Source organism: Hevea brasiliensis, chromosome 4, assembly GCF_030052815.1.
Source record: "Hevea brasiliensis isolate MT/VB/25A 57/8 chromosome 4, ASM3005281v1, whole genome shotgun sequence".
Lineage (NCBI taxonomy): Eukaryota > Viridiplantae > Streptophyta > Magnoliopsida > Malpighiales > Euphorbiaceae > Hevea > Hevea brasiliensis.
In genome coordinates this window covers 43,887,489-43,959,577 of record NC_079496.1, presented here as the reverse complement: position 1 = coordinate 43,959,577, position 72,089 = coordinate 43,887,489, and positions in this window count along the sequence as shown.

Below are 72,089 nucleotides of genomic sequence, written 5' to 3'. Positions count from 1 at the left end.
TTATTGAGAGCAAGAAAGTTAAGTTTTGTGAGGTTTTAAAGAACTTCAAAAGTGGTAAGTGAGTGTTTTCAATTCTTGTTTCATTAAAAGTGTAACCAAGGTTGTGGGTAATTGATTTATGGAAGAATTTTTGAAGTTTGATGTTTTAATGGAGATGTACATTTTGGCAGCCATGGAAATTCTGTATATGTAGCTTGTTTTTACTTGTGTATGGTTGTCAAAGAGGTTGTTATTGATGGCAGCATGGATATGTGTATAATGGTTCGAATTTGGAAATGTAAATGAGGTATGTCAAGCAGTTAATTGTTGTAATTGGACTTGGAAAAATTCTGAGTTATAATGTGTTTGTTGAGAGTTGTTACAAGCTATGAAAATGACCAAAAATGTGAAGTAAAGTGTGTTAATGTTATGGTACAAACCAGAATTGGCATGGAAGAATTAATTTGGTAAGTGTTGGTAAGGATAAACAATGTGTAATAAGGCAGTGGACATTTTAGCTTAGAACCTTAAGTGTATGACTCCAATTGGTATGAGACCAATTGGAGGTGAAACTAGGTACAAAATGTGATAACTTTCATGAAGGAAGCTTACCAAAATTCTGCCTAGAAGGTGACTTGAAAAATGACCAAATCTGGATTAGTGACTTGAAAGCCTAAAAATTGACCATTTGGGCAGCAGTTAGTATTTTGGCCATAACTCACTCAAAACAGGTCCAATTGACCTTAAATTTTTACCATGAATATTTTAGACATGTATCTAAAATTCTTATGAAGACACCAAAACCCAAAAATGACAATAAGCAAGTCAAATAGCTTGCACAAGTTCGGGTATAAAAATTGGCCGAACCAAAAGTGACTTAAAAATGACCTAAAGTTACCATTTTGATGCATTCTGTCTAGCATTGGTAAATTGACCATAACTTGGTCTACACAACACAGAATGACCTGAAATTTTGCCCCGCGTGCAATAAGACATAGACCTACGAGTTTGTAGTTTAGACCAAAACCTAAAAACCGAGGAAACTAGGTCATCTGGCTAGGTCAAAATAGTACACCGAAATCTGATAAATTGTAATAAAATGTAATACACTTGAAAATAAATTTGGTAACATAAACCGACACTAAAGGGCTATAAAATGTGACATATTGGTAACATTGGAATTGACACACTTATAGTGCATCAAGGGTCAACATTATAAGTTGACTAATGAAATGAATTGAAGGGAATGGTACCAAGAAAATTTAGATATTAGATTTTATGGTTGGAAACAAATTCATTGAGTACTGAAACACTTTAAATTATGTGTTTCAGTTGATAAGGATATTGAGAAGCATAAAGAACATTGAGTCAAGGCCTAGGAGCAACTCAAATCAGGTTTGTGCACAACTAGTTTTTAACTGATTTTGTTCTGAATATTTCATATGTTTAAATGACATATTTTTCTTATGTATTATGTTTAATAAGCATTGGATTTAATTCAATGATTATTGAAATTGTTATAGTATGTATGAATTTAGCTTTGTGAAATGGTATTTCCACAAGTATTAAGCATTATTGTGAATTGAATAAATTATGTTTTGGAAAATTGTGATAGAACATGTTTTGAATTGTGATGGGCAATTTGCATGGGAAAATGCAAATTTATGATTTAAATTGTGATAAGCATAAAATTTATTGGATATTGGAATTGACTTTGAATCGAATTATATTATGAATTATGCTCACTAAAAGGATTGTGATATTATTTTATATCTCACTATAGATGCTTGACTAGGTTATTACCCCTCTCTCTCATTTGTTGAGAAGACAATGGAGTTAGTTATGTTTTGATTACCATGGTACGTGCACAGGCTTAGATTCTCCTCTTATTAGAGGTTTGATCTAAGTTTTTTTTTATGTTATGGCCCTTGCGGAAGATTCATTATTGTGGTATGTACTGTGCACGATGATTCGACCTCCTCGACCATAGGGAGTTAGAATCTGATTCGACCTCCCCGACCATAGAGATTTAGAATCACCCCGAAGATGGCCCTTTCGGATTAGTCTTGCATAGTTAGTGAGATAAAGAATGGTTTTTGAGATAAAGAATGGTTTTTGAGATAAAGAATGGCTTTTGAGATAAAGAATGGTTTTTGAGATAAAGAATGGTTTTTGAATAGTAAAGAATTGTGATTTCAATTATGATATATGTATAATTGATTTTGTTGGAATTACCTTAAATGTTTGGTTGTGATTTGATAAATTGAAATTCGTGATCAAAGTCATTTCATACAAATGATTTATGTTATTGGCAATGAATATTTTGAGTTTTGGAATTTGATGAGTATCCAGATTTCTAAATTAATTGCTGTAATTTTTGTTAAGGTATATTATACTATGTTTTAAAATATTGTTGTGCACCACTGAGTTCACCACTCAGCGATAGCTTTGTATGCTGTCGCAGGTGAAAAGAGCATAGAACAATTGAGTAAGCTTATTTGAAGAGACATTCAGATCAGCTCCAGGAATACCCATGTACACAAGTTTTGATGCATGCATGTAATAATATGTATGTAAATTATTTGAGCAGTTGTATAAAAACTCTTGTAAAATATTTTAGTATATAATTAAATGTAACACCCCTATGTTCGGTAGTGCATTCTACTATTCCAGTGACAGTGTCTGTCCGGACAGCTAGGATGCCTAGAACTAAACTTAGATATGGGTGAGGAGACATAAAATAATGAAATGCAAGAAAAGAAAATACAAGAAAAAAAAATGAAAAATAATAGCAATAAAATGTAACCAAGTTAAACGAGTTGAAAAACATAGCGATGGGTGACCGCACCAGGAAGTTGCGGCGTGGACCGTTGACTAGCCATGGACCGCGGGGAGTCCTGAAAAATATTTTTAAGACTTAAATGAACATCTATTGAAGTATAAATGTCATTAGAAATATCAAAGAAAAATTAATTAATTAGTACAAAGAAAGACGAAAAATCGAGAAAACGATAAAACTCGGTGTTACCAAAAAATCAGGAATGCAATCCGAATAGGGATATTATGGTCATTTGACACCCCAAGTTGCCTTTTGACCTAAATGTCCATTAAAAATAAATGATATTAAACTTTGAAAATACCATGAAAAATTAAAATGAGATGCATTATGTAAATAGTAAAAGTGTGGTGGCCAAATTGCAAAAATTGGAAAGTTTAACATTAAAATAGATTTTTAATCAATTAGTGCTCCACTAACATCACTTAAGTGGACAGCCAACTCCATAACTCCTTTTTCTTCTTCTTCTACATTCTTCTCCAAGCCAAACCAAATTCTCCCAAAAATTCTTCCATGGTCGCACCATACCACAAGCTCCATCTACCATGATTAAGCCATGGTTTCTTGCAAATTTCTTCATTAAAAGTGGTGTATACCTCTTGGGCAGATTATTGGGAACAAGAAAGTTAAGTTTTGGTGAGGTTTTGAAGAACTTCAAAAGCGGTAAGTGAGTGTTTTCAATTCTTGTTTCATTAAAAGTGTAACCAAGGTTGTGAGTAATTAATTTATAGAAGAATTTTTTAAGTTTGATGTTTTAATGGAGATGTACATTTTGGCAACCATGGAAATTCTATATATGTAGCTAGTTTTTACTTGTTTATGGTTGTTTAAGATGTTGTTATTGATGGCAGCATGGATATTTGTATAATGGTTTGAATTTGGACATGTAAATGAGGTATGTCATGTGGTTAATTGTTGTAATTGGACTTGGAAAAATTTTGAGTTATAATGTGTTTGATAAGAGTTGTTACAAGCTGCCAAAATGACCAAAAATGTGAAGTAAAGTGTGTTAGTATTATGGTACAAGCCAGAATTGGCATGGAAGAATTAATTTGGTAAGTGTTGGATGTGTAATTGGTAAGGATAAACAATGTGTAACATGACAGTGTACATTTTAGCGTAGAACCTTAAGTGTATGACTCCAATTGGTATGAGACTGATTGGAGGTGAAACTAGGCACAAAATGTGCCATCTTTCATGAAGGAAGCTTGCCAAATGAATTAAAGGGAATGGTACCAAGAAAATTTAGATATTGGATTTTATGGTTGGAAACAAATTTATTAAGTACTGAAACACTTTAAATTGTGTATTTCAGTTGATAAGGATATTGAGAAGCATAAAGAACATTGAGTCAAGGCCTAGGAGCGACTCAAATCAGGTTTGTGCACAACTAGTTTTTAACTGATTTTGTTCTGAATATTTCATATGTTTAAATGACATATTTTTCTTATGTATTATGTTTAACAAGCATTGGATTTAATTCAATGATTATTGAAATTGTTATAGTATGTATGAATTTAGCTTTGTGAAATGGTATTTCCATAAGTATTAAGCATTGTTGTGAGTTGAATAAATTATGTTTTGGAAAATTGTGATAGAACATGTTTTGAATTGTGATGGGCAATTTGCATGGAAAAATGCAAATTTATGATTTGAATTGTGATGAGCATAAAAATTATTGGATATTGGAATTGACTTTGAATCGAATTGTATTATGAATTATGCTCACTAAAAGGATTGTGATGTTGTTTTATATCTCACTATAGATGCTTGACTAGGTTATTACCCATCTCTCTCATTTGTTGAGAAGACAATGGAGTTAGTTGTGTTTTGATTACCATGGTACGTGCACAGGCTTAGATTCTCTTCTTATTAGAGGTTAGATTTAATTTTTTTTTTATGTTATGGCCCTTGCGGAATATTCATTATTGTGGTGTGTACTGTGCACAATGATTCGAACTCCCTGACCATAGGGAGTTAGAATCGAATTCGACCTCCCCACTCATAGGGAGTTAGAATCACCCCGAAGATGGCCCTTTCGGATTAATCTTGCATAGTTAGTGAGATAAAGAATGGTTTTTGAGATAAAGAATGTTTTTTGAGATAAAGAATGGCTTTTGAGATAAAGAATGGTTTTTGAATAGTAAAAAATTGTGATTTCAATTATAATTTATGTATAATTGATTTTGTTAGAATTACCTTAAATGTTTGGTTGTGATTTGATAAATTGAATTTCGTGATCAAAGTCATTTCATACAAATGATTTATGTTATTGGCAATGAATATTTTGAGTTTTGAAATTTGAGGAGTATCCAGATTTCTTAATTAATTGTTGTAATTTTTGTTAAGGTATATTGTACTATGTTTTAAATTATAGTTGTGCACCACTGAGTTTACCACTCAGTGATAGCTTTATATGCTATCGCAAGTGAAAAGAGCATAGAACAATTGAGTAAGCTTCTTTGAAGAGACATTCAGATCAGCTATAGATATACCCATGTACACAGGTTTTGATGCATGCATGTAATAATATGTATGTAAATTATTTGAGCAGTTGTATAAAAACGTTTGTAAAATATTTTGGTATGTAATTAAATGTAACTTATTGTAAATGTAAAATTGAGATTTCATTTACTTGAATAGTTTTGTAATATAAATTTTGAGTCTTGTAATCAATGAAATGTTTCTTTATGATGAGATTGGTTTGAAAGTGAATTGATTTGATTATTGAGATTTGAATTGTGAGTTGAAATGAAGTTATTGGAGTTGTATTTGAGAAAACATGTTGGGAGTGTTTTCCTTTTCAGGTTTGAAGAACTTTTTTCTCAAAATATAGCCGGCACTTTGCCGAAATTTTGGAAAAAATTTTATAACAACAGATTTTAATCGATGATTTAAATTTCACGAAAATTGTTTTAAAATCCCTTGTAGTATATCTAATGGGTTATCGGTAGGCGAAGTACAGTAATTCATTAGGTGTACTACGGGATTATGTTATATCTTACGGGGGAGTAGGGTGTGACAAGCTTAGTCAGCCTGTCATAGGCTACTTGGCAGTGAAATTTGTTAAGAATAATGAGAATTAAATAAATGAGTAAGAGATACCTGAAATGAACTAGATTTGCTATAAAATTTTATTTATTATGAAATGATCTAAAACATAAGAAAATGTGAAATAAAGTGATAAAAAGATTAACAAAATAAATTTAACTTAAATAAATATTACAAATGCATCTTCTATAATACTATGAATATAAGTTTTAATATTTTAATTAATTTTGTATAATATATATTATTACTGTGAAATTAAGAGATAAGCGCTTCCAAAGAATGTCAAGAATGATAAAACATATTTAATATTAAAATTCTATGTAAAATCGAAATAATTTTTTTTTACATGAATTAGGCTTTATTTTTATCTTTATTTGTATATTATTTCCTTCTTGTATTATTGCACTACTAAGCAGAAATGCTTACCGCGATGGATTGTTTCCTCGCGTAGGTACTGAAGACAAAGCCCAGTAGACATTAGATTGGGATTTTGGAGTCGGGATATGCAAAGTGACCAAGGTTGTCACCTCCTCAGCAATGCATGTAGATAGGGCCCATATAGGTCATACTAATATATTTTGTATTTTATAAATAGTTATCATGTTGTAAAGTAATGTAAGTTATGAAAATGTATTTAATATGTATGTGATGTAAATTAATAAATTAACTCTTTCGTATGTAATTAATTTGTATATCTTGTAAATTATGAAATTATGTAATTAGTTTGTAAATCATGTAAATTAATAAAATTTAAGAATTTTGATATATGAATTGCGCATGAATGGATACGCATGAATGTTAGTTGCAAGAATTGAATATGAGTTTATGATGATGAGATCACGTATTATTTTTTTAAAATTTTATATGAGATTTTTAAACAGGTAAATAGCGAGACACCCCAAAGGGTAATAAATTAGGGGAAACTCTGTCAGTTTCTCCTATGAAATTAATTTATTTTAAAATATAACGAGTTCAAAATTTTTAAAGGGATAAAGTAAGACAAGATAGGGTGCTCTGGCACCGAATGTGACATGCCTTACTCAGCTACACTGTAGACAGGCGAGGGGTGTTATATTTATTGATATCAGAGCACGGTTTAGGCATTTCTAGGCATAGATAGATAGAAAGAGATAGTGTGTATAGCATGCATTGCATTCGTAAGAGCCGAGGTGACACTAATGTAGATCTATTTTCTTTGGTTATTTTAGGTTAAGGTATGGACCTAAAATTGCAGAGGGCAATAGAGGAAGAAGTAGTAAGCCAAACCCCGGCTAGGAGTGATGTTGGAGATGGGGGAGATCCTGCTCCACTAATGCCAGAAGGGTCTGCACAACCCCATCAAGCTTTATTGGAGTAGATGATAGAATTCTTTCTTTCAACAGATGATTGGGGCAATTCCACCATCATAGCCTTAGCAGAAGTCACCTTTGGGAAGAATCAGGAAGTATGGGGCTATAGATTCCGAAGGCAGTGAAGGAGCGGAAGTATGAAAAACACAAGTTTATATCATTGAATTTAAAAATTTTCACCTAGAGTCACATGCATCTTGTAAGATTTATTTTTATCTATTTGATTTCAATGATAAACAATATATTAAAACTCTTTTAATATGTTTTTGGATCTTTATTTGCCATTTAAGATTTTATAATTAATCAAATTAATTTTAGAATGCTAGATTAAATAAAAAAACAAATACACCAACCTCTTGATGCACTGCAGCGTATTTGTGCCTTTGGGATGCATCTTTAGGACACCAGATGTTGTCCCTCTAGTTTGTCCACACCAAGTTCACCTATGGCAGCCCTTGAACAGCTTCTAAAGCTTTTTCTATTAATTAGAAAATCAAGTTTTGCCTTTTAAGATATTAAAGATGTAAACAAGACACTAGAAACAATTTCTAGTATTTTTAATTCAAGAGATTGTTTGTTAATCTCTTAGAATTGATGAGAGATGAAGAAGAAGAGAGAATGGGAGCTTCAAGGGTGGTGGCACAAAGGAGGCAGTAGCTGATTGTTATTTTTTCTTTTCATAACAACACTTATATAGCTAGGTCATCACTTAAAACCCTTGCCACATGTCACTTTCTAATTGGTTCTAGGTTTAATTAACCCAATCGCACTGTGCCAAGTGTCAAACCTATATTTAATCTTAATTTTAATCATCTTACATGATTAAAAGACATTTGGCAAGCTTATGTGTAATGCCATGTGTCAACATCACATGGTGCCACATGTCACCCTGTGAAATGACCAAAATGCCCCTGTGTCTTAATTTTGAGTTCTCAACCCAACATAATTATTTCTCTTCTTCTAATCAATTTATATCAAATATAAATTAATTAATTAATATCTTTTAATTAATTTCTCATTAATTAAATTCATATTTAAACACTTTAAATATAAATTTAACTTATACTATACATCCAATAATCTAGAATTGGTTTCAAGTCATGCTAGGGACTTTGCAATCTAATTGCGAACCAAACCTATTTAATTAATCAATTAAACTCTTTAATCAATTAATTAAATCATATTTAATTTGGTGATTACTTGTGTATGTGTGTGACTTACTAGGCTCATCACTAATTGGCAATGAGACATGATATCAATTCTTAATATCATCAGAACTCTTTCTTACCATAAATGATTTCTCCAAATTATTTTATGCACCTCATAGACCATGGCTAACACCTAGCATAGCATGCCATGGCCACCCAATTAGTAATAAGGTTTACCTTAAATGAATCTATAATCATATGTTACCATGCACTATAATCTCTCTGTTACAAAATCCCAATTCAAGCTGGAGTCATGGTTTATGTCAAATCCCATTTGCTATGAATATTATATTCTCTTTTAATTTCAGTTCTTGATTAAAAAGATTTTCTCATCGGAAACTCTTTTCTGATTAAATCTATATGTCCAGGCTAGGAACTTGAAACATCATGAATAATTAAATGAACATAGGATTTTATCCCTATTTACTTAGAGGAACAGATTCCATCTTGATTAACACCTACCTCCATATATGACTAGTAGGAGCCAACACATGCCCATATACCCATACATAGTACAAGTATGAAAGCAGTATCAAATCAAACCACCTATATACAAGATAACTGTGCTATCTCAGGTCTATAGATTATATGCACTGTTATGATTTATGACAATAAATTGATAAGAGTAAACTCCATGTGCTTGTTATAAGCATCACTGGTTCGGCCTACTTATCATGTATAAGTGCCTATCATGTTTGTTATATGGCATGAGACTCACCATTCCTGTAACATCCTCACTTTAGCTAGTCCGTACAGTCTACTGTTCCAGTGACCAGTGTCGGTCCGAACAGCTAGAACGCTGAGAAAAATATTTAAACTAAAGTGTGGAACCATAATGAACTCAAATATTAATAAGAAAAATTTAGGAAAAATTTTGGAAATAAAATACAACTAAGTTAAATGAGCTAGTGCCCTAGCAATGGGTAACCTAGTGAGAAGTTGTGGTTTTCGCAACTAGGAGCCCTAGACCAGGGGGAAAAATTATAAAATAAATTTTGAGACTCCAGAGAAGAGTCATTGAGGTTCTTATGCCATTAGAATGCCAAGGAAATGCTTAGAAAAATTTTTCAATTTGTACAGACAATTTTGGCCCGTTAAGCCAAATGGAGGGCATTTTGGTCATTTTGTCTTCAGAGATGATTTTGGGCCAACTTTTCCAGTTAAATAAATAATTTATATAACATAAAATATGAATAAATGTTGTTAAAAAAATTAATTGCAATTAAATAGACAAGAAATTAAGAGTAAATGAAGGAAAATGGACTTATGACATCATAATGATGTCATTAAAGTTCTCCCAACCTATCTAATATGGACACATGGCATAACTCTATTTAAAAGAGGTAAAATGGGCTCGAAAATGAAATGAAAAAACAGACCTCTCTCCTTCATCCCTTTCTTGCTGTAACCTCTCCTTCCCTAACCACCATGAACAAGCTTTTTCAAGCTTGATTTTCCCTAGCTTTCTTCCACCAAAAACCCTAACTGTCAACACAAAAAAGTATTCTCGCAACTTGATGAGTATTTTGGGAGCAAAAAGAAGAGGAAAACAAGAGCTTTAGCAAGTGGAAAAAATCTCACTCCATAGAGGTTAGTGACTTAAACTTAAATTTCACTTTAAATTAATGTTTAATACTTATGAATGACTGCAAATGATTAGGAAATTGATGGAGTACCATTTGTATGTAAATCCTAAATTTTTGGCAGCCATGGTTTGTGATGAGTTTAATGAAGTTAAAAGGTTATTATGGCTGCCCTTAATGTGCATCTTCTAAGTGGATTGAAGAAATGCAATGAAAATGAATGAATGGTAAAGTGTGAGTTAGGGTTTGGGATGGAAAAATGGGATTTTGACCATGTGATGATGAAAATAGGTTTTAATGGTCAATTAGTGACCATTTAGTTCTGTTTAAATAAAAAATGAAGTGTGTTGAGTGATGGGATTTGGGTTTGGTGTGGCTGCCCTAGGTGACATACAGAATTGGACATGAGTCCAGCAGGTTTGTGCAGCCATAACTTGAATTGTAGAGGTTCAATTGGTGCAAGGACAATTAGACATGAAACTAGACACATAATGGCACAACTTTGGTGAAGAAACCATGCCCATAAAACCAAACCAAGTGGACAAAAAGCTTGCCCTAATCCGGGTGACCTGCAGTCTGCCAAGGCAAAATGACCAAACGAATAGTATTTGGTAATTTGGCCATAAATCAGTGTAGAAAGGTCCAATTGACCTGAAATTTTACCAGCAACAAGCTGAGATATAGACCAACAACTTTCATGAAGAAACCTAACCCAAATTATGACCAGAACCTATTCAACAAGTGAGTTGCAATCACTGTTTATTGCACTATAGATATGGTCAGTCCAGAAATTCTGGACAGAATTTCAATTCGGCCAGTTGTGGTTTTTGGACCATAACTTGAGCTACAAAACTCCAAATGGAGTGATTCAAAAAGGAAATGCAACTAGACAAAATAAGGAACAACTTTCATGTTGATCAGTTTGCCAAATTCCCACGGCAAAATTGACCAATGGAACAGTAAAGACAAAGCATAAAAACTGAAAATTTTGCCCAACTAACATTAAGCTTAGAAATGGTATTGGCAACCAATACCAACAAATTTTGAATGCAAAATGTGGTATGTTGATGATATTAGAACCAATGTACCTATTGCCTATACAAAAGTCAACATTTTTATTGACCAATGAATGGAATAGTAACACTAAAACTTAAATTCCAAAAATTGTGAAACTTAAAAGTGTAAAATGCCCTAGTATACCTAACAAGATTAGTTTGGATAGCTTGGCATGCCAATAAGGTTCTGTTAGCAGTACTGCATATGGCTTCATGCCATTCTGTGTTTTATGGCTTCCCATGCCATTCTGTAACATATTAGCCTTTGGCTATGTTATTTGAATTATTACACTTGGGTTTTAACCCCGATAATTATTATAGCTTATTATCTGTTCTGTTGCACACCAGGAGACACAATGTGACCGATGGTGTGATGGTCTGAGGTACTTAGTACCTAGTGCTAGTTTACCCGTTTATCCAGTCCAGTCAATTAGTATGGGTTACTCGGGCAATGATAATAAACCTTACCAAATTTTAATCGAATAATAATACAAATAATATTAGAAGTTAAGCCTACCAAAAATGTAAACACACATTCTGCATATTCATTCTATTTTATTTTATTTTATTTTATATTGTCACCACTAAGCAGAATTACTTAGCGCGTCGCTTTTGCCACGCGCAGGTACTAGAGACCTAGCTGGTGAGCCCAGCAGACATCAGACCAGGTGAGCCTTCAGATTTCCATCCGGAGTCTCGAGTCACCTCACACCTGCAGTGCATATGGTAGGACATAGGATTTTAGGAGCATTTTGTATTTTGGCATTTTGTATTTTGGCATTTTGTATTTTGGCATTTTGTATTAGTTTGCATTGTAACTATAAACTCTTGTAATTATGTATTAATGTAAATATATGAAATTTCATATTATTGAAATTTTCTGCATAATGTACGTTGATAAATGAAATGTTGAGAAATATTTATGAATATGCTTCAAGTGATGAAGTGAACAGAAAAGTTTTGAAAATAGTATTGTGATTTGAGATTGAGATTTTGAGATTGACTTGAAATGTGTATAATGGAGTTTAGATTTGGAAATTATATTGGAAGTGTTTTTAAACAGGTTCAAAAGAACTGTTTTTCCAATTTACAGCTGGCACTCTGCCGGATTTTCTATAAAATTTGCGAAAAAATTCAGATTTATCAAAAATTGAAAATAAATGAATTAAAAAGAGATAAATTGTAAATAGAAACATAAATTGGTGCTCCGGCACACTGAGTGGCATAACTTGCTCGGCTACACTGCAGACGGGTAAGGGGTTTCACAATTCCATCTTATTTATATCTCATATAAATAACTTGGGAACAAACATGAATACAATCTTTCTGGATAAGTCATGTCCTTATTATGAAGTATCCTCGATTGTGAACCTATTGATGATACTTTGCGTTAGAGATACTGTCACTCATATTCTTAACAACTTAAGAATAGAATTTTTAACAAAATATTAATGGACCTTTTCTATTACACATAAATATATTATATAAACGAAAAAGTGGAAATGCCTTTTATTAATAAATGATGTACAAGATACATACTAAATGATATGCTCTAAGGCATACTACTAACAATCTCGCGCTAGCACTAGAGCCATTCATTAGAATATCTTAAACCCATCTTTTCAAGATGTCGGTCTAGCTGAGTCTGTGACATAGGCTTAGTGAATGGATCAGCTGGATTTTCAGCTGATGCTATTTTCTGCATGGCTACATCGCCACGTCCAACTATTTCTTTGATAATGTGGTAACGCCTTTCTATGTGTTTGGATTTCTAGTGAGATCGGGGTCCCTTAGCTAGTATGACTGCTCCATTGTTGTCATAGTGTAGTGGAGCTGCTGACTCAATGGAAGGAACTACTGCAAGTTCTGTCACAAACTTCTTTATCCAAACAGCTTCCTTGCAGCATCTGATGCAGCAATATGCTCAGCCTCGGTAGTGGAATCTGCAGTCGTACTCTATTTGGAACTCTTCCAACTGACTGCACCTCCATTACAAATGAACACATACCCAGAGGTAGACTTTCTATCATCAATATCTGATTGAAAATCAGAATCAGTATAACCATCCAATTGTAAGTCTCCACCTCTATAAATCAAGAATAAATCCTTAGTTCTTCTCAAGTACTTAAGGATATTCTTGACAGCTATCCAGTGTTCCAAACCTGGATTGGATTGATACCTGCTAGTCAAACTAACAGCATATGCGATATTCGGCCTAGTACACAACATTGCATACATTAAACTTCCAATAGTCGAAGCATATGGAATCCTGGCCATTTTATCTCTTTCTTCAGGTGTCTTTGGAGACATCTCTTTAGAAAGGTGGATACCATGTCTCACTGGCAACAATCCTCTCTTGGAATCAAGCATGTTAAACCTCTTTAACACCTTTTCCAAGTATAGACTTTGGGATAAACCAATTATTCTTTTTGCTCTATCTCTATAGATGCGAATCCCAAGAATATAGGTTGCCTCCCCTAAGTCTTTCATGGAGAATGTATTTGACAACCATGCCTTTACAGTTGTCAACATACCTGTATCATTACCCATCAACAGTATGTCATCCACATATAAGACAAGGAAAGTGATAGCACTATCACTAACCTTCTTATATACACATGGCTTATCCTCATTTTTGATAAAACCAAATGATTTAATGGCTTCATCAAAACAGATGTTCCAACTCCTTGAAGCTTGTTTCAACCCATAAATGGATCGCTTTAGCTTGCATACCTTGGAACCATCTTGGGATTCAAAACCCCTAAGTTGTTCCATGAAAATGTTTTCTTCAATGTATCCATTGAGAAAAGTTGTTTTGACATCCATCTACCAAATCTCATAATCATAGTATGCAGCTATTGCTAATAGAATCCTCATTGATTTAAGCAGGGCAACAGGCAAGAAAGATAGTCGATTCCTTGCCTTTGGCGAAACCCTTTATCTACTAGCCTTGCCTTATAGGTCTTTACCTTTTCATCAGAACCAATTTTCTTCTTGAAAACTCATTTGTTTCCTATAGGTACAATACCTTTAGGTGGGTCAACAAGATCCCAAACTTGATTCTTATACATGGAATCAATTTTAGATTTCATAGCATCAATCCATTTTGAAGAGTCTATATCTGATATAGGTTCTTTATAAGTAAGTGGATCATCTCCATGATCTACTTCTTCATGAGTCAACAGCTCTTGTTCTTCTTCATGAAGGAAACCATATCTCATTGGTGGGTGAGATACCCTGGTTGTTCTACGAGGAATAGCTATAGATGTTTCATCAATGGGTGTAGGTTGATTAGATGGATCTATATCCATCTGATCTGTTGGTTGGTCAGAATTCTCAAATTCTAACTCTATTTGCCTTCCTTTGCCTCCTTCTTGAACAAACTGTTGTTCAAGAAATGTGGCATCTCTACTTACCACAACCTTTTGTGAAGTAGACAAATAAAAATAATATCCAAAACTATCTTTTGGATATCCAACAAATTGACCCTTTTATGATCTGGTTTCCAATTTATCAGTGTTTAGCTTTTTGATATAAGCTGGACAACCCTAAATCTTAACATGCTTAAGACTTGGTTTTCTTCCATGCCATATCTCATAAGTGTGGAAGAAATTGATTTGGATGGAATCCCATTCAGAATATACAAAGTTGATTCTAATGCAAATCCCCAAAAGGAGATTAGCATATCAGTATAGCTCATCATACTACGTACCATATCCAATAGGATACGATTTCTCCTTTCAGATACACCATTTAGCTGTGGTGTTCCTGGAGGAGTTAACTAGGAAACAATACCGTGCTCTCTTAAGTATTCATCAAATTTAGTCCTCAAATATTCACCTCCACGATCTAATCAAAGAACTTTAATACTCTTTCCTGTTTGATTTTCTACTTCAGATTTAAATTCTTTGAACTTTTCAAAGGATTCATGTTTATATTTCATCAAATACAAATACCCAAACCTTGATTTATCATCAGTAAAGGTAATAAAATAATGAAAACTGCCTCTAGTCATTTCCTTAAATGGGCCACATACATCACTATGTATTAGCTCCAAAATATTTTCAGCCCTTAACCCTTGTCCAACAAAGTGTGATCTAGTCATTTTGCCCTGAAGGCAAGATTCACAAGTTGGAGTAGGCTTAGAGCCCATTGAGGATAGAATCCCCATTTTCTCCAGTTTTGCAATCCTATCTTCTGCAGCATGACATAACCTTAAGTGCCAAATATATTTTAAACTTGAGTTGGTTTTCACCATGGCATTGCATTCATTTAGATCACTTGCATTCATTTTTTGTCTGTTATTATCATCCAAATAATAAAGACCATCATTCATATCACCCGAACCAACATATTTATTTCCAAAATAAATATTGCAAACATCATCTGTGAACTGAAATTCATAGCCATTTCTAGTCAAACTAGATATAGAAATGATGTTCTTAAAAGCATCTGGTACATATAAAATATTATCCAAATACAAAACATGTCCAAACATGTAAAAAGATTTAGATCCTATGGCTAAAGCTTCAACAGTTGAGCCATTGCCAATCCGGAGTCTAACATCTTGAGAACGTAAGCTGCTACTATTTATGTCACACCTTACCCCTCTGTAAGGCATAACATGATCCCGTAGAATACCTAATGAACTACCGAGCTTCATCTACCGATAACTCATTAAGTACCCTACAAGGGATTTTAAAACAATTTTCTTATTTTTAAAAAGTGGTGAGCATTTTTTTTATAGGTATTTAAAGCATTTAATTGAAATTAAAAGCTAGTTAAAACTGTTGGCCCATTTTATTTTTCCGCAAATTTTATAAAAATTTTGATAGAGCTTCATTTATATTTTGAGAAAACAGTTCTTCAAATACCTATAAAAAAGTACTTTCAAAAATTTTCTCAACCACTTCTTCAATTTCACAATCAATCTCAACAATTTCTCAAATCTCAAAATTCAACAGTCAACATTTCTCAATTTCCAAAATTCGATCATCAGTAAAATAATATCTTTCATTCTCATTCAAATTAAAATAAAATATTTTCATTCATTAAAGATAACAACTATATATATACATCATACCAAAATCTACAGTATGAAAATTCAAACTAAATTTTATTACAACTTTATACAAACTGCTCAAGACCGATTTACATGTCCATACATTTTTGTGCAATACATATATCAAAATAAATATTTACAGGTAGGGTATAAATTATACCCGATAACTTCAAGCTGATAAATTCTCAATCCTCAATAGCTTAGTCAGCTGCTCCTCTAGTCTCTATATCTGCGACAACAATAAAAGCTATTGCTGAGTACTAGGACTCAGTGGTGCACAACATACTAAAATGATCTTTATGCAGAAGTAAAATCACATTTATTCAAAAATTTGACTGAACATGAGAATTAAATACAAATCATGCATTATGAGATTTTAATCCCAAACAATTTCATTTTGAGGTATCAAATCACATTTCATAAAACCCAGAGTTAGATCATGCCATTCGAAACAAATAGAATCTCAATAGCCAGAGGCTAAAGAGAAATCACATCACAAGGCTAGCTAGCTCAAATATATGGATATCCATTCACATCCTCTTCTACTGGCACACCTCATCACTTCTCTACAGAAGGAATCAAAATTCAAAACTAATTGTAACACCCCTAAGTTCGGTAGTGCGTTCTGCTGTTCCGGTGACCAGTGCTGACCGGACAGCTAGGATGCCTAGAACCACACTTCAATGAGAGTGAGGAGACATAAAATAATGAAATACAAGAAAAGAAAGTACAAGAAAAACAAAGGAAAAATGATAGCAAAGAAATGTGATCAAGTTAAACGAGCCGGGAAACCTAACGATGGGTGACCGCACTGGGAAGTCACGGCGTGGACCGTTGACTGGCCCTGGACTGCGGGGAACCCTGGAAAACATTTTTAGGACTTAAATAGAACCTTATTGAAGAATAAATATCATTAGAAAGATCAAAGAAAAATTAAATAATTAGTACAAAGAAAAGTGAGAAATCGAAAAACAGACAAAACCCTGTTACAAAAATCGAACGAACTAACAGGGCATTATGGTCATTTTACACCCCGAATTGTCTTTTGACCTAAATGTCCATTAAAAATAAATAGTATTACATTTAGAAAATAAAATGAAAAATTAGTTTAGTGGTACCTAAAGTAAATAGCAAAAATCATGGGTTAAATGTGGAATAAGTGGGCATTTAACATATTATATGATTTAAAATTGTGAGTGGGTCACTAAGAGAATAAAATAAAACAAAGAGAGGCAGCTCTACTTCCACTAAACCAACAGAAATCTCATCTTCCTCAAGGTCCTCATCCATGCCGAATTGAGAGAAAGAGGAAGCCACCATTGATGTTTCATGCAAGCTCTCTTAACTCTCCATTTTCAACTCCAATCTCTTAGGTTCCTTCATGAAACTTTGTCTACTCATCACAAGGAAGAGTTTGATACTAAATTTGAGAAGTTTAAGCAAGGTTTAACAAGCTCCAAGCATAAGGTAAGTTCATAATTTTGAAGATAGCTTTGTTAAGTTTTGTGTGCATGTTATGAGTGTTGGTTTTGTGAAGGAAAAATTTGAGTTTGAAGAGTTATTGTTGTTTTCATTTTGGACAGCCATGGAGTCATGTTTTTGATGAGATATTTGTGCATATAATTGATGAGAAATGGTGTTGATCATGATGATTTAATAACCTAGTGAATTACTTCATGTTTATATGGTGATTTTGGCACTTGGATGAGAATTGATGAATTGTAGGGCAATGTGGTGTTGAAGAAGGTTTTCGGCAGCTTGGGAACCCTTGAATAATTGTATGTATTGATGGAAGTGTTGGCAGAATGTTGACATAGAAGAATTGATGAATGTATATGTAAATTAGTAGTGGAGATTATATGTAATGATTAGGTGTATTTATGTACATATATTGCTAAATTTGGACTTTGTGGTTTAGGGTTGTATTTGATGTATTGAGAATGTTTGTATTCTGTCCAAATTGACCATAGTAAGAAGTGATAAATGAATATGGAATGGTATAAAATCAGAATTAGGTATGGGGACTTAAGGTAGAGCAAGTTAAATGTGTGTTTGAATTGGGGTTTGAAAGGCATATAGAGGGCAGTGTGCAAATAGACCAATAAGTTTAAATGTGTAACCTCAATTGGTATGAGACCAATTGGAGGTGAAACTAGGCACAAAATGTGCCAACTTTCATTGAGAAAACATACCAAAATTCTGCTTGCAAGGTGACCTAAGAAAATGACCAATTCGGATTAGGTGCAATTAGGACCTGAAAAATGACCAATTGGGCAGCAGTGAGTGTTTAGGCCATAACTCACTCAAAACAGGTCCAATTGACCTGAAATTTTAACCATGAATAGTTAAGACCCATACCTACAAGTCTTATGAAGACACCAAACAACTTGCACAAGTTCGGGTGCAAAAACTGGCCGAACCAAAGTTGACTAAATTGACCTAAAATTGACCTAATTTGATGCCATTTGACCAGCAATAGTGTAATGACCATAACTTGGTCTACTTAACTCGGATTGACCTAAAATTTTGCACCGCGGTCCATAAGACATAGATCTACAAGTTTGTAGTTTTGACCAAAACTCGAAAACTGAGGGAACTAGGCCGTCCGGCTAGGTCAAACTAGTATCCCAGAATCTAGCAAGTTACATTAAAATGCACTAAACAAGGAAACAAGTTTGGTAACACGTACCAAACCTAAAACCCTATCGAATGTGACATATTAATGACACTAAAACCTAATTTACCTAAAACGCATCGAGGGTCGGTATATTAGGTGATTAAGCAAATAAAGGTATTCAGTGGATTGTTTATCGAACATTATCATTAGAGGCAAATTAATTTAGCACTGAAACACTTCAAATTGTGTTTCTCAGTTAACAAGGACTCAGCAAAAGGGAAAGAAATACTGAGTCAAGACTAGGAGACAAATATCAGAGGTTTGTGCACAACAACTGTTTCTTTTGAATTATTTTCAATTGAAATAAATATTGACTATTTGTATATTATTGTTTTAAATTGTGGAAATGAGTTTGATGGACACTTATTGATTGAAAAATATTGTGAATGGTTTGAAACTATGAAAAATTGCTTGAATGACATTTATGGATACTTATTGAATTAAAAGCATTGGAAATGGTTTGAAACCACAGCTATCATGTATATTGATTGTATTCCTCATTAGCTTGTCTAGTGGGACGAATTGAATTCCCTCTCTAGCTGAAGTGTTGAGGTGTGTGCCTGTTGAGGACGAATTGGATGAGTACTCATATTTTTGCTAGCTAGCCATGTTATTCCTCATTAGTCATCGACTTTTGGGACGAATTGAATACCTCATTAGCCATTGGCTTTTGGGACGAATTGAACTATGGATCATGATTAAGCTGTGTGTGATTTATTGATGTGTATTGTGAGATTGTGAAATGGATTTAAACTCTCATTGACATATACTGTCTTTTGAATTCAAACATGACCTGACTTATGAAAATCTACTGTGATACTAAGAAATGGAGTTTAAATTCTTATTGACCTTTATTGTCTTAAATTTGACTATGGTTTTAAGTATCCACTATTTACATGACTTATGAATTGTGATTTAAATTGTATTTGGTTAATGTTGTGCACCACTGAGACATTGTCTCAGCGATAGCTTTTTATTGCTGTCGCAGGTAGAGAGATAGACAGGGCAGCAGACTAGGCTGCATATACATCCAGCGAGGGATTATCTGGTATAATGAGTATACCAATATTTTGCATTTTGTACTGTAATGTATGACACTGTATGTACATTTTGTTTTTGGTTTTGAGCAGTTGTAAATTAAAATTGTAACTTAAAGTTGTAAATTAATTATGAGTTATTTGACTTGTAAAAATTGTATTATATTTCCTTATCTCAGTCCTTAAAAAATTACTGTGAATTTGACTTGAGAAATGTGTTGAGTTGAGAAATGTATTGGAGTTGAGATTTGGAAAATTATTGAAGTGTCTTTTACAGGTTTTCTGAAGAACTGTTTTATCCAAAATACAGATGGCACTCTGCCAAAATTTTTATAGAAATTCCAAATAAATCAAATGAGTTAATTGTTTCACTTCAGTTCACCAAAGTTTTTAATACCTGTAAATAGTGCTCACCACTGTAAAAGAAGTAAGAAAAGTTTTTAAAATCCCTTGTAGTGTATTTAATGGGTTATCAGTAGACGAAGTTGGTAATTCATTAGGTATACTACGGGATCATGTTATGCCTTACAGAGGGGTAGGGTGTGACACTAATTACCCCCACTAGTCGTGCTAGTGATGTGTTCAAATATATGGTCATGACATTGTGGTTTCAAAACTTATCTTAACAATTTGCTAAACATTGTCATTTCAAATATACACAATAACTTTCACAATTTAGAACATAGTGATGTTGTGCACAAACCTCAAGCGAGTCGCCTCTTGGCCTTGACTAGGTTCCTCGGGTTCCTTCCCGGTATTCTTTTCAACTGAAATACACAATTTCACAGTGTTTCAGTACTATAAGTTAGCATAAATCCAAAAATAAATTTAACTTCACTTTTACCTAGCTCTGACGTGCTAAACTCGACGTTCTTGAAATTTTATGTTTTCGAGTTACTATTCACTATACTATTCAAGTCAAATTGTTGACTTTCTAAGGCTTAATAGGTATGAAAATTCCAACTTCACCCACATACCACATTTTGGTCACTAAATTTGTTGGTTTTGGTTGTTTATTCAAATTCTAAGTCTTTTTAGGCAAATTTGAAAATTTTCAATTTTGGAGTCTAAGGTTGCACTGTTCCATTTGTCACTTTACTGTTGGAATTTGCAAAACTTTCTTTATAGAAAATGTTCCTTAATGTCTTAAGTTTATTCTCCTTTTTGAATCCCTCCAATTGGAGTTTTGTAGCTAAAGTTATGGCCATTTGAACCATGGCTGCCGGATTGCACACAACCCAGAATTCTGGGCAATTTTTGGTGCTGGTAGTTTTGGGTCACCAACTTGGGGTGGCCAAATGACTTGGTTGCTTGTAGAATTTGGGTTTGTGTTCTTCATGAAAGTTTTAGATCTATATCTTATCTAACCACTGGTAAAATTTCAGGTCATTTAGACTTGCCTAGCTCATGTTATGATCAAATGAACCAACACTGTTCATTTGGTCAGTTGTACAGAGGCATACTGTGATTTTTCAACTTTGGTCAATTTGTTCACTAGGTTTTGGTCACTTTTTGGGCATGCTTCCTGAATGAAAATTGTGTCATTTAGTGTCTATTTTCATCCCCAATTGCTCTCATACCAATTGGACTTGTAAAATTTCATTTTTGGTCCCTCAAAAGAAATTTGGTCATGCTGCCAGTAGCATGACCATACTCCATCCGAATTTGGCTTTGATTCAAACACTTCTAACACATTTAATTAGGTCACAAATGACCATTTTTCACTTCACATTAGGTCAAAGACATCATTTACCACTTCTCCCATTTTTGACTCTAAATCCTAAGTCCAAAACCCTAGTTCACAATTTCTTTGCATTTAACTAAATCTAAACATTTCAATCTCACTACCACATTCACATAAGCTTGCCTAATATATTAAATTCAATCAAAACACATGCTTTTCATCACAAACCCTAGCTGCCAGAATTTCCATCTAGTCCTCCAACAATTAATTTCTTTTCATATTAAGCATATTTCCATGTACTTCATGCTATAAATACTTAAATTAAACTATAATTTCCAAGTTTAGCTACTAACCTTGAATGCAGAATTTTCAATCTCCCTTTTCTTAATTTTCTCCTTCTTTCTTTCTCTTGAATCTTCTTTTCTAGTTGCCCAAACAAACTTTAACCACGGTAAGACAATTTTCTATGGTGCGATTTTGCAGTCTTCAAGCTCAAAGATGAGCTTCAATGGTGGTTTTTGATGAGGAAGGGAGGAAAGGGATGGGTCACATTTTTTTGAAGAAGAAGATGACGTTATTTTTTTTTTCTTTTCTTTTGTTTTCTTTTATGTCTTAGGAAGGCCAAAAATTCCAATTAATTAAATATTTAATTATTATTTTTATGGCATCATGCATGATTTCATGCATGATGTCATTAACCTTTTAAACTTTTTATATTTTTTTCTATTTAATTTTCTATTAGTTTTTTAATTTAATTCTCGATTCCAAAATTTTCTTTTCTCCAATTTTATTTGATAGTTAGGTCAGGAGTCAGCTCTCGAGGTCAATTGACCAAATTGCCCCTCGCCGATTCAACCCGGTTTGCAAATAATTCAATATTTCTTCCGGCTCCCTGGCCTAATTATTTGACTGGCTTAACAGTTCTTTTTCGTGATTTTTTCTTTTCCACTGTGTTCATAAGGGTCCTAAGGACCATAGCATCACATTTTACGGTTCAAAATTTTAGTTTAAAATGACTTCGCAGTCCTTCCCGAGAAGGTCACCCATCGCTGTGACTCTCGGCTCGTTTAACTTCTTATGTTCTGTTTTTCTTGTTTACACTTAACTAATTGAACATTACTAATTATTTATGTTTATGGCTTCTCTAGTTGTCTTAAGTATGGTTCTAATCCCCTTAATTATCCGGATCGACACCGATCACCGAAACAGTGAAATATACCAGGCTATACAAATAGGGGTGTTACAATTCTCCCCCCCTTAAAATAAATTTCATCTCGAAATTTTACCTGGTATCAATCTCTAAATAGTTGTAGGTGTTATTTCCTCATGTCCTCCTCTCGTTCACAAGTAGCCTCCTGGCCCGAATGATGGTTCCACAGCACTTTTACCAATGGTATCTGCTTGTTCCGTAGCTGCTTCACCTTATAAGCCAGAATCACTATGGGTTCTTCTTCATATGTGAGGTATGGATTTTCTTCAATTTCCTCTACTGGTAGTACATGAGATGGGTTTGATCGATACCTCCTCAACATAGACACATGGAAGACATTATGTATCTTTTCTAACTCTGGAGGTAGTGCCAAACGATATGCCAAAGGACCCACTCTTTCCAGAACCTCATATGGCCCAATGAAACGAGGACTCAGTTTCCCCTTTTTGCCAAATCTCATAATTCTCTTCCAAGGAGAAACCTTGAGGAATACTTTCTCACCCACTGCATACTCAATATCTCTTCTCTTCAAATCAATGTAGGACTTCTGACGGTCTGATACAGTCTTAAGTCGATCTCTAATCACTCTGATTTTCCCTTCAGTCTGCTGAATAATTTCGGGTCCAATCATCTTTCTTTCACCCACGTCATCCCAACACAATGGGGTTCTACATTTTCTGCCAGACAAAGCTTCATATGGAGGCATCCCAATGCTTCATTGGTAGCTATCGTTGTAAGCAAACTCAATCAAAGGCAAGTGTGTACCCCAACTACCCTCAAATTCAATCACACAAGCCCGTAGCATGTCCTCCAAGATCTGAATTACCCTCTCAGACTGGCCATCTGTCTGTGAGTGGAATGCCATATTGAAGTTCAATCTAGTTCCTAGGGCTCTCTAAAGACTACCCCAGAATCTAGAAGTGAACCTAGGATTTCTGTCTGATACAATAGATACTGGCACTCCATGTTGTCTCACAATCTCATCAATGTACAACTTGGCCAATCTTTCTAAACTGTAGTCCATCCGGACAGGCAGAAAATGAGCAGACTTAGTCAGTCTGTCAACAATGACCCATACTGCATCATGACTCTTCTGTGTCTTTGGAAGTCCCATCATAAAATCCATCGTTATTCTTTCCCATTTCCATTCTGGCACTGGTAGTGGATGTAACAACCCAGCGGGTACTTGATGCTCTGCCTTCACTTGCTGACAAGTTAGGCATTTGGAAATAAACTCTGCCACATTCCTTTTCATACCCATCCACCAATAATGCTCCTTTAGCCCTCTATACATTTTTGTGCCACCAGGGTGCATGGCAAAAGGAGACTTATGTGCTTCTTTCAAAATGATCTGTCTCAAATCCACATCATTAGGAACACACATTCTGCCCTGGTGTAATAGTAGACCATCATCTCTTATTGAGAATTTTGGTTTCTTACCCTATCGGACTTCTTCCATCAGCTTCTGATACCTTTCATCATTCTCGAGTACCATCCCGACCGATCAATCAACACCGATCAGACATGCCATGCAACTGTTGTCTGCCCATCATCATTAATCTCTAAGCTGGCATGCAATGATCTTAACTCATGTATCAAAGACAAAGGAGTAACCTGTAGACTTGCCATAGTCTTGCAACTTAAGATATCAACCACAACATTAGCTTTTCCTGGCTGATAGTCTATCAAACAATCATAGTATTTTATCAACTCTAACCATCTCCTCTGTCTCAAATTCAACTCTTTCTGGGTGCCCAAATACTTCAAATTCTTATGATCTGTGTAGATGTAACACTTTTCCCCATACAGATAATGTCTCCAAATCTTAAGAGAAAACACAATGGCTGCAAGCTCCAAGTCATGTGTCGGATAGTTCCTCTCATGCGGTTTCAGCTGGCGTGATGCATAAGCAATGACAATTCAATCTTGCATCAATACACAGCCTAACCCATTATGAGAAGCATCACTATAAACTGTATATTCTTTACTCGGTGTAGGTAAAGTCAGGACTGGAGCTTCAGTCAAACATTTCTTCAATTCATCAAAACTCTGTTGGCATTTATCTGTCCACTGAAATTTTACATCTTTTCTAAGTAACTTGGTCAATGGAGATGCCAACATGGAGAATCCCTTCACAAATCAACGGTAGTATCCAGCTAAACCTAGAAAACTACGAATCTCTGTGACATTTATGGGTGGCCTCCAATTAAGGACAGCTTCAATCTTACTTGGATCTACCTTGATGCCCTCTTCTGATACTACATGCCCCAAGAAAGATATTTCTTTCAGCCAAAAACTTTGACAATTTGGCATACAGCTGTTTCTCCCTCAAAGTCTGCAGTACAATCCGCAGATGTCTATCATGCTCTTCTGCACTCCTCGAGTAAACCAATATATCATCGATAAATACCACAACAAACTGGTCGAGGTATGGTCTGAAGATAGTGTTCATCAGATCTATAAAAGCAGTCGGAGCATTAGTTAACCCGAATGGCATAGCCAAGAACTGATAATAGCCATAGCGGGTTCTAAAGGCAGTTTTAAAAATACTCTGCTCTTGTACTTTTAGCTGATAATAAGCTGATCTCAGGTCAATTTTGGAGAACACAGCTGCACCCCTCAACTGATCAAACAAGTCATCAATGCAGGGCAATGGGTATCTGTTCTTTATTGTCACCTTATTCAACTGCCGATACTCAATGCATAACCGGAGAGTGCCATCCTTCTTCTTTACAAACAACACTAGCATTCCCCAAGGTGACACACTAGGGCGAATGAAGCCCTTGTCAAGCAACTCTTGCAACTGTACTTTCAATTCTTTTAGTTTTGCTGGTGCCATTCTATATGGCATTATGGAGATTGGATCCACACCAAGCATAACATCAATCTCAAACTGCACTTCTCTTTCTGGAGGTAATCCTGGCAATTCATCAGGAAACACATCCGGAAAGTCACATACTGTAGGGATGTCCCTCAGTGCTAGGCTCCCCACTTGGGTGTCTATCACATGTGCCAAGTATGCTTCACACCCCTTTCTGATCATTCTTCTGGCTAGTGCAGTCGAAATGATGTTTGATGACAGTAAATGCCTCTCCCCATGTATTACTACATCACCGTACAAAGGGAGACCAAAAGTGACTGTCTTCAGTCTACAGTCAATCATAGCGTGATGCCTGGCTAACCAATCGATGCCCAAGATAATATCATAATCTCTGAAGGGAATTTCAATCAAATCTGACAGAAAAACATGTCCTTGGATCACCAAAGGACAGTCTCTATAAATTCTGTTGACCTGGACCTCTTATCGAAACGGACTAGTTACTAGCACTTCAAAACCCATTTGCACACATGGAATAATAAGTGAACTGACTATGCTAGCACTAACATATGAATGGGTTGAACCCAAATCAAACAATACAAATAGTTCTTGTTCAGAGATAGAGAATGTACCAGCTACCACATCGGAAGTTTCAGCCTCTTCTCACTGTCTCATTGTGTAAACTCTGGCTAACGCACTTCCTTGTGCAGACTGACCAACTATGCCTTGACTGCCTGAAGCAGTGCCTCTACCTCTGCCTCTTCCACTGCCAATAGACTGTGAACCTTTGGGAGTAGGACTCTGAATAGATCCCTCAGCAGTAGTAGGAGCTGGACCATATCTCGGGGATGGAGCACTAGTGCAGTCTTTAGCTATATGGCCCTTGCCTCCACAGTTAAAACAGGCTCTAGTGGCCCAATAGCATTCCCCTCCATGAATCTTGCCACAAGTCTCATAAGGGCGGGCAGAATGTGAACCCCTGCTCGACTGCTGACCAGACCTAAGGGGTCTCTATCCAGAAAATCTGCCCCTACCAAATCTTCCACCTCGACCCCTACTCGGTCCACTAAATTTCTTCTTTTTCCCAGAAGTCCCACCAGAACTCTGTTCTACTGACTTTTCCCCATTATCTTTTTCTGATTTCTCAGCTTTCTCTGATTTTTCTTTCATTGGGGTTGCTTCTGATTATATTCTTTCCAACTCAAGTGCTTGAGACATGAGCTCTGAGAAGTTGCTGTGTCAAAATCCCACAACTTGCATCCTTATGCTGGGCTTCAAACCTGTCTCAAATCTCTTGCACCTTGCCTTACTAGTGGAAAGGAGACTCCTAGCATAATGACTTAAGTGGGAGAACTCCCTCTCATACTCTGCCACTGATCTATTCCCTTGTTTCAAACTCAAAAATTCTTGCAGTTTCTGATTAACATATGCATCCGATGTATTTACTGCAATTCTCGATGAAGTCATCCTGTGTCAAGATCGTAGTTCAGCCAAGCTGTGGGGGATGGTCTTCCACTAATCATACGCATCTCCTTGCAGTAGCGACACAGAATACTCAAACTTCAGTTTATTTTGGCAGTGCAGCTTCTTAAATACTCTGTCCATTCTTTCAAGCCATTGCTCTGCATCTAAAGGGTCCACTATACCCTTAAATTCTGTAGCCCCATACTTCAGTAATTTATCATACTGTCTGGCTGAAGGTAGTGGTTGTGCCACAGGTGTCTGAGGTGGAGCTTGAGCAGGCATACCCCCAGCCATTTGTTAAAACATCGTAGCCATCTACTGTGTAAATTGTGCAGGAAACTGCGACATTTGCGGGGCTGGTGTTACTAACCCACTGACATGCGGTAAAGCTGGGGCTTCCCCTTGTGCCTCAGCTTTAACAGACTGCTCAACTGAGCGATCCCCTTCTTCCATTTCAGGCTAAAGTTAGGGTATCTCCTGAACAAGTAACACATGGAGATTCCCTCCATGAGTTCATATTCATGATGTAATGCACTGTATGTAACAAATATGGACATTGAGCAGTTGTACTTAACAAAGAAAAGACACAAATTCATAAGTTAAAACATACTTCAAAAATTTGCTCTGATACCACTAAAACATGTCATACCTTACCCCTCTGTAAGGCATAACATGATCCCGTAGAATACCTAATGAACTATCAAACTTCACCTACTGATAACTCATTAAGTACCCTACAAGGGATTTTAAAACAATTTTCATATTTTTAAAAAGTGGTGAGCATTTTTTTTATAGGTATTTAAAACATTTAATTGAAATTAAAAGCTAGTTAAAACTGTTGGCCCATTTTATTTTTCCGCAAATTTTATAAAAATTTTGATAGAGTTCTGTTTATATTTTGAGAAAACAGTCTTTCAAATACCTGTAAAAAAGCACTTCCAAAAATTTTCTCAACCACTACTTCAATTTCACAATCAATCTCAATAATTTCTCAAATCTCAAAATTCAACAGTCAACATTTCTCAATTTCCAAAATTCAATCATCAGTAAAATAATATCTATCAATCTCATTCAAATTAAAATAAAATATTTCCATTCATTAAAGACAACAACTATATATATACATCATACCAAAATCTACAGTATGAAAATTCAAACTAAATTTTATTACAACTTTATACAAACTGCTCAAGACCGATTTACATGTCCATACATTTATGTGCAATACATACATCAAAATAAATATTACCAGGCAGGGTATAAATTATATCCGATAACTTCAAGCTGATAAATCCTCAATCCTCAGCAGCTCAGTTTGCTACTCCTTTAGTCTCTATATCTGCGACAGCAATAAAAGCTATCGATGAGTACTAGGACTCAGTGGTGCACAATATACTAAAATGATCTTTATGCATAAATAAAATCACATTTATTCAAAAATTTGATTGTACATGAGAATTAAATACAAATCATGCATTATGACATTTTTATCCCAAACAATTTCATTTTGAGGTATCAAATCACATTTCATAAAACCAAGAGTTGGATCATGCCATTCGAAACAAACAGAATATCAATAGCCAGAGGCTAAAGAGAAATCACATCACAAAGCTAGCTAGCTCAAATATATGGATATTCATTCACATCCTCTTCTACTGGCACACCTCAACACTTCTCCAGAGAAGGAATCAAAATTCGAAACTAATTACCCCCACTAGTCATGCTAGTGAGGTGTTCAAATATATGATCATGACATTGTGGTTTCAAAACTTATCTTAACAATTTGCTAAACATTGTCATTTCAAATATACACAATAAGTTTCACAATTTAAATCAAAACATCATAAATAAGGTCACAATAAACTTTCAAAAATTCAAAGCAAAAGTAAAATGCATATTTCATTCACTTTATCAATGAATTTTAAAACATAGTGATGTTGTGCACAAACCTCAAGCGAGTCGCCTCTTGGCCTTGACTCGGTTCCTCGGGTTCTTTCCCGGTATTCTTTTCAACTGAAACATACAATTTCATAGTGTTTCAGTACCATAACTTAGTATAAATCCAAAAATAAATTTAACTTCACTTTTACCTAGCTCTAACATGCTAAACTCGATGTTCTTGAAATTTTGTGTTTTTGGGTTACTATTCACTACACTATTCAAGTCAAATTGTTGACTTTCTAAGGCTTAATAGGTATGGGAATTCCAACTTCACCCACATACCACATTTTGGTCACTAAATTTGTTGGTTTTGGTTGTTTATTCAAATTCTAAGTCTTTTTAGGCAAATTTGAAAATTTTCAATTTTGAAATCTAAGGTTGCACTGTTCCATTGGTCACTTTACCGTTGGAATTTGGCAAAACTTTCTTCATAGAAAATGTTCCTTAATCTCTTAAGTTTATTCTCCTTCTTAAATTACTCCAATTGGAGTTTTGTAGCTCAAGTTATGGCCATTTGAACCATGGCTGCCGGATTGGATGCAACCCAGAATTCTGGGCAATTTTTGGTGCTGGTAGTTTTGGGTCACCAACTTGGGGTGGCCAAATGACTTGATTGCTGGTAGAATTCGGGTTTGTGTTATTCATGAAAGGTTTAGGTCTATATCGCATCTAACCACTGGTAAAGTTTCAGGTCATTTAAACCTGCCTAGCTTAAGTTATGACCAAATGAATAAACACTATTCATTTGGTCAGTTGTACAGAGGCAGACTGTGATTTTTCAACTTTGGTCAATTTGTTCACTAGGTTTTGGTCAGTTTTTGGGTATGCTTCCTAAATGAAACTTGTGTCATTTAGTGTTTATTTTCATCCCCAATTGGTCCCATACCAATTGGACTTGTAAAATTTCATTTTTGGTCCCTCAAAGGAAATTTGGTCATGCTGCCATACTCCATCCGAATTTGGCTTTGATTCAAACACTTCTAACACATTTAATTAGGTCACAAATGACCATTTCTCACTTCACATTAGGTCAAAGACATCATTTACCACTTCTCCCATTTTTTACTCTAAACCCTAAGTCCAAAACCCTAGTTCACAATTTCTTTGCATTTAACCAAATCTAAATATTTCAATCTCACTACCACATTCACATAAGCTTGCCTAACATATTAAATTCAATCAAAACACATGCTTTTCATCACAAACCCTAGCTGCTAAAATTTCCATATAGTCCTCCAACAATTAATTTCTTTTCATATTAAGCATATTTCCATGTTCTTCATGCTATAAATACTTAAATTAAAGTATAATTTTTAAGTTTAGCTACTAACCTTGAATGCAGAATTTTCAATCTCCCTTTTCTTATTTTTCTCCTTCTTTCTTTCTCTTGAATCTTCTTTTCTAGTTACCCAAACGAACTTTAACCATGGTAAAACAATTTTCTATGGTGGGATTTTGTAGTCTTTAAGCTCAAAGATGAGCTTCAATGGTGGTTTTTGATGAGGAAGGGAGGAAAGAGATGGGTCACATTTTTTTGAAGAAGAAGATGACTTTGTTTTTTTTTTTTCTTTTCTTTTCTTTTCCTTTATGTCTTAGGAAGACCAAAAATTCCAATTAATTAAATATTTTAATTATTATTTTTATGGCATCATGCATGATGTCATGCATGATGTCATCACCTTTTTAACTTTTTCATTTTTTTTCTATTTATTTTTCTATTAGTTCTTTAATTTAATTCTCGATTCTGAAATTTTCTTTTCTCTGATTTTATTTGACAGTTAGGTCAGGAGTCAGCTCTCGGGGTCAATTGACCAAATTGTCCCTCGCCGGTTCAACCCGATTTGCAAATAATTTAATATTTCTTCTGGTTCCCTGACCTAATTATTTGACTGGCTTAACAGTTCTTTTTCATGATTTTCTCTTTTCCACTGTGTTCATAAGGGTCCTAAGGACCGCAGCGTCACATTTTACGGTTCGAAATTTGAGTTTAAAATGACTTCGCAGTCCTTCCTGAGAAGGTCACCCATCGCTGTGACTCTCGACTCGTTTAACTTCTTATGTTCTGTTTTTCTTGTTTATACTTAACTAATTGAACATTACTAATTATTTGTGTTTATGGCTTCTCTATTTGTCTTAAGTATGGTTCTAATCCCCTTAATTGTCCGGACCGACACCGGTCACCGGAACAGTGAAATATACCAGGCTATACAAATAGGGGTGTTACAATTTGCTAGTTCCTGCATATCATAAGAAATATGAGAACTGGCACCAGTATCTAAAACCCAAGTTGTAGATAAACTATGAGTATCATCAGAATCTAAATAACAAGATATGGACATACCTTCTGAAGGTCTATCCTTCTTGTCCTTCAAAGAAGTAAGATACTCTGGGCAGTTCCTTTTCCATTGCCCATCCTTCTGGCAGTGGAAATACTTTCCTTTGCCTCCATCAGCTTTAGTTTCCATTTTTGTTTAGCTATTTTCTTAGAAGGACTAGGAATCTGAGATTTCTTTTTCTTATTGCCCTTCTTCTTGTTGGACTTTCCAGTAGAAGAAGATGCAATCAAAGCTACCTCTTTTCCTTTATTGCCCAGCACATTGTTTTTGGCAATAACTAGCATGTTGAGTAAACCAGCCAAGGTGCATTCCTGTTTCGTCATATGGAAATTTTTCACAAAATTCCCAAAAAACTCAGGAAGGGACTGAAGGATCAAATCCATCTGCAGTTGGAAATCCATGTTGAAGTTAAGATGTTCCAACTGCTCAATCAGTCGAATCATCTTGTGGACATGATCCCCAACATTCTGTCCCTCAGACATCCTCATGCGGAACAGTTATCTAGATATCTCATACCTAGCATTCCTGTTGTGCTCACCATACAACTCTTGTAGGTGAAGGAGGATCTCACTCGCACTCTGCATGTTTTCATGCTGCTTCTGTAACTCATTACTCATAGAAGCAAGCATGTAACACTTAGCTCTCATATCATGCTCCTTCCACTTGTCCAAAGTTTCAAGTTCCTCTGGAGTGGCCTCTGGAGACAAGGGAACAGGAACATTTGAGTCTAGAACATATCCTATATGTTCAAGGTTCAGGACAAGTTTCAAATTTCTTAGCCAATTAGAGAGATTAGGTCTTGCCAACCTATTGCGATCAAGTATGCTTGTAAGAATATTGGATGGTGGTGTTTGTTCTGTGCTCATTATTATCAGAAAATTAATTGTAGAAAATAACTAGATTAATTAGTAAATGTATCATGTAATTAACCAAAATGATTATGGTATTTTAATCAAATTGGTCCTCCCACTAACTTAGCGAATCCTACACTTCCAAAGTAGAAAACGGAAATCCTAGTTGGATGGATTTCTAGTGGGTGATTGAATTCTTATAATTCTATTGATCATCCTCAGGTACATCCATTATTGAAATTACAATAAACTATAAGTGAGCAACTCCTTGCCTATCACATCTCATGTGAGGTTCAAGCATTTACCTAGCCCTTAATGCTTAAAATCTCAGGTACATCCATTATTGACTTATCTTGCATTAGTTAAGTTGATCCCATTGAGCCAGTAATTATGCAAATAATTTTAATGTCCTCAGGTACATCCAATATTGGCCACCAAACCATTTACATATTTACAACATCTCATGCTTAACAATTATTCTTAAGAAAATCTCTTAAATTAATTGCATCTTATACAACTATTTAAAATTTCTTAAAATAATTGCCCCAATGGAGGGCCTATGTTATAATTACTTTAATTATAGCATTTCCAACTTAATCATTTGTTTGGAAGATTTTATGATCGTCCTAATTACTATTAAGGTCTCACTTTACACATTATCCATTTAGCATGCATATATCATACAATTGCATACATTCCCATACATCTCATGCATTCATGGATAAACAGTAAATATGGTATGATCATGGACTTTCTAAGGGATTCAATTATGAGCCACCAAGAATTGAATCAGGGCATTCCTAGGTGCATTTCATTCGTTCATTTTACAAGAGTTGCTGAAGGAGTACATAATCAACACTTGATCTTGAATTCCTCCCACTGGTCCCACCAATGCTCTTAACCTCCTTGAACTTCTTGCAATCCAATTACATAGTAATCCTTGGCATACCAAGGCAAATTTATAAGAACTTAAACAAATGAAATTACAACCCAAAAATTATTACAACCTTAATAATACATGCCCAAAATAAATTAAAATAAATTAATTAATTTACAATCCCAAAGAAACATAAAATAAATAAATCTAATCACATTGGCCATTTATAGTCCATGATCATCTATCATGCATATCACTATTTAACAATTAAATAAAATATACATACTTAAATTAAATTGAATATCTCATATTCAACTTAAAAATCCAAATTTGACTATGATTCAAACAAATTTAAAAATTCAGATTTGAATCACATTCAAATAAATTTAAAAATTCAGATTTGAATCACATTCAAACAATTTTTAAAAAATCAGATTTGAATCACATTCAAACAATTTTTAAAAATTTAGATTTGAATATTATTCAAACAACTTTAAAAATTCAGATCTAAATATGATTCAAACAACTTTAAAAATTCAGATTTGAATCACATTCAAACAACTATTAAAATTCAGATTTGAATCACATTCAAACAATTTTTAAAATTCTGATTTGAATCAAAATTTAATTGTATGATTAAAACTCCTAATTAAACATTTTAATTAGTCATATGATGAACCTTTGATCATTCAACAAATACAGAATTTAATAACAACCAAGCACACTATGATCTTCCCAAACCATGTGCACCATGTTAGAGTTCATCAAGCATGCCACCACACATCCATTGCAACCAGCAATGGATAAATCATCTCATAATCAAAACACACAATTAAATCATATAAACAACAATGTAAATGGAAAATATAGTAGCTCTGATACCAATTGAAGGAGCAGAAACATGAAAAACACCAAGTTTATACCATTGAATTTAAAAATTCTCACCTAGGGTCACATGCATCATGTAAGATTTATTTTTATCTATTTGATTTCAATGATAAACAACATATTAAAATTCTTTTAATATGTTTTTGGATCTGTATTTGCCATTTAAGATTTTATAATTAATCAGATTAATTTTAAAATCTTAGATTAAATCAAGAACAAATACACTAATCTCTTGATGCACTGCAGCGTATTTGTGCCTTTGGGATGCGTATTTAGGACACTAGATGTTGTCCCTCTAGCTTGTCCACACCAAGTTCACCTATGGTAGCCCTTGAACAACTTCTAAAGCTTTTTCTATTAATTAGAAAATCAAGTTTTGTCTTTTAAGAGATTAAAAATGTAAACAGGACACTATAAACAATTTCTAGTATTTTTAATTCAAGATATTGTTTGCAAATCTTTTGGAATTGATGAGAGATGAAGAATAAGAGAGAATGGGAGCTTCAAGGGTGGCGGCACAAAGGAGGTAGCAGCTAATTGTTATTTTTTCTTTTCATAACAATACTTATATTGTCACATCCCGACTTAGCGGGCCCCAAAAATTATTTTATAATTTTTCCCCCGGGTCTAGGGCTCCTCGTTGCGAGAACTGCAACTTACCTCTGGTTACCCATCGCTTGGGCACCGGCTCTTTTGACTTAACTATATTTTATTTCTAAAATTTTTACTAAATTTTTCTCATTAATATTTGAGTTAATTATTGTCACACCCCGGCTTAGTGGGCCCCAGCTCAAGCCCCTCTATGGGTGGCCATCTTGCCAGCGTACCCCTCTAGAGGCCAGCGATGCAACTCAAATCGGTACTGTCCGCTTTGGTGGAGTTCAATCCCTTCGCCCTGCAGAGCTAGGATTCGAACCCATATCACCTCACGGATTTGCTTCGCCTCTTACCAATTGAGCTGAGCTGCAGCTCAATTGGTAAGAGGCGAAGCAAATCCGTGAGGTGATATGGGTTCGAATCCTAGCTCTGCAGGGCGAAGGGATTGAACTCCACCAAAGCGACAATCTTTGAGTTGCATCGCCGCCTCAGAGGGGTACATGCAAGATGGCCACCCATAGAGGGGCTTGAGTCAGCAATTATGGTCCCTCACTTTGATTTGAATATTTTTCTGGACGTTCTAGCTGTCCGGACCGACACCGGTCACCGGAACAGTAGGATGTATGGAGTGGTTACCGGGAGGGTGTTACAACTCTTCCCCTCTAATTTAAATTTCGTCCTCGAAATTTACCCCTTTTTTTATTGTCACATCCCGACTTAGCGGGCCCCAAAAATTATTTTATAATTTTCCCCTGGGTCTAGGGCTCCTCGTTGCGAGAACCGCAACTTACCTCTGGTTACCCATCGCTTGGGCACCGGCTCTTTTGACTTAACTGTATTTTATTTCTAAAATTTTTACTAAATTTTTCTCATTAATATTTGAGTTAATTATGGCCCCTCACTTTGATTTGAATATTTTTCCGGACGTTCTAGCTATCCGGACCGACACCGGTCACCGGAACAGTAGGATGTATGGAGTGGTTACCGGGAGGGTGTTACATATATAGCTAGGTCACCACTTAAAACCCTTGCCACATGTCACCTTCTAATTAGTTCTAGGTTTAATTGACCCAATCACATTGTGCCAAGTGTCAAACCTATATTTAATCTTAATTTTAATCATCTTACATGATTAAAAGACATTTGGCAAGCTTATGGGTAATGCCAAGTGTCACCATCACATGATGCCACATGTCACCCTATGAAATGACCAAAATGCCCCTGTGTCTTAATTTTGAGTTCTCAATCCAAAATAATTATTTCTCTTCTTCTAATCAAATTATATCAAATATAAATTAATTAATTAATCTCTATTAATTAATTTCTCATTAATTAAATTTATTTTTAAACACTTTAAATATAAATTTAACTTATACTATACATCCAATAATCTATATTTGGTTTCAAGTCATGGTAGGAACTTTGCAATCTAATTGCAAACCAAACCTATTTAATTAATCAGTTAAACTCTTTAATTAATTAATTAAATCATATTTAATTTGGTGATTACTTGTGTATATGTGTGACTTACTAGGTTCATCACTAATTGGTAATGAGATATGATATCAACTCTTAATATCATTAGAACTCTTTCTTACCATAAATGATTTCTCTAAATTATTTTATGCACCTCATAGACCATGGTTAACACCTAGCATAGCATGCCATGGTCACCCAATTAGTAATAAGGTTTACCTTAAATGAACCTATAATCATATGTTACCATGCACTAGAATCTCTCTGTTACAAAATCCCAATTCATGCTGGAGTCATGGTTTATGTCAAATCCCATTTGCTATAAATATTATGTTCTCTTCTAATTCTAGTTCTTGATTAAAAAGATTTCTCATCAGAAACTCTTTTCTAATTAAATCTATCTGTCCTGGCCAGGAACTTGAAACATCAAGAACAATTAAATGAACATAGGATTTTATCTCTGTTTACTTAGAGGAACAGATTCCATCTTGATTAACACCTACCTCCATATATAACTAGTAAGAGCTAGCACATGCCCATTTACCCATACATAGTACAAGTATGAAAGCAGTATCAAACTAAAACCACCTATATACAGGATAACTGTGCTATCTCAGATATAAAGATTATATGTACTGTTATGATTTATGACAATATATTGACAAGAGTAAACTCCATGTGCTTGTCATCAGCGTCACTGGTTCGGCCTACTTATCATGTATAAGTGCCTATCATTTTTGTTATATGGCATGAGACTCACCATTCCATCTTATTTATATCTCATATAAATAACTTGGGAACAAACATGAATACAATTTTTCTGGATAAGTCATGTCCTTATTATGAAGTATCCTCGATTGTGAACCTATTTATGATACTTTGTGCTAGAGATATTGTCACTCATATTCTGAACAACTTAAGAATAGAATTTCTAACAAAATATCAATGGACCTTTTCTATTGCACATAAATATATTATGTAAATAAAAAAGTGAAAGTGCCTTTTATTAATAAAAGATGTACAAGATATATACTGAATGATATACTCTAGGGCATACTACTAACAGGCAGAAAGGAAGGCGATTCTTCAGTTACAGAGTATTGGTTAGAAAGGATTGAAAGAGTCCTATAGTAATTACATTGCACACTAGAACAAAGTTTAGAGTGTGCAGTTTCACTGCTATAGGAAGCTGCCTATCGATGGTGGAATGCTATAACCAAAGTAGTGCCACCAGCTAAGGTGACTTAGGATTTCTTTTGGATAGAGTTCAGAAAGAAATATATTATCTGTGTCCATGAAGAGGGACTGAATAGGAGTGGCGATCAACAGAAAAGACATTTTGGCCAGTCTAGTAACAAGAGACCTAGAGAACCATTAAGTCAAACACCTGATCAAAGTAAGAGACATAGGCCCAAACCCATATCCAGAAGAGACCAACCAGAGGCACCAATAGTGAATACATCGGGGCTAACAATGAGAAGTTCTACCCTAAGAAAGTGTGGCCATTGTAAAAAGTGGCATAAAGGTGAATGTAGGGGGTTGACTGGAGCTTGTTATAGATGTAGGGCCATGGACCATTATTTAAAAGATTGTACTAAGAGGAATTTACCACGAACATAGACAAAGAGATTACCTTCCACTGCACAGAGTGATAGCAGTTTGGAGGGATTTGAGGCAATTGGGAGCATTGTAAGGCCTGCATTTGAGACTGTGGAAGGACTAGATGCAAGAATAACACCACTTGTAAACATCACCCAAGCCAGAGAGGAGCAAGATGCTCCATATATAAATTTTAGGTAAAGTATTCTTTCTTTATGATATGCCTAGGTATACACTGATAGAATCAAAAAGGATAAGTATAGGAAAATCTGATCTATTGGGATATGCCGTGATAACTATGTAATATTCTCGATGTTTGTGCTGTAAGCTATAGATTATAGTACTAACTTGAGACTATTGTATAGAGCTACATATTTTCTCGATAGTGTATCAAGATGAGGATATTTGCATATGGTCTCTGTTTTGGTATAGTTATTGTTAGTAGTATGCCCTAGAGCATATCATTTAGTATGTATCTTGTACATATTTTATTAATAAAAAGGCAATTTCACTTTTCCATTTACATAATGTATTTATGTGTAGTAGAAAAGGTCCATTGATATTTTGTTAGAAATTCTATTCTTAAGTTGTTAAGAATATGAGTAATAGTATTTATAGCACAAAGTATCATAAATTGGTTCATAATTGAGGATACTTCACACAGGACATGACTTATCCAGAAAGATTGTAATCATATTTGTTCCCAAGTTATTTATATGAGATGTAAATAAGATGGAATGGTGAGTCTCATGCCATATAACAAACATGATAGGCACTTATGCATGATAAGAAGGCCGAACCATTGACATTTACGACAAGCACGTGGAGTTTACTCTTGTCAATGCATTGTCATAAATCATATCAGTGCATATAATCTTTAGACCTGAGATAACACAGTTATCTTGTATATAGGTGGTTTGAGTTTGATACTGCTTTCATACTTGTACTATGTATGGGTATATGGGCATGTGTTGGGTCCTACCAGTTATATATGGAGATAGGTGTTGATCAAGATGGAATCTGTTACCCCAAGTAAATAGGAATAAAATTCTATGTTCATGTAATTGTTCTTGACGTTTCAAGTTCCTGGCCAGGACAGACAGATTTAATTAGAAAAGAGTTTCTGATGAGAAAATCTTTTTAATCAAGAATTAGATTTAAAAGAGAACATAATATTCATAGCAAATAGGGTTTGACATAAACCATGACTCCAGCTCGAATTGAAATTTTATAACAGAGAGATTCTAGTGCATGGTAACATATGATTATAGGTTCATTTAAGGTATTCCTTATTACTGATTGGCTGGCCATGGCATGCTATGCTAGGTGTTAACCATGGTCTATGAGGTGCCTAAAATGATTTAGAGAAATCATTTATAGTAATAAAAGGTTCTGATGATATTAAAAGTTGATATCATATCTCATTGCCAATTAGTGATGAGCCTAGGGAGTCACACACATACACAGGATAATCATCAAGTTAGATGTGATTTAATTGATTAATTAAAGAGTTTAATTGATTAATTAAATAGGTATGGTTTGTAATAAGACTGCAAAGTCCCTAGTATGACTTGAAACCAAATCTAGGTTATTGGATGTATAGTATAAGTTAAATTTATATTTAAAGTGTTTAAATATGAATTTAATTGTGAGAAATTAATCAATGGAGATTAATTAATTTATTTATATTTGATATAAATTGATTAGAAGAGGAGAAATAATTATTTTGGATTGAGAAGTCAAAATTACAACACAAGGGTAATTTGGTCATTTCACAGGGTGACATTTGGCACCATGAGATGGTGACACATGGCACCATATAAGCTTGCCATTTGTCTTCCAACCATGCATGATGATCAAAGTCAAGATTAAGTCTAGCTTTGACACTTGGCTTAATGTGATTAGGTCAATTAAACTAAGATGTAATCAGAAGATGACATGTGGTAAGGGTTTTGAGTGATGACCTAATTATAAAAGGGAAAGAATGAAAACTAAAAAAAAAAAAAACATTCTGATTTTCTCTCAAAGGTGTCGCCACCCATAGAGCCTTCTTCCTCTCCTCTTCTTCTTCTCTCATCAATTTAAAGAGAATTGCCCATATTCTCTTGAATTAAAATTGCTAGAAATTGTTTCTAGTGTCCTATATGCATCTATAACCTCCCTAAAGGCAAATCCCTAATTTCTAATTGGTTGGCAAGGCTTGAGAAGCTGTTCAAGGGGCTACCATCAGTGATCTTGGTGTGGACAAACTAGGGGGACAGCATTTGGGGTCTTAGGTGCTTCCCAAAAGTATCAACACATCTATAGTGCATCAAAAAGTTAGTGCACATGTTCTTGTATTAATCTAGGATTCTAATGAATTAATTTGTTAATTCTAAAATCTTAAATGGCAAACATAGATCCTAATACATATTTAAAGGGTTTTAATATGTAATTGAATATTGAAATCAATTAGGTATATAATGAATCTTTCATGATGCATGAGACCCTAGAAGAAAAATTTTTAAATTCAATGTTCGAATCTAATAATTTTCATGCTTCCACTCTTTCAGTTATGCTAGGACAAAATTCTATTATTAGAAATGAGTTTGAAAATATTATAGAAAAATTGTAGGACAAAGGGAACAATGGGAAAGGTGAAGAAGATATCTCAGTTACTTAAATCAGGTAAATTTCGAGGATGAAATTTTTGTTAGAGGGAAATAATTGTGACATCCTCACTTTAGATAGTTCATACGTTCTACTGTTCCGGTGATCAATGTCTATTTGGACAGCCAGAATGTTTGGAACTATATTTAAACTAGAGTGAGGAGTCATAAATAACTTAAATAATAATAAGAAAAATTAAGGAAAAATTTAAGAAAAGAAATACAGTAAGGGTAAATGAGCCGAAGCTACAACGATGGGTAACCCTAACGGGAAGCAACTGTGAAGACAGTTAGCAACCTTAGACCCGTGGGGAACCCTATCAAATAATTTTTGGGACTCAATTGAAGGATTCTTGAGGCTTAGATGGCAATAGAATGCCAAGAAAATATAAGAAGAATTATGTAAATCGATACAGACAATTATAATTCGGTAACCAAAACAAAGGGCATTTTAGTCATTTCACCTTCAGAGATGATTTTTGACCAACTTGTCCATTTAAGTAAGTGAGATTCATGTCCTAAAATATGAATAAATATTGCTAAAAATTTAATTAAAATGATAAAAAAAGAAGAAAAAGAAATAAAAACAAATGAAATTTAAATCCTAATTATGACATCATGCATAAGTCACCATGATGAAATTAAAATTTTTTAACCAATTAACATAAGACAAACACATATAAAAAGGTGAAAAGAAATCAAATAAACCAAAATTTTGGTCATCTTCTTCCTCCCAAAAAGCCAAGGCTGAACCACTATTTAAAATGCCTCTCTCTATTTTCAAGCTCCCAAGCTTGATTTCCCTCCTTTTTCCACCCCAAAACCCATAGTTACCTTTACTAAAAATTACTCCTACACCTTGAAGAAGCTAGTGGCAGCTAAGAATTAAAGGAATTCTTGAAGTTTTACAAGACCAAACTTGGCTCCAAAGAGGTTAGTGCTAAATCTCACTTCTCTCTCTCTTTATTCTATGTTAAGAGTTTAAATTGAGTAAGAAATTGCGAGAAAATGAAACAAAATATATATGTATGAACACCATGAATTTTTGGTAGCCATGAAAGAATTTAGGGTTTGATGATTTTGATGGAATTGAGTGATTTATTAGTGTTGATGATGAGTGTATGAGATAGATAAATTGATTGGTATGTGTTGGATGCAATTAGGAATTTTGAGGTTTAGGGTTTTGTGAATAAATTGGGGATTTTATGTTTTGATGTTTAATTAGTGTTCTAATGGTCAATTAGTGACCATTTGGTATGATTTGACAATAAAATGAAGTTGATTGTGGTATTGAATTAGGAATTAGAGATGCTACCCATTTGCTCGAAATTCTGGACTTTGAGTCTAGTGGGTTTGGACAGCCATAAGTTGTCTTGTGTAGCTTCAATTGGTGTAAGGTCAATTGAAGGTAAAATTAATGACATAATGCCACATTTTTCATGAAGAAACTATGCCCAGAAAACTAACCTAATGTGACCTAAAAATTGCTTGAATCCAGGTTACCAAAATCTAGACTTGGAAAAATGATCATATGAACAATTATTGTTCAAATGGCCATAACATTGTGTCGAGAGATCCAAATGACCTGATTCTTGAACCCATGGAAAGCTTAGACATAATAGAACAACTTGCTTGAAGAACAGAAACCCAAATTCTGACCATAACCTAATCAAATTGCTAACCAAAATTAGCTTATCAAAATTGCCAGAACCAAAATTTGCCCAAAAATTCTAGACAATGACCCATCTGACCAGTTATGGAAAAAATGTCATAACTTGAGCTAAAAAAACTCCAAATTGAGTGATTTAAAAAGAGAATTAAAGTACATACATTAAGGAACAACTTTGATGAAGGAAGTTTAGTCAAATTTTGATGGTTGTCAAATCCACCAGAAATTAAATTAACTGAAATCACCAATTATGAAATATTTTCTGTAGTAAGTGGTAAATCCAGGTCGAACCCCAGAGACTGAAACAAATGGAATGGGAAAAGAAACAAATGTTGGGGGGGGGGGTGGTGTTAATTCACAATCCAAAGAAGAAATAAAAAATCTAAAATTAAGTTCTAAAATTAAATAAGAAATCTCCAATTAGACAAACTTCAGTCCAAGATAATTCGCATTTCAATGCATTGATTTGATCATAGACAAAAGAAATACAATTATCTCTTATTGAATATTTAACGTAGATTTACCAAATAGCGAGGTAAACCCCTGACTTCCCTATACTCATCAATTCGAGCCCAGCACTCTTATTGACTCTAATTATTAACTGAATTGGTATTAAGCAATCCTCATCAAATTAATAACTGCTTTAAGAATAGGAAGTAGTTAAGCTGAACAACAATTTATGAAGCATAAATCATTTAATTTACCCTCTTGTTTCCTTAGGTTATTATCGAAAACTAGGATCATAATCAATAAAACCTAATTGCTACTCATGTTCAATCTTACACAACAATTACGGATTATAAAGATGAACTAGCAATTGACCACATCAAACAATTAACTAATAGGCCTTTTTAGCAAATCATTCAATAGATCAAAGACAATGAAATCAGAAAACAATAGATATTCAAAAAGATATAAATTAAATTAAGAACCTAATCTCACAAATCATACAAAAGAACTTGAATCCCTTAAACTAAATTAAAAACTTACCACTCATATTCATGGCTTACAGAAAAATAAAGGAAAAATAAAGAAGAAATCTAAAAAAAAAGAATAGAGAATGAAGGTTTTCTATGGAGAATGAAGGTCTGAATTAGGATGCTCTTAGCTGCTGTCCAAAGATGTATTTATAATCAAAAACCTAATCCCAAAGATAGAAACCAAACTAGGAAAAGTTTTGAAATTCAAAAGACATATTTTCAGCCTGCATTCATGTCTTTGAAATCAAGGTTGATTTTCAGCGACTTCCTTTCCGAATGCCCCTGTTCGGGTTGCATTCCCGATTTTTCTGTAACACCGGGTTTTGTCTGTTTTTCGATTTCTCACTTTTCTTTGTACTAATTATTTAATTTTTCTTTGATATTTCTAATGATATTTATACTTCAATAAGGGTCTATTTAAGTCCAAAAAATATTTTCCAGGGTTCCCCGCAGTCCAGGGCTAGTCAACGGTCCACGCCGTAACTTCCCGGTGCGGTCACCCATCGCTAGGATTTCCGGCTCGCTTAACTTGGTTACATTTCTTTGCTATGATTTTTCCTTTTGTTTTTCTTGTATTTTCTTTTCTTGTATTTCATTATTTTATGTCTCCTCACTCATATTGAAGTACGGTTCTAGGCATCCTAGCTGTCCGGAAAGATCAGTCACCTGAATGAGAACGCACTACCGAACTTAGGGGTGTTACAATTCTCCCCCCCTTAAATAAATTTCGTCTCGAAATTTTACCTGGCATTAGTCTCTGAACAGCTGTGGGTGCTGTCTCCTCATATCCTCCTCACGTTCCCAAGTGGCTTCCTGGCCTGAATGATGGCTCCACAGCACTTTAACCAGGTGTATCTTTTTGTTCCTCAACTGTTTCACCTCATAAGCCAGAATTTTTATGGGTTCTTCCTCATATGAGAGGTCTGGATTTACTTCAATCTCTTCAACTGATAGTACATGAGATGGGTCAGATCTGTACCTCCTTAACATGGACACATGGAAGACACTGTATCCTTGCTAGCTCTGGAGGTAATGCCAACCGATATGCCAAAGGACCCACTCTTTCCGAACCTCATATGGTCCGATGAAACGAGGACTCGGTTTCCCCCTTTCGCCAAATCTCATAATCCTCTTCCAAGGAGAAACTTTGAGGAATACCTTATCACCTTTGCATATTCAATATCTCTTCTCTTGAGATCAACATAAGACTTCACGGTGCGATGCGACCTTAAGTCTATCTTTGAACAATCGATCTTTTCCTCTATCTCTTGAACAATTTACGGCTCAATCATCTTCCTTTCACCTACTTCATCTTAACATAAGGGAGTTACGCACTTTACGCCATACAAAGCTTCATATGGAGGCATCCCAATGATTGATTGATAGATATTGTCATAATCAAAGTCAATCAAAGAAAGTGTGTAAACCAACTACCTACAAATTAAATCACACAAGACAGTAGCATATCCTCCAATATTTGAATAACCCTTTGAGGTTGGCCATGCATGCGTGGATGGAATCTGTCTTTGAAGTTCAATATAGTTCTTAGGGCTCTCTGAAGACTACCCCGAGAATCTAGAAGTGAACCTAGGATCTCTGTCGGACACAATCGATCACGGCATTCCATGCGGTTTACAATCTCATATCATTACAATCGGCTAATCTTTCCGGCTATAATCCATCGAACGGCAAAAAGTGAGCAGACTTGGTTAGTCTATCAACTATAACCTATACTGCATTATGACTATTCTATGTCCTCGGAAATCTCATCACAAAATCCATAGTTATCTATTCCCTTACAATGTTTCATAGGGTGCCACTTGTATGCTAGCTTGACACTTATTAATGTATACAAATTCTATTAGTGGGATGTATCTGTCCCATCTCCCCTCGGATTCAAGGACAGAAGTTCTCAGTATTTTCTCGAGGGTTTATCACATTTTATAGGTTATTTTTATCATTTCATTTCATTATTTATAGGAACTCAATGAGTTTCCGAATTTACCTGAATTACTTGTTTCGACTGTCCATCCGTTTGAGGATGATAAGTCGTACTGATATCTTTAAGCTTATAGCAATTACTAACAGTAACATCTTTGCCCTCATCTAGAGCAATTCTATTACTGTAACTTACTTTTAGGTCCTCTTGCCTTACATTAAGTAGGCTCGCCAATTAGCTTTATAATTTATGGTATGTTAGAAAATACTTTTAGCTAACAATTCTTCCAAAATTAATGTCAATCATACTTGTTATTGTAGTTTTAATCCTAAAAGACTAGTCACTAACACATCAAAATTCATTCCCATGTAAAGGAATAACAACAGAACATATAGTTCTGACACTAACACACAACTAAGTAGTGCTGGGATCAAATAATAACTAATTGTTTCTTTCAAAAATTAAGAACTTACCAGCAGCTACATCTGAAGTTTCTGCTCTTTCTCCTTGGAGCATAGTGGATGCTCAGACTGGTGCGCTACTATATTCGGGTTGATTCGCTGTGTTATAGTGGTGAGGAGTACTAACTCTATTTCTATCTTGACTCTGACTAACGGTCTGTGAACTCCGGAGAGCAGATCGAGGTGGTTTAGTACAATCTTTAGCAAAGTGTCCAAGTTTTCCACAATTGTAGCAGGCTCCAGAGGCCTTATAGCATATCCCACCATGATATTTTCCACAAGTTTCACACTGGCGGGAAGGGTAGGAACTTCTAGTTGTTCGACGACCGGACCTTGATGGTCTCTGTCTTACTGATCCACCTCTATCATATCCTTGAGCTCGGGGTTCCTCAAATTCTTTTCTCTTTCTCAAATTACTGTTCGAGCTCTGACCCATAGGTTTCTCCCTCTTTTCCATTTCACACTGCCCTTGTGGGGCTGGAGTGCAGATTGGGCTTGGTGTGATTATCGACCATTTGTTGGAAGAAAGTGGCCATTTCTTTGGGCCATTTGTGCGATAATTTGTACTGTAAAGCCCAGTGCAGTCAGGCCTTCGACATTTTGTGGAGCTGAGGCCTCAACTTGTTCTTCTACCATCACAGACTGTTCTATTATCTCATTCTTCTCTTCCATTTTTCTCACAGAATTTTCTATTCCTGTACAACCAACACAAGGAGATTCCTCTCCATTAGTTCACATTTATGATGTAAATGTACTATATGTATCAAACATTTGAGCAGTTGTAGTTACCGACAAAAAGATTTCAAATTCACAGTTCAAAATTTACTTTAAAACCATTGCTCTGATACCACCTAAACATGTCACACCCTACTCCTCTGTAAGATGTAACATGATCCCGTAGTACACCTAATGAATTACCGTACTTCGCCTACCGATAACCCATTAGATATACTACAAGGGATTTTAAAATAATTTTCGTGCAATTTAAATCATCGATTAAAATCTAGTGTTATAAATTTTTTTTTTAAAATTTCGGCAAAGTGCCGGCTGTATTTTGAGAAAACAGTTCTTCAATCCTGCAAAAGAAAAATGCTCCTAATTTGTTTTCCCAAATATAACTTCAGTAACTTCAATTCAATTCACAATTCAATTCTCAATACACAATCAATTCATTTTCAAACAAATCCCATCATAAAGAAATATTTCATTCATTTCAAGACTCAAAATTTATATTACAAACTATTCAGATAATTGAAATCCCAAATTTACATTTACAATAATTTACATTTAATTACATACCAAAATATTTTACAAGAGTTTTTATACAACTGCTCAAATAATTTACATACATATTAATACATGCTTACATCAAAACCTATGTACATGGGTATATCTATGATATACCTGGAGCTGATCTGAATGTATCCTCAAAGCAACTTAATCACTGCTCTATGCTCTTCTTACCTGCGACAGCATGCAAAGCTATCGCTGAGTGGTGAACTCAGTGGTGCACAAACTATAATTTAAAACATAGTACAATATACATTGACAAATTTTACAGTAAATAATTTGAGAATCTGAATACTGATCAAATTCCAAAACTCAAAATATTCATTGCCAATAATGTAAATCATTTGTATAAATGACTTGGAGCACAAAATTCAATTTATCAAATCATGACTATTCATTTAAGTAATTCCAACAAAATCAATTATACATAAACCATAATTGAAATCACCATTCCTTACCATTCAAAAGCCATTCTGTATCTCAAAAATCATTATGTATCTCAAAAATCATACTGTATCTCAAAAGTCATTATGTATCTAAAAAATCATACTGTATCTCAAAAGTCATTATGTATCTCAAAAACCATGTTGTATCTCAAAAATCAATCTTTATCTCACTAACTATGCAAGACTAATCCGAAAGGGCCATATTCGATGTGATTCTAACTCCCTATGGTCGGGAGGTCGACCGATTCTAACTCCCTATGGTCGGGAGGTCGAATCATCGCACAGTACCATCACAATAATGAATCTTCCGCAAGGGCCATAACGATAAAATAAACTTAGATCTAACCTCAAATCAGAGGAAAATCTAAGCCTGTGCACGTACCATGGTAATCAAAACACAACTCACTCCATTGTCTTCTCAACAAATGAGAGAGACGGGTAATAACCTAGTCAAGCATCTATAGTGAGATATAAAACAATATCACAATCCTTTTAGTGAGCATAAATCACAATATAATTCGATTCAAAGTCAATTCCAATATCCAATAATTTTTATGCTCATCACAATTCAAATAATAAAGTTTTCATTTTTTTCCATGAATATTACCATCACAATTCAAAACATATTCTATCACAATTTTCCAAAACATAATTTACTTAATCCATAACAATGCTTAATACTTATGGAAATACCATTTCACAAAGCCAAATTCATACATACAATAACAATTTTCAATAATCATGGAATTAAATCCAATGCTTGTTAAACATAATTCATAAGAAAAATATATCATTTAATCATATGAAATATTCAAAACAAAATCAGTTAAAAACTAGTTGTGCACAAACCTCGGATAATGGTCTCCTGCTCTGGACTCAGTGTTTCCTTCCCTTGTCCTGAGTCTTTGGTAACTGAGAAACACAATTTGAAGTGTTTCAATACTAAATTAAATTGTCTCTATCGATAATGTTCGATAAGTAATTCACTGAATACCTTTATTTGCTTAATCAACCCATATATCGACCCTCGATGTTTTCTAGGTAAATTAGGTTTTAACGTTATATATATGTCATATTCGATAGTATTTTAGGGTTGGTACGTTTTACCAAACTCATTTCTTGTTTAGTGCATTTTAATGCCACTTGCTGGATTCCGGGATACTAGTTTGACCTAGCCGGACGGCCTAGTTCCCTCAGTTTTCGGGTTTTGGTCAAAACTACAAACTTGTAGATCTATGTCTTATTGCACGCGGGGCAAAATTTCAGGTCAATCCGAGTTAAGTAGACCAAGTTATGGTCATTATACTATTGCTGGTCAAATGGTATCAAATTAGGTCAATTTTAGGTCAATTTGGTCAACTCTGGTTCGGCCAGTTTTTGGACCCGAACTTGTGCAAGCTTTTTGACTTGCTTCTGGTCATTTCTGGGTTTTGGTGTCTTCATAAGACTTGTAGGTATGAGTCTTAACTATTCATGGTTAAAATTTCAGGTCAATTGGACCTGTTTTGAGTGAGTTATGGCCTAAAAACTAACTGCTGCCCAATTGGTAAATTTTCAGGCCTTGTTGCACCTTAATCCGAATTGGTCATTTTTCATGTCACCTTGCAAGCAGAATTTTGGTATGCTTTCTCAATGAAAGTTGGCACATTTTGTGCCTAGTTTCACCTCCAATTGGTCTCATACCAATTGGAGTCACACAATTCCATTTAGAGCCTAAAATACACACTGTTTTTACTAACACACTTTGCATTGCAAATTTTTGCAATTCTAATAGACATTATGCACTTTATACTTAGGTCAATTGTCCAATATCAATATACTACAACCAATATCCAGCCACAATATATGTGATCAAATATCCAGCAATTAAATCAATGTCCAAATACAAATTCAACTCAAGTAATTCTCCATCACACTCAATTGATCAAATCCATGTCTAACAACAATTTAATTGCTCAAACTTAATCCAACTAACCAAGATCAATAACATACATCTCATTGTTCTTAAATCAACATTAAATATACATGAATTTAAGGCCTTCCTAAGCACATCAAGGCTGCCCAATTTACACATATACTTCAATCTCCCATATTGACTTCCTAACCTCATTTTCAATGCACAATTTACACATACAAATGGTAATTAAGCTCTTATACATTTAAGCACTTTAATCCCCACTAATTCTCATCAATTAACATCAATTACAAGTGAGAATAATCTGCTCACCTTTCCTTTCCATGGCTGCCAAAAGTTACACCCAATAATTATTCAAGTAATTCTTTCAATTTTTCAACCAAAATACTACCCACAACCTCAACACAAGTTTTAATTAAGCAAGGGAAGAAAATGGACACTTACCTCTTGTTGGAGTTTGCTAAAACCTCACCAACCATGCTTCTTTTGCTGCCATAACACTTCCCAAGCTGTGTAGACTAAATTTAATGAAGGAAATCATGTGGAAAATGGCTTGAAAATGGATGCATGGAGCTTGGTTTAGGGACATCAATGGAGGTTTCTATGGGAGAGCAATACGGCAATTGAAAAAAATGAAGAAGAAGATGAAATATTCTGCCCATTTTAGCTCTTAAGTGTCCCACATAATATTTATTTAATCCCCATAGTGCTCCACTTACATAAAATCAATTATTTTATATGTTTAATTATGTTAATTACCTAATTTGAACTCCATTTTTGCTATTTATATTAGGTACCCCTAAATTAATTTTTCATTATATTTTTCAAGTGTAATATTATTTATTTTTAATGGACATTTAGGTCAAAAGACAACTCGGGGTGTCAAATGACCACAATGCCCTGTTCGTTGCATTCCGATTTTTCTCAGAACAAGGTTTTGTCTGTTTTTCGATTTCTCACTTTTCTTTGTACTAATTATTTAATTTTTCTTTGATATTTCTAATGATATTTATACTTCAATAAGGGTCTATTTAAGTCCAAAAAATATTTTCCAGGGTTCCCCGCAGTCCAGGGCTAGTCAACGGTCCACGCCGTAACTTCCCGGTGCGGTCACCCATCGCTAGGATTTCCGGCTCGCTTAACTTGGTTACATTTCTTTGCTATGATTTTTCCTTTTGTTTTTCTTGTATTTTCTTTTCTTGTATTTCATTATTTTATGTCTCCTCACTCATATTGAAGTACGGTTCTAGGCATCCTAGCTGTCCGGACAAAGATCAGTCACCGGAACAGTAGAACGCACTACCGAACTTAGGGGTGTTACAATTCTCCCCCCCTTAAATAAATTTCGTCTCGAAATTTTACCTGGCATTAGTCTCTGAACAGCTGTGGGTGCTGTCTCCTCATATCCTCTTCACGTTCCCAAGTGGCTTCCTGGCCTGAATGATGGCTCCACAGCACTTTAACCAGGTGTATCTTTTTGTTCCTCAACTGTTTCACCTCATAAGCCAGAATTTTTATGGGTTCTTCCTCATATGAGAGGTCTGGATTTACTTCAATCTCTTCAACTGATAGTACATGAGATGGGTCAGATCTGTACCTCCTTAACATGGACACATGGAAGACACTGTGTATCCTTGCTAGCTCTGGAGGTAATGCCAACCGATATGCCAAAGGACCCACTCTTTCCAGAACCTCATATGGTCCGATGAAACGAGGACTCAGTTTCCCCTTTCTGCCAAATCTCATAATCCTCTTCCAAGGAGAAACTTTGAGGAATACCTTATCACCCACTGCATATTCAATATCTCTTCTCTTCAGATCAACATAAGACTTCTGACGGTCTGATGCAGCCTTAAGTCTATCTTTGATCAATCTGATCTTTTCCTCTATCTACTGAACAATTTCTGGCTCAATCATCTTCCTTTCACCTACTTCATCTTAACATAAGGGAGTTCTGCACTTTCTGCCATACAAAGCTTCATATGGAGGCATCCCAATGCTTGATTGGTAGCTATTGTTATAAGCAAACTCAATCAAGGAAAGTGTGTATCCCAACTACCTTCAAATTCAATCACACAAGCCCGTAGCATATCCTCCAATATTTGAATAACCCTTTGAGGTTGGCCATCTGTCTGTGGATGGAATGCTGTGCTGAAGTTCAATATAGTTCTTAGGGCTCTCTGAAGACTACCCCAGAATCTAGAAGTGAACCTAGGATCTCTGTCAGACACAATCGATACTGGCATTCCATGCAGTTTTACAATCTCATATACGTACAATCTGGCTAATCTTTCCAGGCTATAATCCATCCGAACTGGCAAAAAGTGAGCAGACTTGGTTAGTCTATCAACTATAACCTATACTGCATTATGACTATTCTATGTCCTCGGAAATCTCATCACAAAATCCATAGTTATCTATTCCCTTACAATGTTTCATAGGGTGCCACTTGTATGCTAGCTTGACACTTATTAATGTATACAAATTCTATTAGTGGGATGTATCTGTCCCATCTCCCCTCGGATTCAAGGACAGAAGTTCTCAGTATTTTCTCGAGGGTTTATCACATTTTACAGGTTATTTTTATCATTTCATTTCATTATTTATAGGAACTCAATGAGTTTCCGAATTTACCTGAATTACTTGTTTCGACTGTCCATCCGTTTGAGGATGATAAGTCGTACTGATATCTTTAAGCTTATAGCAATTACTAACAGTAACATCTTTGCCCTCATCTAGAGCAATTCTATTACTGTAACTTACTTTTAGGTCCTCTTGCCTTACATTAAGTAGGCTCGCCAATTAGCTTTATAATTTATGGTATGTTAGAAAATACTTTTAGCTAACAATTCTTCCAAAATTAATGTCAATCATACTTGTTATTGTAGTTTTAATCCTAAAAGACTAGTCACTAACACATCAAAATTCATTCCCATGTAAAGGAATAACAACAGAACATATAGTTCTGACACTAACACACAACTAAGTAGTGCTGGGATCAAATAATAACTAATTGTTTCTTTCAAAAATTAAGAACTTACCAGCAGCTACATCTGAAGTTTCTGCTCTTTCTCCTTGGAGCATAGTGGACGCTCAGACTGGTGCGCTACTATATTCGGGTTGATTCGCTGTGTTATAGTGGTGAGGAGTACTAACTCTATTTCTATCTTGACTCTGACTAACGGTCTGTGAACTCCGGAGAGCAGATCGAGGTGGTTTAGTACAATCTTTAGCAAAGTGTCCAAGTTTTCCACAATTGTAGCAGGCTCCAGAGGCCTTATAGCATATCCCACCATGATATTTTCCACAAGTTTCACACTGGCGGGAAGGGTAGGAACTTCTAGTTGTTCGACGACTGGACCTTGATGGTCTCTGTCTTACTGATCCACCTCTATCATATCCTTGAGCTCGGGGTTCCTCAAATTCTTTTCTCTTTCTCAAATTACTGTTCGAGCTCTGACCCATAGGTTTCTCCCTCTTTTCCATTTCACACTGCCCTTGTGGGGTTGGAGTCCAGACTTGGGCTTGATGTGATTATCACCATTTGTTGGAAGAAAGTGGCCATTCTTTGGGCCATTTGTGCAGTAATTTGTACCGTAAAGCTGCACAGTCCTTCGACATTTTGTGGAGCCGAGGCCTCAACTTGTTCTTCTACCATCACAGATCGTTTCTATTATCTCATTCTTCTCTTCCATTTTTCTCACACGAATTTTCTATTCTGTAACCAACACAAGGAGATTCCTCTCCATTAGTTCACATTTATGATGTAAATGTACTATATGTATCAAACATTTGAGCAAATTGTAGTTACCGACAAAAAGATTTCAAATTCACGATTCAAAATTTACTTTAAAACCATTGCTCGATACCACCTAAACATGTCACACCCTACTCCTCTCAGAAGATGTAACATGATCCCGTAAGTACACCTAATGAATTCCCGTACGTCGCCCACCCATAACCCAATAGATATACTACAAGTGATTTTAAAATAATTTTCGTGCAATTTAAATCATCGATTAAAATCTAGTGTTATAAAATTTTTTTTAAAATTTCGGCAAAGTGCCATTGTATTTTGAGAAAATGATTCTTCAATCCTGCAAAAGAAAATGCTCCTAATTTGTTTTCCCAAATATAACTTCAGTAACTTCAATTCAATTCACAATTCAATTCTCAATACACAATCAATTCATTTTCAAACAAATCCCATCATAAAGAAATATTTCATTCATTTCAAGACTCAAAATTTATATTACAAACTATTCAGATAATTGAAATCCCAAATTTACATTTACAATAATTTACATTTAATTACATACCAAAATATTTTACAAGAGTTTTTATACAACTGCTCAAATAATTTACATACATATTATTACATGCTTACATCAAAACCTATGTACATGGGTATATCTATGATATACCCGAGTGATCTGAATGTATCCTCAAAGCAACTTAATCAACGCTCTATGCTCTTCTTACTGCGACAAGATGCAAAGCTATCATTGAGTGGTGAACTCGATGGTGCACAAACTATAATTTAAAACATAGTACAATATACATTGACAAATTTTACTGATAAATAATTTGAGAATCGAATCGATCAAATTCCAAAACTCAAAATATTCATTGCCAATAATGTAAATCATTTGTATAAATGACTTGGAGCACAAAATTCAATTTATCAAATCATGACTATTCATTTAAGTAATTCCAACAAAATCAATTATACATAAACCATAATTGAAATCACCATTCCTTACCATTCAAAAGCCATTCTCAGATCTCAAAAATCATTATGTATCTCAAATATCATATTGTATCTCAAAAGTCATTATGTATCTCAAATATCATATTGTATCTCAAAAGTCATTATGTATCTCAAAAACCATGTTGTATCTCAAAAATCAATCTTTATCTCACTAACTATGCAAGACTAATCCGAAAGGGCCATATTCGATGTGATTCTAACTCCCTATGGTCGGGAGGTCGACCGATTCTAACTCCCTATGGTCGGGAGGTCGAATCATCGTGCAGTACCATCACAATAATGAATCTTCCGCAAGGGCCATAACGATAAAATAAACTTAGATCTAACCTCAAATCGAGGAAAATCTAAGCTGTGCACGTACCATGGTAATCAAAACACAACTCACTCCATTGTCTTCTCAACAAATGAGAGAGACGGGTAATAACCTAGTCAAGCATCTATAGTGAGATATAAAACAATATCACAATCCTTTTAGTGAGCATAAATCACAATATAATTCGATTCAAAGTCAATTCCAATATCCAATAATTTTTATGCTCATCACAATTCAAATAATAAAGTTTTCATTTTTTTCCATGAATATTACCATCACAATTCAAAACATATTCTATCACAATTTTCCAAAACATAATTTACTTAATCCATAACAATGCTTAATACTTATGGAAATACCATTTCACAAAGCCAAATTCATACATACAATAACAATTTTCAATAATCATGGAATTAAATCCAATGCTTGTTAAACATAATTCATAAGAAAAATATATCATTTAATCATATGAAATATTCAAAACAAAATCAGTTAAAAACTAGTTGTGCACAAACCTCTGATGACTGTCTCTCGGTCTGGACTCAGTGTTTCCTTCCCTTGTCCTGAGTCTTTGGTAACTGAGAAACACAATTTGAAGTGTTTCAATACTAAATTAAATTGTCTCTATCGATAATGTTCGATAAGTAATTCACTGAATACCTTTATTTGCTTAATCAACCCATATATCGACCCTCGATGTTTTCTAGGTAAATTAGGTTTTAACGTTATATATATGTCATATTCGATAGTATTTTAGGGTTGGTACGTTTTACCAAACTCATTTCTTGTTTAGTGCATTTTAATGCCACTTGCTGGATTCCGGGATACTAGTTTGACCTAGCCGGACGGCCTAGTTCCCTCGGTTTTCGGGTTTTGGTCAAAACTACAAACTTGTAGATCTATGTCTTATTGCACGCGGGGCAAAATTTCAGGTCAATCCGAGTTAAGTAGACCAAGTTATGGTCATTATACTATTGCTGGTCAAATGGTATCAAATTAGGTCAATTTTAGGTCAATTTGGTCAACTCTGGTTCGGCCAGTTTTTGGACCCGAACTTGTGCAAGCTTTTTGACTTGCTTCTGGTCATTTCTGGGTTTTGGTGTCTTCATAAGACTTGTAGGTATGAGTCTTAACTATTCATGGTTAAAATTTCAGGTCAATTGGACCTGTTTTGAGTGAGTTATGGCCTAAAAACTAACTGCTGCCCAATTGGTAAATTTTCAGGCCTTGTTGCACCTTAATCCGAATTGGTCATTTTTCATGTCACCTTGCAAGCAGAATTTTGGTATGCTTTCTCAATGAAAGTTGGCACATTTTGTGCCTGGTTTCACCTCCAATTGGTCTCATACCAATTGGAGTCACACAATTCCATTTAGAGCCTAAAATACACACTGTTTTTACTAACACACTTTGCATTGCAAATTTTTGCAATTCTAATAGACATTATGCACTTTATACTTAGGTCAATTGTCCAATATCAATATACTACAACCAATATCCAGCCACAATATATGTGATCAAATATCCAGCAATTAAATCAATGTCCAAATACAAATTCAACTCAAGTAATTCTCCATCACACTCAATTGATCAAATCCATGTCTAACAACAATTTAATTGCTCAAACTTAATCCAACTAACCAAGATCAATAACATACATCTCATTGTTCTTAAATCAACATTAAATATACATGAATTTAAGGCCTTCCTAAGCACATCAAGGCTGCCCAATTTACACATATACTTCAATCTCCCATATTGACTTCCTAACCTCATTTTCAATGCACAATTTACACATACAAATGGTAATTAAGCTCTTATACATTTAAGCACTTTAATCCCCACTAATTCTCATCAATTAACATCAATTACAAGTGAGAATAATCTGCTCACCTTTCCTTTCCATGGCTGCCAAAAGTTACACCCAATAATTATTCAAGTAATTCTTTCAATTTTTCAACCAAAATACTACCCACAACCTCAACACAAGTTTTAATTAAGCAAGGGAAGAAAATGGACACTTACCTCTTGTTGGAGTTTGCTAAAACCTCACCAACCATGCTTCTTTTGCTGCCATAACACTTCCCAAGCTGTGTAGACTAAATTTAATGAAGGAAATCATGTGGAAAATGGCTTGAAAATGGATGCATGGAGCTTGGTTTAGGGACATCAATGGAGGTTTCTATGGGAGAGCAATACGGCAATTGAAAAAAATGAAGAAGAAGATGAAATATTCTGCCCATTTTAGCTCTTAAGTGTCCCACATAATATTTATTTAATCCCCATAGTGCTCCACTTACATAAAATCAATTATTTTATATGTTTAATTATGTTAATTACCTAATTTGAACTCCATTTTTGCTATTTATATTAGGTACCCCTAAATTAATTTTTCATTATATTTTTCAAGTGTAATATTATTTATTTTTAATGGACATTTAGGTCAAAAGACAACTCGGGGTGTCAAATGACCACAATGCCCCTGTTCGGGTTGCATTCCCGATTTTTCTGTAACACCGGGTTTTGTCTGTTTTTCGATTTCTCACTTTTCTTTGTACTAATTATTTAATTTTTCTTTGATATTTCTAATGATATTTATACTTCAATAAGGGTCTATTTAAGTCCAAAAAATATTTTCCAGGGTTCCCCGCAGTCCAGGGCTAGTCAACGGTCCACGCCGTAACTTCCCGGTGCGGTCACCCATCGCTAGGATTTCCGGCTCGCTTAACTTGGTTACATTTCTTTGCTATGATTTTTCCTTTTGTTTTTCTTGTATTTTCTTTTCTTGTATTTCATTATTTTATGTCTCCTCACTCATATTGAAGTACGGTTCTAGGCATCCTAGCTGTCCGGACAGCACTGGTCACCGGAACAGTAGAACGCACTACCGAACTTAGGGGTGTTACAATTAATATGTCACATTCGATAGGGTTTTAGGGTTGGTACGTTTTACCAAACTCATTTCCTTGTTTAGTGCATTTTATGGCAAATTGTTGTATTCTGGTATACTAGTTTGACCTAGCCGGACGACCTAGTTCCCTCGGTTTTCTGGTTTCGGTCAAAACTACAAACTTGTAGAACTATGTCTTATGGAACGCGGGGAAAAATTTTAGGTCAATCCGAGTTATGTAGACCATGTTATGGTCATTATACTATTGCTGGTCAAATGGCATCAAATTAGGTCAATTTTAGGTCAATTTGGTCAACTTTGGTTCGGCCAGTTTTTGGACCCGAACTTGTGCAAGCTGTTTGACTTGCTTATGGTCATTTTTGGGTTTTGGTGTCTTCATAAGACTTGTAGGTATGGGTCTTAAATATTCATGGTTAAAATTTCAGGTCAATTAGACCTGTTTTGAGTGAGTTATGGCCTAAACACTAACTGCTGCCCAATTGGTCAGTTTTCAGGTTTCAATTGCACTTAATCCGAATTGGTCATTTTCTTATGTCACCTTGCAAGCAGAATTTTGGTATGCTTTCTCAATGAAAGTTGGCACATTTTGTGCCTAGTTTCACCTCCAATTTGTCTCATACCAATTGAGGTTACACATTTAAAGTTATAGGCTAAAATACATACTACCCTTAACTACCTTACTTAACATACATCAATTATACACTTACATTACTATATGTCCACTTCCCTTACCAATTCTGTTTTGGTTCATTACCAAAACCATATTCCTCTTTACATTAACATCACTTTGGGCAGATTACAAACACCCTTAATACACCAATTAAAACTCACATTTACAAGGTCTAAGTACAATCACATATACACCTAAACCGTACTAGTTCTTACATACACTTTACAAAATCAATCTATATACATATCCATCAACCTTAATGTCAATATTTCTGCCAACACCTTCATGAACACATACATTTATCCAAGAATCCCAAGGCTGCCGAAAATGTTCTTCAACACCAAAGTGTCCTACAATTCATCAAATTCCATTCAAGTGCAAAAATCACCATATACATATGGAATAATTTACTAGGATATTAAATCACCATAACCAACATCATTTCTCATCAAATATATGTACAAATATTTCATAAAATACATAACTCCATGGCTATCCAAAATGAACATCTCAATAACTCTTGAAACTTAAAAATTTTCTTCACAAATCCAACACCCACAACATGTACACAAAGTTTAACAAAGCTATCTTCAAAAATACAAAATTACCTTATGGTTTGAACTTGCTAAACCTTGATTAAACTTCTTGATTTTGGTATCAAGCTCGTCCTTATAATGTGTAGACAAACTTTAATGAAGGAATCTAAGTGATTGGAAGGGAAGTGAATGGGTTAGATGAAGCTTGCATGAAAACGCAAATGGTGGTTTCTCCTCTCTTCAATTCAGCTAGGTTTAATGGAATGAAGAAGATGAGGTTTTTGCTTGGTATAGTGGACTTACATCTGCCCCATTATGTTTCTATTTTATTCCTTTAGTGGCCCACTCACTCAAATTTAATTATATAATAAGCTTACATGTGTTATTTACACATTTTTCACTCCATTTTTGGCTATTTGTATTAGGTACCCCCAATTTAATTTTTCATTTTATTTTATAAGTGTAATATTATTTATTTTTAGTGGAAATTTAGGTCAAAAGACAATTAGGGATGTCAAATGACCATAATGCCCCTGTTTGGGTTGCATTCCCGATTTTTCGGTAACACCGGGTTTTGTCTGTTTTTCGATTTCTCACTTTTCTTTGTACTAATTATTTAATTTTTCTTTGATCTTTCTAATGAGATTTATTCTTCAATAAGGGTCTATTTAAGTCCTAAAAATGTTTTCTAGGGTTCCTCGCAGTCCAGGGCTAGTCAACGGTCCACACCGTGACTTCCCGGTGCAGTCAACCATCGCTAGGGTTCTCGGCTCGCTTAACTTGATCACATTTCTTTGCTATTATTTTTCCTTTGTTTTTCTTGTATTTTCTTTTCTTGTATTTCATTATTTTATGTCTTCTCACTCATATCGAAGTGTGATTCTAGGCATCCTAGCTGTCCGGACAACACTGGTCACCAGAGCAGTAGAATGCACTACCGAACTTAGGGGTGTTACAATTCTCCCCCCCCTTAAATAAATTTCATCTCAAAATTTTACCTGGCATTAGTCTCTGAACAGCTGTGGGTGCTGTTTCCTCATATCCTCTTCACGTTCCCAAGTAGCTTCCTGGCCTAAATGATGGTTCCACAGCACTTTAACCAGGTGTATCTGTTTATTCCTCAGCTGCTTCACCTCATAAGCCAGAATTTCTATGGGTTCTTCCTCATATGAGAGGTCTAGATTTACTTCAATCTCTTCAACTGATAGTACATGAGATGGGTCAGATCTGTACCTCCTTAACATGGACACAAGGAAGACACTGTGTATCCTTGCTAGCTCTGGAGGTAATGCCAATCGATATGCCAAAGGACCCACTCTTTCAAGAACTTCATATGGTCCGATGAAACGAGGACTCAGTTTCCCCTTTCTGCCAAATCTCATAATCCTCTTCCAAGGCGAAACTTTGAGGAATACCTTTTCACCCACTGCATATTCAATATCTCTTCTTTTCAAATCCACATAGGACTTCTGACTGTCTGATGCAGCTTTGAGTCTATCTCTAATCAATCTGATATTTTCCTCTGTCTGCTGAACAATTTCTGGCCCAATCATCTTCCTTTCACCTACTTCATCCCAACATAAGGGAGTTCTGCACTTTCTGCCATACAAAGCTTCATATGGAGGCATCCCAATGCTTGATTGGTAGCTGTTGTTATAAGCAAACTCAATCAAAGGAAAGTGTGTATCACAACTACCTTCAAATTCAATCACACAAGCCCGTAGCATATCCTCCAATATCTGGATAACCCTCTCGGTGGCCATGCATGCGTGGGTGGAATCTTTGTCTTTGAAGTTCAATCTAGTTCCTAGGGCTCTCTGAAGACTACCCTAGAATCTAGAAGTGAACCTAGGATCTCTGTCAGATACAATTGATACTGGCACTCCATGCAAATTTACAATCTCATATATGTACAATCTGGCCAATCTTTCCAGGCTATAGTCCATCCGAACTGCCAAAAAGTGAGCAGACTTGGTCAATCTGTCAACTATAACCCATACTGAATCATGACTACTCTGTGTCCTTGGAAGTCCTGTAACAAAATCCATAGTTATTCGTTCCCATTTCCACTGCATCGACAAAGGATGTAACAAACCAGTGGAACTTGATGTTCGCCTTTACTTGCGACAAGTTAGGCATTTGAAAACAAATTCAGCTATATCTCTTTTCATACCCATCCACCAAGAATGCTCTTTCAAATTTCTCTGTACATTTTAGTTCCACTAGGGTGCATAGCAAATGGAGACTCATGTGCTTCCTTCATAATGATCTGTCTCAATTCCACATCACTAGGAACGCACATTCTGCCCTGATGTAACAATAAACCATCATCTCTCACATAGAATTCAGGTTTCTTGCCCTGCTGGACTTCTTTCAGTAGCTTCTGATACTTTTCATCACTCTGAGCAGCCATTCTGATCTGATCAATCAACACTGGCTGTACATGCCATGCAACTACTGTCTGTCCCTCATCATCAATCTCTAAACTGGCATGCTGTGCTTTCAACTCATAGACCATGGACATGGGAGAAACTCTGAGACTTGCCATAGTCTTGCGACTTAAGGCGTCAGCCACCACATTTGCTTTCCCCGGCTGATAGTCTATTAAGCAATCATAATCTTTGATGAGTTCTAACCATCTCCTCTGCCTCAAATTTAATTCCTTCCGGGTGCCTAAGTACTTCAAGCTCTTGTGATCTATGTAAATATAGCATTTCTCCCCATACAAATAGTGTCTCCAGATCTTCAGAGCAAAAACAATAGCTGCTAGCTCCAGATCATGTGTTGGGTAGTTCCTCTCATGCGGTTTCACGGTGGCGTGATGCATAAGCAATGACATTCGATCTTGCATCAAGACACAGCCTAACCCATTGTGAGAAGCATCACTATAAGCGTGTATTCTTTACCCGAGTGGGTAAAGTGAGGACTGAGCTTCACCAAACACCTCTTCAACTCATCAAAACTTTGTTGGCATTTATCACCCATCAAATTTTACATCTTTCCAAGCGGTTTGGTCGGTGGAGAAGATAACATAGAAAACCCTTTCACAACCGACGGTAATATCGGCAATAAACCCAGAAAACTGCGAACTTCTGTGATATTCCTGGGCAGCTTCCAATTAAGGATAGCTTCTACCTTGCTGGAATCTACCTTGATCCCTTCAGCTGACACAACATGTCCCAAAAAGGAGATTTCTGTCAGCCAAAATTCACGTTTCGACAATTTGGCGTACAGCTGTTTCTCCCTTAAGGTCTGCAGTACAATCCGCAGATGTCTGTCATGCTTCTCTACGTTCCTTGAATATATCAAAATGTCATCAATAAACACCACCACAAATTGATCAAGATATGGTCTGAAGATAGTGTTCATCAGATCCATGAAAGCAGCTGGAGCATTTGTTAACCCGAATGGCATTACTAGAAACTCATAGTGACCATACCGAGTTCTGAAAGCAGTTTTTGGAATACTCTGCTGTTGCACCTTCAACTGATAATAATCAGATCGCAAATCAATTTTGGAGAATACAGCTGCACCTTTCAATTGATCAAACAGATCATCGATGCGAGGCAATGGATATCTGTTCTTTATTGTCACCTTATTCAACTGTCGGTAGTCAATGCACAAGCGGAGAGTACCATCCTTCTTCTTAACAAACAACACTGGTGCTCCCCAAGGTGACACACTAGGGCGGATGAAGCCCTTTTCAAGTAGTTCTTGCAATTGTATCTTCAACTCCTTCAACTCTGCTGGTGCCATTCTGTATGGCGTTATGGAGATTGGATCCACACCAGGCATAACATTAATTTCAAACTACACTTCTCTTTCCGGAGGTAATCCTGGCAATTCATCAGGAAACACATCTGGAAAGTCATATACTGTAGGGATTTCCTTCAATGCTGGACTCCCAACTTGGGTGTCTACCACATGTGCCAAGTAGGCTTCACACCCTTTTCTGATCATTTTTCTGGCTAGTGCAGCCGAAATGATGTTTGATGGCAATAACTGCCTCTCCCCCTGTATTACCACATCACTATACTGAGGAAGGCCAAAAGTGACTGTCTTCAGCCTACAGTCAATCATGGCATGATGCCTAGCTAACCAATCCATGCCCAAAATGATATCATAATCTCTGAAGGGCATTTCAATGAGATCGGACAGAAAAGTGTGTCCTTGGATCACTAAAGGACAATCTCTATACATTCTATTAACCCTGACTTCCTATCCTAGTGGACTTATTACTAGCACCTCAAAGTCCATTTTTGTACATGGAACAGCAATGCAATCAATGATGCTAGCACTCATATAAGAATGGGTAGAGCCCGGATCAAATAACACAAACATATTTTGGTTAAAAGTTGAGAAGGTACCAGCCACAACATCAGATGTCTCGGCCTCTTCCCTCTGTCTCATTGCATACATTCTGATTGGAGCACTGTCTTGCTCCAATTGTTTCACTGTACCTTGGCTGCCTGCTGGACTACCTCTACCCCTGCCTCTACCTCTGCTAGGTGGTTGTGAACTTCTAGTGACAGGGCTCTGAATTGACCCTTCTGCAGTAGGAGGTGGTCCAACTCTACGACTACTGGTGCAGTCCTTGGCAAAGTGTCCTGTGCCTCCACAGTTATAACAGGCTCCAATAGCCTTATAGCATATCCCACCATGATTTTTTCCATAAGTTTCACATTGGCGGGGAGGGTAGGAACTTCTGGTACTCTGCTAACCAGATAGGGGAGGTCTCTATCCTAAATATCTTCCCCTACCAGATTTCTTGCCACCTCTGCCATGTCCCCCATGGTTCTTCCTTTTTCCTGTATGACCACTGGAACTCTGTTCTACTGACTTTCCCTCTTTATCTGTCTTCTCTGATTTCTTTTTCTCAGGAGCAGTCTCAATCTCAATTCTTTCTAACTCTAGAGCTTGAGAAATAAGTTTAGGGAAGTTAGTGTGTTTGAAGCCGATTACTTGTACTCTGATACTGGGCTTCAAGGCAGTTTCAAACCTCTTGCATCTCTCCCTGCTGGTAGAGAGTAGACTCACTACATAATGGCTAAGGCGGGAAAATTCTCTTTCATACTCAGCTACTGATCTGTTCCCCTGTTTCAGACTTAGGAACTCTTGCAGCTTCTGGTCTACATAAGCATCAGGGACATATTTCTGTCTGAATTCCCTGAGAAAGTCATTCATTTCGGCACTTCAGTTCTACTGCATCGTGGGAATGGTTTTCCACCAATCATAAGCATCCCCCTGTAACAAAGACACTAAGTATTCAAATCTGAGCTCCTCTGTGCAATGCAGTTTCTTGAATACCCTATCCATCCTCTCTAACCACTGTTCAGCTTCTAGAGGATCTACTGTCCCTTTGAACTCTGTAGCCCCATATTTCATCAATTTATCATACTGCCTAGTAGGAGACTGTGGTTGTACCACTGGTGTCTGTATTGGGACTTGAGTAGGCACATTACCAGCCATTTGTTGGAACATTGCGACCATCTGAGCGAATCGAGTAGGAAAGCTGCGATGCTGCGGTGGTGTTCTTTGAACCACTGACATTTTGTAGGCCTGGGGCATCCCCTTGCACCTCAGCCTCAATAGATTGATCGACTGAACGATCACCCTCTTCCATAGTCAATGTGAGGATTTTAGATCTCCTGAACAAATAACACAAGGAGATTTCCTCCCGTTAGTGCATATTTATAATGTAATGTACTGTATGTATCAAACAATGATATTGAGCAGTTGTACTATGAAGAAAGAATATTCAAATAACATGTGAAAATAGAATTTAAAAACTTTGCTCTGATACCACTAAAACATGTAACACCCTACCCCTCTGTAAGGCATAACATGATCCCGTAGTATACCAAATGAATTACCAACTCCGTCTACTGATAATCCATTAAATACACTACAAGGGATTTTAAAAACTTTTCTTACTTCTTTTACAGTGGTGAGCACTATTTACAGGTGTTAAAAACTTTTTTGACTGAAGTGATAGAACTAACACATTTGACTTATTTGGAATTTCTGTAAAAATTTTGGCAGAGTGCCATCTGTATTTTGGCTAAAACAGTTCTTCAGAAAACCTGTAAAAAGTACTTCAATATTTTTCCAAATCTCAACTCCAATATTTTTCTCAACACAACACATTACTCAACTCAAATCCACAGTGATTTTTCAAAGACTGAGATAAAAGAGATATAATACAATTTTTTTACAAGCCAAAATAACTCATAATTATTTTACAGCTTCAGTGTACAATTTTTATTTACAACTGCTCAAAACCAACAACAATATGTACATACAGTGAACATACATTACATTACAAAATACAAAATATTGGTATACTCATTATACCCGGTAGTCTCTCGCTGGAGATACTAGCAGCCTAGTCTGCTACCACATGCATCTGTCTACCTGCGACAGTAATAAAAAGCTATCGCTGAGACAATGTCTCAGTGGTGCACAACATTAACCAAATACAATTTAAATCACAATTCATAAATCATATAAATAGTGGATACTTAAAACCATCGTTAATTTCAAGACAATAATTGTCAACCAGAATTTAAACTCCATTTCTCAATATCACAATAAATTTCAATAAGTCAGATCATGGTTGAATTCAAAAGACAGTATATGTCAATAAGAGTTTAAATTCATTTCACAATCTCACAATACATATCAATAAATCACACACAGCTTTAATCATGTTCCCAAGTTCAATTCATCCCAAAAGCCGATGGCTAATGAGGTATTCAATTCATCCCAAAAGTCAATGACTAATGAGGAATAACACAGCTAGCTAGCAAAAATATGAGTACTCATTCTATTCGTCCTCAATAGGCACACACCTCAACACTTCAGCCAGAGAGGGAATTCAATTCATCCCACTAGACAAGCTAGCAAGGAACACAATCAATGTACATGATAGCTGTGGTTTCAAACCAATTACAGTGCTTTTCAATCAATAAGTATCCATCAAATATCATTCAAACCATTTTTCACAATTTCACAACTTAAAACAATAATATGCAAATAGTCATAATTTATTTCAATTGAAAATAATTCAAAAGAAATAGTTGTTGTGCACAAACCTCGATAATCGTCATGATGCGGACTCGGTGTTTCCTTCCCTTTTCTGAGTCTTTGGTAAGCGAGAAACACAATTTGAAGTGTTTGATTACTAAATTAAAGCTCTCTAACGATAATGTTCGATAAGTAATTCACTGAAGGCTATTATTTGATCAATCACCTAATATACCGACCCTCGATGCGTTTTAGGTAAATTAGGTTTTAGTGTCATTAATATGTCACATTCGATAGGGTTTTAGGGTTGGTACGTTTTACCAAACTCATTTCCTTGTTTAGTGCATTTTATGGCAAATTGCTGTATTCCGGTATACTAGTTTGACCTAGCCGGACAACCTAGTTCCCTCGGTTTTCGGGTTTTGGTCAAAACTACAAACTTGTAGATCTATGTCTTATGGAACGCGGGGCAAAATTTTAGGTCAATCCGAGTTATGTAGACCAAGTTATGGTCATTATACTATTGCTGGTCAAATGGCATCAAATTAGGTCAATTTTAGGTCAATTTGGTCAACTTTGGTTCGGCCAGTTTTTGGACCCGAATTTGTGCAAGCTGTTTGACTTGCTTATGGTCATTTCTGGGTTTTGATGTCTTCATAATACTTGTAGGTATGGGTCTTAACAATTCATGGTTAAAATTTCAGGTCAATTGGACCTGTTTTGAGTGAGTTATGGCCTAAACACTAACTGCTGCCCAATTGGTCAGTTTTCAGGTTTCAATTGCACTTAATCCGAATTGGTCATTTTCTTATGTCACCTTGCAAGCAGAATTTTGGTATGCTTTCTTAATGAAAGTTGGCACATTTTGTGCCTAGTTTCACCTCCAAGTCTCATACCAATTGAAGTTACACATTTAAAGTTATAGGCTAAAATACATACTGCCCTTAACTACCTTACTTCACATACATCAATTATACACTTACATTACTATATGTCCACTTCCCTTACCAATTCTGTTTTGGTTCATTACCAAAACCATATTCCACGTTCCATTAACATCACTTTGGGCAGATTACAAACACCCTTAATACACCAATTAAAACTCACATTTACAAGGTCTAAGTACAATCACATATACACCTAAACCTTACTAGTTCTTACATACACTTTACAAAATCAATCTATATACATATCCATCAACCTTAATGTCAATATTTCTGCCAACACCTTCATGAACACATACATTTATCCAAGAATCCCAAGGCTGCCGAAAATGTTCTTCAACACCAAAGTGTCCTACAATTCATCAATTTCCATTCAAGTGCAAAAATCACCATATACATATGGAATAATTTACTAGGATATTAAATCACCATAACCAACATCATTTCTCATCAAATATATGTACAAATATTTCATCAAATACATAACTCCATGGTTGTCCAAAATGAACATCTCAATGACTCTTCAAACTTAAAAATTTTCTTCACAAATCCAACACCCACAAAATGTACACAAAGTTTAACAAAGCTATCTTCAAAAATACAAACTTACCTTATGGTTGGAACTTGCTAAACCTTGATTAAACTTCTTGATTTTGGTATCAAGCTCTTCCTTATGATGTGTAGACAAACTTTAATGAAGGAATCTAAGTGATTGGAAGGGAAGTGAATGGGTTAGATGAAGCTTGCATGAAAACGCCAATGGTGGTTTCTCCTCTCTTCAATTCGGCTAGGTTTAATGGAATGAAGAAGATGAAGTTTCTGCTTAGTATAGTGGACTTACATCTGCCCCACTATGTTTCTATTTTATTCCTTTAGTGGCCCACTCACTCAAATTTAATTATATAATAAGCTTACATGTGTTATTTACACATTTTTCACTCCATTTTTGGCTATTTGTATTAGGTATCCCCAATTTAATTTTTCATTTTATTTTCTAAGTGTAATATTATTTATTTTTAGTGGAAATTTAGGTCAAAAGACAATTCGGGATGTCAAATGACCATAATGCCCCTGTTCGGGTTGCATTCCCGACTTTTCGATAACACCGGGTTTTGTCTGTTTTTTGATTTCTCACTTTTCTTTGTACTAATTATTTAATTTTTCTTTGATCTTTCTAATGAGATTTATTCTTCAATAAGGGTCTATTTAAGTCCCAAAAATGTTTTCCAGGGTTCCCCGCAGTCCAGGGCTAGTCAACGGTCCACGCCATGACTTCCCGGTGCGGTCACCTATCGCTAGGGTTTTCAGCTCGCTTAACTTGATCACATTTCTTTGCTATTATTTTTCCTTTGTTTTTCTTGTATTTTCTTTTCTTGTATTTCATTATTTTATGTCTTCTCACTCATATCGAAGTGTAATTCTAGGCATCCTAGCTGTCCGGACAACACTGGTCACCGGAGCAGCAGAACGCACTACCGAACTTAGGGGTGTTACACATCTCCTGTCCAGCCCTGCATAAACGCTATAGAGATGGCTTTTAATGTTCAATTGGGCTTGGGCTTACTTCCTTTGGACGTCTGAAACTCCAGGTATAAAATAAATACTAAAACTGATCATGACACATCAAGTCTGGGCTTTTGCAATAGATCCATAGCTCATTTTGTCAACCTTGGAGACTGATTTGGGCTTTGGTCCCTTATTATCATTTGAAGTGCTCTATCTTAGCTTTTCAATGGATTAAACAACACATAATTTGGAGACTCACAACTTTAGAAACACCTGAAAAATACAGCAAAGGTCAAATGCTAAAAATTTCTCCATTTAACACAATTATTCCACAACTGTCTAAAAATATGCCTAAATGATAAATATATTTTAACCAACAGAATTAAACATAAAAACACACTGAAAACACTAAATGTGATAGGGGTAAAATTAATAAATTATGCACTTATCAAATTCCCCCACACTTATTATATGCTTGTCCTCAAGTATGACTTAAACTCTCAATCAACTCCACTTAGAAGTTCCTTAACTTCACCCTATCACAACATTCTCTAACAAAAGATTAAAAGTTTGAAAGAAGAGGCAAGTAAGGTAATAACCATCACAACAAATTCCATCAACACCATACCAATATATCAACAATTTTCGAACACAAAACAAAAGGCTTGAAATCAATTAAGCTCACACAATTAAAGTTCCATAATATTTTAAGTCAATACACACCAAAACACAAGGCTAATTTATCAAGACACAATAATTATAGCTCTTTGCAAATCTAAGGGGAGATAGAACTGCCTTTTTTTTTATATTTGAAATTGGTACTTCTCTCTTGTCACGACTACTTTTTTTTTTCAATAGTCACCTTCAGAAAGGTTCCTTGCTCATATCCTAGCTAGCTTTTGGCCTGAGAATCGACATGGGGTTCATGAAGACCCCTGGTTAGTTTGCTTAACTAAAATAGCGGAGCAATTTTCAAGTTCAACCTTTTATTTCCCCCAATTTATGCATCTACATATTATAAAGTGCCCTGATAGATTAAACAAAGTTCTGAAATATGCATGACACTAGTTTAAATCACACATAACTAATCATTTCACCATTAAATCAAGCCTAAATGATTTATGTAGGAAAAAATTGCTCTATGGTATGGAGAAGAGGGAAAATCTATCATTAAAGCCTAAAATCTCAAAAATTCAATCTAAAATAGAAAAGTCATTTCAAGGACAAAGCACTTCTCTCCGAGAGTTAATATAGAATCATGAATCAAGCTTATGAGAACAAATTTTATTTTATTTTATTTTATTGTATTTTATTTATTTTTTTTTTAACAATTAAAAAGATTACAGCAACAAATTTCTTCTCCCCCACACTTAAATCATACATTGTCCCCAATGTAAAGCCCAAATGCAAAAGAAAAGAAGAAAAAAAAATGCTAGAAAATAAAATAAAATAAGGAAAATAAAACAAATATGATTGTGGCTAACAAGCCACCCATGGGTTGCCTCCCAAGAAGTGCTTTTGTTTATCATCGTTAGCTCGACATGGCAAAGTTCCTTAATCCACATAAATTGGGTCACTCAATTTGAGCTCCTCCACTGTATGCTCCTGAAACCCTTCATAAAATGGCTTGAGTCTATGACCGTTGACCTTGAACACCTTATTAGTTCTTAAACTTTGAATTTCAACTGCACCATAAGGAAACAAATTAGTAACCACAAAGGGTCCAATCCAATGAGAATGCAACTTACTAGGCATTAGCTTCAATCTGGAATTATACAATAAAACTTTTTGCCTAACCACAAAGTGCTTCCTTAGAATTATTTTGTCATGGAATGCCTTGGTCCTTTCTTTTTTGATCTTAGAGTTCTCATAAGCCTCAAGTTGAATTTCCTCTAATTCTTGCAATTGTAATTTTCTTTCCACACCAGCAGTATCCAAACTCAAATTATAATGTCTAACAGCCCAATAAGCCTTATTTTCTAACTCAACAGGAAGGTGACACAACTTACCAAATACCAATCTGTAGGGGGACATACCTATGGGTGTCTTATAAGCAGTCTTGTAAGCCCAAAAGCATCATCAAGTCTAAGGCTCCAATCTTTTCTATTTGGCTTTACTGTTTTTTCCAAAATAGACTTGATCTCTCTGTTAGACACCTCTGCTTGCCCACTTGTTTGAGGGTGATAAGCTGTAGAAATTCTATGGAAAACACCATATCTCCTCAACAATGCCTCAACAGTTCTATTACAAAAATGTGTGCCCCGATCACTGATTAAAACTCTAGGAACTCCAAACCTGCTAAAAATGTTTGACTTGATAAAACCTACAATAGCTTTAGAATCATCAATTCTGGTGGCTTTGGCTTCCACCCATTTCGAAACATAATCAACAACAAGTAATATATAAACAAAACAAAAAGAAGAAGGAAATGGACCCATAAAATCAATACCCCACACATCAAAAATCTCACAAACAAGTATTGGATTCTGAATCATCTCATTCCTATGGGTTAAACATCCTGTTCTTTGACATTGTTCACAATTTTTGCAAATTAAATATGAATCATGAAATATAGTGGGCCAGTAAAAACCACAATCTAATATTTTTCTACCTGTTCTCTTGGGTCCAAAATGACCTCCACATGCATAGGCATGATAAAAAGCAAGAATAGATTGAATCTCATTATCAAGAACACATCTCCTAATAATTTGATCTGAATAACATTTTCACAAATACAAGTCATCCCACACATAATACTTAGCCTCACTTTTTAATTTCTCTTTCTTAGCTCTACTCAAATCAAAAGGCACAGCCTTAGTAACCAAATAATTCACCAAATCAGCATACCAAGGGATCATACCTTGCAATTTAAATAACTGCTCATCAGGAAAAAGTTCCTGTAAAGGAAGTGGATCTTCTTGTGTCACTAACCTGTCTCAAATGATCTGCTACCAGGTTCTCAGCTCCTTTCTTATCATTGATTTGGAGATCAAATTCTTATAGCAGAAGGATCCATCTAATCAACCTTGGTTTTGCTTCCTTCTTTGCCAGGAGATACTTTAACGCTACATGATCAGAGAAGATAATGAACAAAGCAAATATGAACAAAATTTATCTAAAGCAAAAACTATAGCCAAAAACTCTTTTTCGATCGTAGAATAATTGCGCTGAGCTGAATTGAGTGTTCTAGATGCATAATAAATCACAAGAATGAGCTTCCCAACACGTTGCCCTAAAACTGCTCCCACTGCATAATTACTTACGTCACACATAATTTCAAACGGTATTATCTAATCAGGAGCCTGGATAATAGGGGGTGATGTCAATGCAGATTTTAATTTGTCAAAAGCCTCCTTGCACTCTTCACTGAACTCAAAAGAAACATATTTTTGCAAGAGTCTAGACAAAGGTAATGCTATCTTAGAGAAATCTTTAATGAACCTGCGATAGAAACCTGCATGACCAAGAAAAGGGCATACTTCCCTCACAGTTGTGGGGTAGGGTAAGTTCACAATTAGATCAATTTTAGATTTATCCACCTCAATACCCCTATTAGAGACAACATGACCCAAAACAATCCCCTGTTCCACCATAAAATGACACTTCTCATAATTCAAAATAAGATTTTTCTCAATGCATCTTTCAAGAACAAAAGTTAAATGATGTAAACATGCATCAAATGAATCACCAAACACAGTAAAATCATCCATGAACACCTCAATGCAAGTATCAGTGTAATCTAAAAATATACTCATCATGCATCTCTGAAATGTGGCAGGTGCATTACAAAGCCCAAAGGGCATCCTTCTAAAAGCAAAAGTTCCAAAAAGGAAAATGAAGGTAGTTTTCTCTTGATCCTCTGGTGCAATCACAATTTGATTATATCCAGAAAAGCCATCAAGAAAGCAGATATAAGACTTACCTGCTAACTGCTCAAGCATCTGATCAATGAATGGCAGTGGGAAGTGGTACTTCCTTGTTGTTGAATTCAGCTTGTGGTAGTCTATGCACATTTGCCATCCACTCTGAATCCTTGTTGGAACAAGTTCATTATCTTGATTTGCTAACACAATGACTCTTGATTTTTTTGGCACTACTTGGACTGGACTTACCCATTTGCTATCTGAAATTGGGTAAATAACTCCTGCGTCCAATAGCTTTAAAATCTCCTTCTTCATAACTTTCATCATCTGTGGATTCAATCTCCTTTGAGCTTCTCTACTTGGTTTTGCCTCATCCTCCAATAAAATCCCGTGCATGCACACTGATGGACTTATACCTTTGATGTCAGCTATTGTCCATCCAATTGCTTCCTTGTGTACTCTGTAACACCCCTATTTGCATAGCCTAGTATATGTTACTGTTCCAGTGATCGGTATCGGTCCGGACAATTAAGAGGATTAGAACTATGTTTAAGACACTTAGAAAAGCCCTGATTGAAAATAAATAGTGATTACCAGATAGAAAAGTAAAAATAAAAAAAAAC